The following is a 72,089-nucleotide window of genomic DNA, read 5'->3' as shown; positions in this document are numbered from 1 at the left end:
CACCCAGCGATGCACAGGGGTTACTCCTGGCTCTTCACTGGCTGAGGAGTTACTCCTGACGGTGCTCAGGGGACCATATGGGATGCTGGGAATTGAACCCGGGTTGGCTGCATGCAAGGCAAACGCCCTACCTGCTGTGCTATCTCTCCAGCCCCCTACATCATATTTATTTTAAAATAATATTTTAAAATAACATGCATTATTAACCATTATAATTCTACATCTTCTATTTTCTCATTTAGGAGACCCTCATGAAATTTCAGTTCAATGAAATTAGAACAGAATTCTAGGGCTGCACTAGACTGGACACCCACATGTCACTGACTGTTGATGTTGAATATCAGTTGAGATTATCAAATAGGGGACAAACACCTGTCTTCTCTGTATGGCTTGAATTTGGCAACCAGTTTCTGCAGGAAACTCTTCCAAGGGTCTACTTTCTTAGACAGCTTTTTAAGATATAGCTGAAAGTCTGACTCCTTACACATTTTGTTGATTAAGCAAATTGCAAAGACCAACCCAAATTAATGAGAAGAGCAGCAAGTACAGAGAAGGAAAAAAGACATTGGCCATTATTGGAAACTAACTTTCATGTTCATTAAATTACCATTATATCTACAGGAATGTTTATTCTGGAGCATTAAAGTGCACATAGTATGTATACATACTGTGTACACGTGTGTGATACCTTCCTTCTTATATGCCACAAAAAATAGATATTCAGCACATAAACATTAGAATTGCTAGACATTTTAGAGTCATTTTCCTTTTAGAATTGATTAGATATAAAGATAGCTATCTTAACAAGCCATTTATCTTCATAAGTCAGATAAAATTTAAAGTAAACACTATGTTCTCAATCAGAAGGATCTATCATGTGGAAGTAAGTATCTCATTCAATTATACTGTATCATGTCAAATAAAAATCATAGGAATTTTAAAGCATACTTGAACCAAAGAAAAAAGAAAAAAAGCTCAAAACTATGGGAAATACTATAAGAAAACCATATTATTTGGTTGAGAGGCAATATAATTTGTTATGATTATTAAAGACATTTGCGTTTATTATAACATATAAAACTAGGGAGTCCACAGATGATGCAGTAACTGAAGTGCCTGCATTACATGTATGAGGACATTTATTTGGTACTCTGTTCTGCTCAATGCACTGAGTGTGGTCCTCAAAATCTCTACTGCTTGTTCCTAACTTCTCTGCTTCCTGTAATTGCTACTGCCACAACCAATTTCTGTGCACAGTGCATTCATGTGTGTGGGAGCACTTGCCACTGAAGGAATACAATCTCTGGCAAGCACCTTGGAAGAGTATGCGAGTCTTAATGTGTGACCCTGATTGAATTACATGGACAAATGTGCAAAGATCGTAACTGAGGGGAATGCAATTCCCAGACATCACAATGACAACATCAGGAGAGTGAGGGGATAAAATCACGATTATCAATATGCTTTTACTTTCATAAAAATATTTATGATACTTTGCTAATCCTTCATATAGAATAACCATAAAATACATATTTATACTATATTCCCAAGGCATGCCACATACCCTCCAATGTGAGATAAATTCTGACTGGTATAAGTCACATTAGAAATATACGAATGAATTTGGCCAAAATTTTTTAAAAAAAGAAAATTTTGAAAAGCATAAGAGATGTAATACTAATTCACAAAGAATGAATATAAACAATTTACAATTATAGGGGGATATTTTTTCTTCTTAGGGTGATCCTCAGAGATGCTCAGGGATTATTCTTGGCTCCACCCTCAGGAATCATTCCTAATAGGGTCAAGAAAACCATATAAGGTGGTAGAGGTAAAAACCCTGGTCAGCAATGTGTAGGGAAAGCAGCTTACTGCTGTACTATATTTCTAATTATAGAGAAAGTTATTCTAGCTCACAATTCATTAAAGGATGGAAATAACTAAACATTTTCCCTGACAAATTGGTAAATCTTAAATAAATAAGATTAAGTTCTGTTAACATATAAACAAAAGTAGACAAACTCTCAGAAATTGAGTTTGTCATATATAAATATTAAAAAATGGCATAACTTGCCATTTAAAATACAATGAGAGAAAAGCACATTTGAAAGAATACCAAAAGCACCAGATCAAGAAAATAAGTGAAAATATAAAGTTGTTTCTTCAATTTTCTCCCTAAAATTTGGTAGCCCTTTCATCAAAAAAAAATGGTCTCCTAGTTTGAGAAGAGTCTAATCAAGGCAAAATTATTAATTATTATTATTATTAAGTAAGTTATTTTCTGGTTGAAGAACTACAACTTAGAACAGCAAGTTTTCCAGTAAAGGACCAGATAATGAACATATTTGTCTTTGGGGGACACAAATATAGAATATGAACTCCATACACTTCTCTATTGCAACTACTCTGATGTAACCATAGAGTGAGAGCAAACAGAGATAATGCTTCAATGAATCTATGTAACTGTATTTCAATTAAAATTTCATTTTGAAATGTCAAAAGAGCATATTTGGCCCAAGGGTTAAAATTTTCTGGATATAGAATATATATGAACATTGACTTATACCTGTTTTAAAATATACCTTCATATTTTCCTTACTTGCATAACACTATTTATTAATCTGGGGATGAGCTAGCTTTCTGGAAGGAAAGAAAGATGTATAAATTAAATGTGCAGCCAAAAATAACCAGAGAAAGAATGACTATATGCTAGAATCTATGAGTCATTACACAGATTTGTTATTACTTGATCACACCTCACAGAAACCAAGGAAAAAACATAGACTTTTAATTGTACTCAATTATTGTGGAGGCCCTTTAGTCAATAAAGAGACTCTCGGATCTCTATTAGTTGAGATTCTGAATAAAGAGTTTATACCAAATGTGTCAAGGTAGGGGGCAAGGAAGAAAAATTAGAGACTTGAGGAGGTAACCTCAGAATAGTTCTTGAAAAAGTTATCAAGGTTAAAAATTTAAATTAGAGTAAAAAGGTAAAGGCCCTCCCGTTGATCGTTAATTTGCTCGAGCGGGCCCAGTAACGTCTCCATTGGAGACTTTGTTGTTACTGTGTCTGGCATATTAGAAGAAAATGCATTCAAATCCTGTTGATGATAGCACTGAAGCTCTTGCTGTGAAAATAACCTTTCTAGAAGGAGGAAATAATGATCTCTTGACAAAATAGCTATAGTTTGAGTCAGCATTTTCCCTTTTCCTGACTCCCCTCTATTTTTCCCCTCCTGCAATGACCTCTCATCTCTAGCTTTTGGGGTGATAATTAAGTTGGTAGGACACCCCAATAAGAAGTCCCTGACCATTGAGTTCTGTCCTTGGTTATTTAACCGTGATGGGTATTTCTGAGAAGGTCATCATTTCTTTCCATTGCAATGAATGATTGACTCAACAAGGAGTTCATATTGCACCAAACACTTTCAAAAAATGATTCATGTTAATGGCATGTCTCGGGGGATTGATGCTAAATAGAAGCTACAACTAAAGCTTAAAAAATGATTTAGCAATATGAAATCCCACAGACCACGGCGCACGTAGGCACAGTTGATGGTAAACATCAAAAAATAAATACAACTAAAAGTCATAAAATTGGATAGACAATAAATCTGACAGTTCAAGACCTTTTGGGGCTTGACTCATAAAAAATAAAATGACTTACTCAGGCATTCTTAGCTTTATTTATTTAATTTTTATTTTTTTGTCACACATCTTTTACAGAGCAGTGAACTGAAGACAGTTTCATAATTCTGACATGTTAGCGTGGGTTACAAAGGTGGTTTCCTCACAAAATAAAATCAAATGGACATATTGAAAAAATAGCTTCCTTTTGTCCATAATACTGATGACTACTTTGAGGGGGGTGGGGAGTTGTTGGGAATTTTTATCCACCAAAATCAAACTTGAAGCTTTTATAGTTTTCCCACAGCAACCACAAAAATATAGCAAAGACAAGAACTGATTTACCAGTGCATTTCAGTTGTGTTTATTTTAATCTCCCTATAGTCCCTGATTCTTTTTAAGAGGTGATAATTGGTTATGGGGGTCTGTTTTATGAAACACAATAATTTTTATGTTTTATAATAACTAAATGAAGAAAAGGTATAAACCTACCACTAGATTGAAAAATACATAAAAAGGTCTTTTGCTTCTAATATAAAATGTTTCTTTGAGTAAACTTTAAAGGATATAAATATAGCTAACTTTAAAAAATCTTTAAATGAAAAAACAAAAGAAAAAAGCAGAACATTTTCCCTATATACTTGATTTTTAGTTTTACTGTAATTCATCATTTAAATAATGATGAACTCTCATTATTTTATTATAATTTAGAAGACACTGTGATAATATTTGGACAGCAGTTAGCAATAAACGAGTCAAGTTTCAATCTTCAAGTTTTTGTCAAAAAGTTCTCACGAGGGAAGAAACAAGTTTCTACTGAGTAAAAAAAAATTAATTACAGCTGTCTTATCACTTGCTACTTCTCCAGCACAACTATATGCATGACTATTTTTATTTTATTTTTATTTTACATGTGTTATCCTTGCTTCCCTATTAGACACTGAAATGATCATTACAATATTGAGTAAATTTTGTGTCAGAATTTGTGCAACAATGACTAAGAGACATGTTCTTGTCACTACATAGTGGCAATTCAGTAAAAAATGTGCTAGATAAAAATTAGATAATACATGACTTAATGAATTTTATTATGACAAACTAGCATTGCTTAATCAATTAATCTTATAAATCTTCATACCATATTAATTAAGAAATTCCTCTAGAAAGACAGTAAATAAAATGGTTGACTATCTGATGGAATGAATTTTAGAGCTTCTCTGATGTTATATCAGCCATAAACTTCTAATGGAAGCAATACTGCAAAATGAGTCTTTATAGGGATAAAATCATCCCACTTGTTTAATATATAAAGTACAGATAAACATACAGCATATTTCAAGGTATACATGATAGGTGAGAAATTATGTTTTCATGGGGAAGCAATTAGAAAATGACATTTTATTAACTGGGGGGTTCTCCCAAGAAGTTCTCAGAAGGTTAGGTGTCTTTCACAGTAATTCTTGAATAATCAGGACAGGAGTTCAAGGTTTGAGCACCCAAGGATGCAAAACTGCTCAGACCTTGCATGTCTTAGGATGCCTCTCTAGAACCACAACTGGAACTATTTGGGGAGCATGTAGCCCCAGGGTCTAACGGGGGTTAGCTGTAATAAGACATGTGATTAAATCCTAGTACTGTCTCTCAGCTACTCAAGAAATAATTTTTTAAAAGTCTCCTTGGTAGGGAGAAGATAATTTATAGAAAGTTGAAAATCATGGCTCCAAGAAATCCCCATTTATCGGTATTTCATTTCAGTTTATATTTCTTCCATACAATAGTCTTCTAATCTTTTACCTCAATGGAAAGTCCTAGGCATACATATTTCAAAAAGCTCTCATAGTCATTTATGATTGGGAAATACAAATCAAAACAGTATTGAGATAGAATCTCATGCAAGTTAAAATGACAAATATCAAAAAGTCTGGAAAGAATTGGGTTGGTGGGATCATGGTAAGAAAGAAATTCTCATTCACTATTTGTTGGGAATGTTGTCTATTTCTTTGATAAAAGCATCTTTAAGGATGAAACAGCACTGACCATGCAAGTGTAGCTGAACATAAACAAATGGAACTACATCAAACTAAGAAGTTTTTGCAGGTCAAAGGAAACAGTGACCAAAAAACAGAAAGAGCCCACAAAATGGGAAAGAATATTTACCCAATACCCATCTGATAAGGGATTAATATCCAGGATATACACTAGTAGAATTATACAAGAAACTAGTAGAATTGTACAAGAAAAAAATCTCCAACTCCACAAAAAAATGGGGAGAAGAAATTAACAGAAGTTTCCTCAAAAAAGAAATACAAATTGTCAAAAGGTACATGATAAAATGCTCCACATCGCTAGTCATCAGGGAGATCCAAGTCAAAACGAGATATCATCTCACACCACAGAGAGCGGCACACATTCAAAAGAACAAAAGCAACCAGTGCTGGTGTGGATGTGGGGAAAAAGGGACACTCTTTCACTGTTGGTGGGAATGCCTACTAATACAACCTTTCTGGAAAACAATATGGACAGTCCTTCAAAAGCTAGAAATTGAGCTTCCATATGACCCTGCAATACCACTTATTGGAATATATCCCGAGGATGCAAAAAAACACAACAGAAATGACATCTGTACCTATATGTTCATTGCAACACTGTTCACAATAGCCAAAAGCTGGAAACAACCCAAGTGCCCTAGAACAGATGACTTGTTAAAGAAACTTTGGTACATCTACACAATGGAATACTATGCAGCTGTCAGGAGAGATGAAGTCATGAACTTTGCTTATAAATGGATAGATGTGGAGAGTATCATGCTAAGTGAAATGAGTCAGAAAGAGAGGGACAGACATAGAAGGACTACACTCATTTGTGGAGTATAAAACAACATAAACATGAGGCTGACACCTAAGGATAGTAGATACACAGGATAGATAGATTGCTCCATAGCTGGAAGCCTGCCTCATGATCAAAGGGGAAGAAGGCAGCTGGAATAGAGAAGGGATCACTAAGAAAAAGATGGCTGGAGGAATCGGTCGGGATGGGAGACGTGTGCAGAAAGTAGATAAAGGACCAAACATGATAACCTCTCAGGGTCTGTATTGCAAACCATAATGCCCAAAAGTAGATAGAGACTATGGGGATTCATGTCTTCCATGGAGGCAGGAGGAGGGCGGGAAAGGGGGGTATACTCAGATATTAGTGGTGGGGAGTGTGCACTGGTGGAGGGATGGGTGTTTGATCATTGTGTGATTGTAACCCAAATGTGGAAACTTGTAACTATCTCAGGGTGATTCAATAAAATTTTTTTAAAAATATGAGAATAACCAAAACGCTCAAATATGGATAAATAGATCAAGAATTTGCTATATATATATATATATATATATATATATATATATATAAAGGAGTATTATACAATTCTAAGAAAGCTCAAAATTATACAATTTCCCATGTCATGTACAAAGCTAAACGGTATCACACTAAGTGAATTCAGTTAGAAGGAAAAGCATAGATCTAGAATGGTCTCTTTTCATATGTAGGACTTAAAGATACACAACCTGGACGTCCCTCCCTGCCCCAGTGAAGCCAGCCCTGGCAACAGGAAACCTTCGGAATTCAACTGTCACCATGCTCACATCCTCTCTGCACACACTGAGGTTGAGCCTCACTCATGAGTAAATCCTCAGAAAACCCAGATATGTGGGACTTGTGCCTAAAAACTCCAGGTTCAATGGAACCAGGAATGGGTGACCTTCCCCTATCTTTCCCTGTCTTTGGCAACTTGGCAGCCACCTCCACAAACCACCTATGACTGTAATCTCATCAATGGCCATAATTTGGAGACTCAATAAATCTCTCAGAAGAGAGCATAGAATGATATGACATAGACATGCCTACAGACCCCATGCCAGGCTGTTTCATTCGGGACACTAAGTGGGGGTGAGTGAGGCCCTCCCCACCCCAATGGAGACAGCCCTGGTGGCCAAAATCCTCTGTTCACAGCTGTGCAACATCTCATAATTTACACCACTAATGTTAAAAGAGTAATGCACCACATTTGAGGATTTTTAAAGTAGAAGGCAGCGACCTTAGGGTGAAATATGTTTTTACACACATATATATGTATGTGTGGATATATGGTCACAGTCACGGTCATGGTCATGGTCCTCCCATTGTTCATCGATTTGCTTGAGTGGGCCCAGTAACATCGTGAGACTTGTTGTTACTGTGTTTGGCATATTGAATACATCACGGGTAGCTTGCCAGGCTCTGCCCTGCGGGCGAGATACTCTGAGTAGCTTGCCGGGCTCTCCGAGAGGGGCGGAGGAATCGAACTGGGGTCGACCATGTTGGCTGCATGCAAGCCAAACGCCCTTCCGCTGTGCTATCGCTCCAGCCATGTGGATATATATATATATATATATATATATATATATATATACACACACACATAAGCATACAAGGCTCAACCTTTAAAAAAATGTTAGTAATTTCTTATAGAAAAGCTTAATGGCTCCTGGATGAACTACAACAATCTCCACACACTTTGCTCTAACAAACATATTTTAGATAATTGTTAGAGTATTATTCATGACAAACAATACAAAATCAATTATTTTGGTTCTGCCTTTGGGGCATGGGTTCGGATTTGGGATGGAAACATTTTAAATATGTTGCTGGGGAGGTGTAATGGTGGTGGGATTGGGTATTTGAATTTTAAATGTAATCAAATATTATGAACTACTTCATAAAAGTTAAATTAAATTAAAAAAAGATACACAATAAAGTAGCAACAAAAGACTGAAGGCAACAAAAAGTGAAAGTTAATCCACAGAACTGAGATTTGAGGATGACTGAAAGTAAGGGTCTTCTGGACTTTGGGGAAGGCAAGGCAGGTACAGTATGAATGGGTGTGGTATTGGAATTATGTACACAGAAAACCATCATTGTAGTATTATAACTCACAGTACTTCAATCAATAAAGATTAAAAAAATTCTGAGTCCTTAATCCTATTCCAGACATACTGATTTAAAATGTTAAAAATCAATCTGCATTTGTAACCATTCACCAAATGATATAAATTAACCCCAAAGTAGGAGGCTATTAATTTTTGGATTAAAACCAAGTCTTCCTATTTAATACGCCCTCTACCCAAGTACTCTATTCTATCATATAAGTTTCATCTCAAATCCCATAGAACTGCCTGAAATGTTTGGTCTTTTTTCTAATCCTCCAAGCAACAAAATTCTCTAATATCCCTCCTGCAAAATTCTCTCCTGATTTCAACCTTCAGAGATGCATGATAATTTATCTATAATTTAGGGTATATTATAATTTATCCTACCCGGAAGAGCTCACACATCCTCCATCTGACAGCCTCTTCCCTGACCCTGTTGATGTTACACTCTATAGACCCATAGTTGAAATTTTCCCTATCTTTTAACATTCCATGAATCTCCGCTCATTCTTCTGTGAAATCCTTAGCAATATTCCATCATGTTACCAGGTGTTCAGGCCTTCCCCATTAAACTAGAAATTCATTAAAGACCTGATTTGTTTTCCTTTCATTTTTCTTTTTGTATATTGTTTTAGGTAAAAAATATTAAATGAATGTCTATGTCCGTAAAGTATGTTCTCTTTGTATCCGATGGCTGATAGTTTCTGATTAAACTCTAAAGTCAGATTAAAAGTCAAATCTTCCCCTATTACTTAACAGTCAGAAGCATAACAATAACTGAGTTACTAGGGCATCCTAATTTTAACTTGGCAATTTTGTCCTATCCTTGAAACAGCACCGCCACTAATTTATGAACTGCCACTGTGAATTAACTCCTATTTCAGTTCAATGACTCAATGGTTATTTGAATAGCTCTATAAGCGGTGGGGTCTTTTATAAAAAATGATGCTGTATCTCATAAACTAGAGTTGATATGTTTATAAATTTCAGGAATAAGACTTAAGATCTTTGTGCCACCTATTTGGACAGAGAGAAATTCCAGTCTGGGTGTCTCATTCCTCAGAAGGGGTAAAAGCCCCCACTCTATGTTAATTACCAAGCCACATTAGAATCTCCTCTGATGATAAAAGCATTGGCTGTCTTTCACAAAAGCACATCAAAGTCTCCATTTAATAATATTTTTGAAACCTCAATCCAGTCAGACTGTCACAGCTTGACATGATTGTCCATTTGTCATCTGTTCTAGAAACTCAAATTCAATCCTGGACCTGCGGTAAGCTGATATCTCTTCTTGTACTGATAATATTTTATTAAGGAAAATGAAAAAGTAGCAGAAAGTCATAAAACAAGGAATAATTTAGTCAATATATCACTGTAGCACTGTCTTCCCTTGTTCATTCATTTGCTTGAGTGGGCACCAGTAACATCTCCATTGTGAGACTTGTTGTTACTGTTTTTGGCATATTGAATACGCCACGGGGAGATTTCCAGGCTCTGTTATGGGCCGGGATACTCTCAGTAGCTTGCTGGGCTCTCCGAGAGGGACGGAGCAATTGAACCTGGTTTGACCACGTGCAAGGGAAATTCCCTACCTGCTGTGCTATCGCTTCAGCCTTCAGTCAATATAGACCAGAAATTTTCCATGTAAGGACATTTTTATGGTATAAGAAGAAAGGATTATGTATACAACTGAACAATTTCTCTAGGCAATACAATATCAGACTTCTAAAAGATAGCAGCTTGATTCATGTATATCAGTGTCTTGGAAGAAAAAAATGCTAAAATGAAGTTTGCACGGGGTAAGTAGGATTTAGGGAAACCAAATCACTAGGTAGGCAGTCTTCCTGCCTTCAACTGGGGACTCATTAGCATCAAAGTTCTTTAGTATAAGCTAGGAACTGCTGCCACAACAACATAAATCTTCATAACTTTATAAGACAAAGGTAATTTTCTACTAATTCAACTTTTTGTGTATATCTCGGAGTCTTTGGTGAGAAAGGTGGGTACCCTGATAATAAGTGTGATATTGGAAATATGTGCATGGGAAACCACCATTAACATTGTAAATCACTCAATTAAAAGTGATTTTAAACGTCACCTATGGATCATGGATCACAATGACTCTCTAGAAAACCATTTTCCAAATTATTACTTACGGATCAGGTCAGATTCCTCTTTTGGAGAAGAAGCAAAGGCAAACCTGTAATCCAGTAGAAGGTTTCCTTAACCATCACCAGAGAAAAAGAAAACCTGAGATCATGATAAACAGGATGATTACAGACTTACCCTATAAATGAGAAGCAAAACTTATGCTAATATAGCATTGGCAAGAGAAGGTCATATGATTTCATTCACCTATAAGGACTAAGAAAAGCTGTATTAGGAAATTCTAGTAATGTCCAATGTAGTACTTAACAACAGGATATAAAATGTTTCTATTTATGATAATACAGCCTTTTATAGTGCAGAGACTACTATCTGGGTTGTTTCTGGTTGTGATCAGAAGGAATAACTCTGCATCAGCAAAGAAAATCAAGAAGGAAAATTGGCTAAATGTTGAGAAGAGATGTGAATTTGACCTAGTCTGCATCCCAGCTGGACACCAGGACTTTTCTTTGAGAAATGAAGATTATAAACAAAAATAAAAAAGGGAGGTGCACTTATTTTTATTCTTGGCTGCCACCAGAAACCTACAGGACCTTTATTGGAAGCAAGATCATTATCTCCAAGGATAGCATTTATAAAACATGGTTTTTCTTTGGCCAAATTTCAAGGAAAAATTAAAATAATCCAAAAGTTGTAATTCACAAAGCAGAAACATTAAAGGCTTGAAAACACTAACTAGTTCTTATGCAATACACTGAAATTTACTCTGAAATTACAACTGTCCACTTTACTCCTGTATTGCATAAAGGGAAACATGCTTAAAACTCAGTGTAGAAATGCCCAAAAGGAGATGGAGAGAGAGAGAGAGAGAGAGAGAGAGAGAGAGAGAGAGAGAGAGAGAGAGAGAGAGAGAGAGAGAGAGAGAGAAGAAAAGCGCCTGCCATAGAGGCAGGCAGAGGATGGGGGGTGGGGTGATGGGAGGGAACCTGGGGACAGTGGTGTTGGGAAATGTACACCGGTGGAATGATGGATGTTGGAATACTGTATGACTGAAATTCAATCATTAACATCTTTGTAAGGGTCCATCTCACAGTGATTCAATAAAAAAGTTTTAAAAAATAAAATTAAAAAAAAACTCAGGGTGGAAATTGAGAATTTGGGAAATTAAACTCATTATTCCATAGAGTCCTGTTATGAGTCAATTCTTTTTCACTGCCCCTTTTGAACCTTTTCTATATCTGTTGTGCTACTAAGCTGAGTAATGGACTTTAATATTGGGATTTTTTCCCCCCTGCAATTGCAGGTGCTATTTGATTCTGTGCAAGGGCAGAGGACATTTAACAAACTACACACAAAAAGTGTAGACAATATTTAAGCAAATATTCATTTAGAATTTACTGAGGTAAATTCTTCCATAAGGGGCTTTGAAATTATGTTGTATGAAATGTACTAGGACCAAGGATGGAGAAAAGCAAAATGGGAATGAGATGATCACAGAACTAGAAATCTGAAGACTGAACTCAAGTCCCACATTCTTTGCCAAATAATGTGTGACTTTGGGCTAGTCTCTATTTATGATGGGTGTTGTGATTCTCCCCTACATTTCCTCAGAAGTGAAGGGCTCATTGCCAGAGTTGCTGAGAGTAATACTGGGAGAGAACCTCTGATATTACCTTTTCAAGGATTATTTTCCTGAGAGAGTCTGTTTTAACCAAGGAAGCCCACATTCAGTAACTGATCAGTAAAGAACCCTGGCTGAGACAACTCATAAAAGCCATCTTGTTTCTTATGAAGTTCCACATTTCATGAGGAATAATCGACTACGACCATCCTGTTGTTCATTGATTGCCTCGAGCAGGCCCCAATAACATCTCCTTCATCCTAGCCTTGAGATTTTTTTTTTTAAAAAGTGCCATATTCAAGGCTCTTTCAGCGTTAGGAGAATGAGACCCATCATTGCTACTGGTAATTGGCATATTGGGTACACCACGGGGAGTTTGCCAGACTCTGCAGTGTGAGCAGGTTACATTCGGTAGCCTGCTAGTTTGTCCAAAGTAAGAATGAGATACTAAGATGCCAGAGCCCTGGTCAGGGAGAGAAACTCAACCTGCTTCCCTCTAAGGGGCCCCAGCGAGGACAGCCAGGTGTAGGGGCAGGAGACTCTGCACTGTTCTATTCCGGGAGCTGGGTTTTATAGTCTCTGGGTCTTGGACTTCATGAGGAATAATCATGAATTGATTATTCATATCACTGTCACTGTCACTATCCCCCCATTGCTCATCAATTTTCTTGAGTGGGCCCATTGTGAGACTTGTTGTTACTGTGTTTGGCATATCAAATACATCATAGGTAGCTTGCCAGGCTTTGCCATGTGGATGAGATACTCTCAGTAGCTTGCTGGGCTCTCCGAGAGGGGTGGAGGAATGGAACCCAGGTCGCTCGTATTGGCCTCGGCAGCCGCGTGCAGGGCAAACACCCTACCTGCTGTGCTAGAGCTCATAATTATTATTAATACAATGCTGCACAACTTTTCCCTTTGTCCAATTCTGTTTGCTTCTGCATCCTTACAAGGTGTTGATTTCTATAGCATTCCCTAACAAATATCCTTCTCTTTTGCTTATTTTCTCATTCAGCATCCATGGAGTAAAAATATAGGAATAGGGAAATAGAAAAAGTGAGATTCAGTCTATATTTTAGGAAGCGTGGGACTGAGATGTGTATGAGAGAAAGCATATATAAATGCTCCTTAAATTCTCTGTGTGACCAGAAACTTCATATATGAATTCAATGGATTAACTTGTCAGAGTAAATTTTAATTTGCTAATCATTAGCACACTGAATATTTTTCTCATTTGATCCTCAAATCCCTCAAACTCATAACCATAGAAAAAACACATTAAGATTTTGACCACATAAATTGTACAATATAACGGGAAGGCAGATATTAAAACTCTGTGATACTGGTTCTTCTTGAGGACTTCGTTTTTCTTGACATTAGTGGTATTGTTGAGCTTTAAATTGCAATGCTCTTCAAGAAGAACAACTAACCTAAAATCCTAATTCTATATTTCTCTGGAAATATCTGATGCTCTAGCATTACAGGGCATCTGCATTTCTTTAGACAAACAAACTCTAAACTGAGTAATTATTGCATCTTTGAATCAGTTTTCAATTTTAAACATTGTCTACAGTTTATCTACATTCTTATATATTTTTGTTAATAAGTTTTAAGTAGCATTGCATTATAACATAAGTTTTAGGTATACATCAATGTACAAGTTTCAGGTGTACAATATCTGTTTTTCAGTCTTTTTTTAATCCCATTTCTAATAGGCAAGCACTTGTTAAAAACTCCAACAAATTGATTTTCCCATTTTTCATCTATATAACCAGGCCAGTGTTTGTTTTAGCTAAGCTGAAGACTATGATGATATCATCTTATATGTTCTTCTTTGGATTTCTTTTTTATTATTATGATTTTGTGGCTCTTTTTTCTGTAGTCATTGCTTTGCTATAGAATCTATTTCTGTCTTAGTTTTGTTACACTGGTTGTTATAAATTTAATTTTGCAATTTTTAAAGGAGTATTAAGAAAAAACAATGATAGTGTAATTTTTGTTCTATTATCACTTATCTGTTCTCTTTTTTACCATTCTTCTTTTCCTTATATCTCACCTCCAACCCAAACTTCACTTTTCCTAAACAGTTCTGAAAATCTTTTTACCTCTCCATTCTAACCAACAATTAGATGTTACTGAAGCATATTGAGTTATTATCTAAGTATGAAGTGGGAATTCCGAGGATCCCAGTATACCACCAACAGGAAGCATGGACAGGAACCAGAGGGTCTCATTCCTGGGGTTTTCCAAATTATTGTCCTAATTGGTATTTAGCTATGGTTTTCTCTCTTTTAAGAAGAAAAACATCAATATGTTTTATGTCTGTGCATTGAACTTGAAGATGACACAATGATTTTTTTAAAGTCATTATTCTATAAAGCAAAGCTGGAGCGATAGCACAGCGGTAGGGTATTTGCTTTGCGCACAGCCAGCCTGGCAGAGCCAGTTTCAATTCCTCCACCCCTCTTGGAGAGCCTGGCAAGCTACTGAGAGTATCTAGCCTGCATGGCAAAGCCTGGCAAGCTACCTGTGACGTATTCAATATGCCAAACACAGTAACAACAAGTCTAAAAATGGAGATGTTACTGGGCCCGCTTGAGCAAATTCTATAAAGCAAGCACAGTAGATATCTAGGGCATGTAATAAAGACAATACAAATAGATATAGGCAAGAGGGGAAAATAAGATCTGTGGTATGTTTCTTAACAGAAACAAGCTGTATTTTTTCTTTTTATTTCACTCTTTTTTTAGTTTTTATGGAGATAACGGGAAATACAATATTTGTGGGTAGGGCATTTGCCTTGTACACAGAAGACCTGAGTTCAATTCCACTGTCCCTCTCAGAGAAACTGGCAAGCTACTGAGAGTATCCCACTCACATGGCAGAGCTGGCAAGCTCGCTGTGGCATATTTAATATGCTAAAAACAGTAACATCGAGTCTTGCATTGGAGATGTTACTGGTGCCCGCTCAAGCAAATGAATGAACAAGGGGAGGACAGTGCTACAGTGCTATACATACATCATTCCAACTCCACACTGAACAGCAGCGACCCACTTCCCACTGCCAGTGTTCCTAGAGCCCTGCCCTAACGCTCTCCCCATACAAGCTTAGTTCTTTGAAAAAAAATCTTTAGTTCCAATGACTTTTTCCATGTTATTTCCTTATTATGTTTCATTTTTCCCTCACAAATGGGAGATATTTTTTATTTTTATAGTGGAGGTGGTGACATGTGCACACATATAGATGAATAGAGCTAACTAAACTCCTGATTTCACAAAATTGTAAGTCAATGATAAGTTGATAAGGTGGCTTTTTCCAAAAACCATATGTATTTCTTATTTTACAGGCATATGGATTTAAAAATTGATATTGTGAACAATTCTAACAAATAAAATTGACATAAAACAGATAAATCCTACAAATGTAAAATTTAGTAAGAGCAAAGAAAATTAAGAAAATATTAAGTGGAAAATTTTAACAGACCCATAAAAGAATAAATATGTGCTGGATACCAATAAAGAGAATGTTGCATGTATGCTATAAAATTACTATATTATTTAAGTATGTGCATTAATGAAAAATAGAATATTATAATAAAAACCACATATATTAATATAGAAAACCAAAACACCTGGTCAGACATAGAATATTCAGTATGAATGAAATATTCTTTAGTTATTGAAATCATATAAAGTCTTTTACTGAACAATAAGTAAACAAAACTTTCTTAATTTAGTAGAGGACAACCATAAATGTCATGAGTGAATGCCATACTCAATGTCAAATGCTGAGAAGTTTGCCTTATCTTTCAGAAAAACTCCTTTAACACTTCAGCAAAATTGATTTTGAGGCTATCAATTTCCTAAGCTGCTGTTTTCTCATAAAACTCTGAATCATTTCTTCAAATCTCACTAGAGAGAGTATTCTTGGTTTCCATTTCACTGAGTTTTTATATTATATCCCTCTAGACTTTTTAACTTTGTAGTGCCACACTTGCTGGATCTTCTGTAAATCTTATGGACTTTCTTTTGTATGTTAAAATATCGTTTTAAAAAATCTTTTCACTTTCAGTATTTTCTGTCTCTGTCTTTGTCTTTTGTCATTCTGAGTACAATGTTACTTTGAGTTTTCCTGCATTTGAGTCTAGTTTCACTGGGACCCGTAAAGCCTCTGGTATTTTGTTGTGTCATATTATACAACCCGGGGAAATTCTTATCTATGATTTAATATTGATTCTTCATTAAATTTTCTTTTATATTCTTCAGGAACTCATGATTCACATATTGTTCCACTTGATATCATCCCACAGTTCTCTGATGTGCTGTTCATTTCTTTTCAGACTTTCCCTCATCTTTTGTTGTTTTCTAAAGGTTTTCTCCATCTTGTTTGAAATTTCTCCATCTTTATCCCATCCGCTGTTGTTCTGTTGCTCAGACCTTCTATTGGCTTTTTTATATTACCTACTATACTCTTCATTTTTGACATTCTGATTGTAGTTTTCTCATTTTGGGTCTCATTTTTATGTTTTCCTGAGTAGTTTTGCCATAATTTCTTTGAGCTCATTAAACATCCTCACCATGGTATCACTAAAGTCATTGTCTGAGGGTTTACAGATCTTGTTGGTGTTGGTTGAGCCTTCTATGTTATTACTTTTGCTCTTTTAACCTGGTTAGTTTCTTCCCCATTTGGTTTGCTGTGCTGAGTGTGAATCTTTGTCTTTACTCCTCACTGGGAGTCTCTGAATGATTAAGCTTGCAGTTGCTCTTTTCCTTCCCTGCCCATCTTCACCCCAGTGACAGGAAGTAAAACCGTGAGTATTGAGAAATTTGATAAATACAGCAAGCAGAGGTTCGAAATATGTGGAGCCGGGTCCACCAATATAGCAGAGGTCAGGTGTGGAGGCTGCCCAGAAATAGACAGAAGGGAAAGGAATATGCCTCCAAAAAGGCCCCAGAGATGTCAAGTGGGAAATTTATCTCATATGGAAGGATCAGAGAGCAAACAGAAATTCAGAGACTGGTTTTCTAGCACATAGATTTTATGAGCTGTCTTTTTATCCTTCAAGGCCAGAGAGCAGACATTAAAATATGTGTATCAGTCCCAGGGTCACCATAAAATATATGAGATATTTTACTAAATGTATATCATCAATTTAGGGACTAGCTACATTTTATTATTAAATTCTTTGCCTCTTGGTATATTTCAGATACTTCATCAATGTCATAGTGTTATTTTTATTAATACTACAATGCTATTAGAGAAACAGAGATAGAAAGCAGGGATTTTTTTGTTTAAAAAAGGTGATAAGATATAGGGAAAATAATTTACTATAAGTTTTATAAATAATCAGGTAGTTTAGAAGCCTAAATTTAAATAATCAAAAGCTTCTATGATGCTGAAAATAAGTCTGTCCTTTTAAGTCCATTCAAATTGCCCTAATCTAATCACTTCTATCTATTGTTCACTAATTAGATAGAATTGTTGCCTGGAATAAAGAAATCGCCACCTGGTAATTACTTCATTGTAAAATGTAATGAGCATCCAAACACTAACACATACTCCAAAAATCTCTGCACAATAAATAGAACACAATTTTCCAACAATAACCCGGCAGTGAATTCTGTTAGTGTATTTCTTTGTGAAACATGTTTATGTGATAGTCTTCCAATTTTATGGTAGAAGTTTATCACCATAAGGTGCATTTCATGACAGCCGAATAACTACATTCAGTTAGGCTTGTCACCATGTGCCTTCCATATCAAGACACATGCTGATTGTATCAAATACTGTTGACTGTCTTAGTGCCATGAATAGAAAAGATGATTACACTGTTCTGGGTAGATATGATGCTATATTATTCACATTGCAAGAAACTGAAGGTCAAGGTTGTCTAGAAGCATTAGAAAGATTGTGTATTGAAAGCTTCTTAATGTAGTGATGATTCACTAATGGGCAGATGACAGTTGTACCTTAACATGCTGATGATTCTTTATGTAAACGAGTAGGATAGTGACATAGATACATCAAATCATTACTTTTTGTTGTGTGGGAAGGGGATATGGCTTATTAATTTAAGTTTTAGGAAATAAATCAAAACAATGACCCCCCTTAAATTTTATTTATTTCAAAGTACTGTAGAATAAGAGACAAAATTCTTCCTTTGAAGCATTGTATGGTGGCTTTAGCAAAGAATGAGTTTATCCTATGCTCAGAATTTCTGATTTTACCATAGGTTCCTAACTTTACTGTCATCTATATACTATAAAACATAGTTTTATTTGGTCATACAACCAGGTTGATAATTTTAAAATAGGAAAGATTATCATGTTAATAAAATTAGAAATTTATTTATATTCTATTTTTAAAGTTATTGTGGTCTGATCCAACCCCTTAAATTAAAAGAAATCATATTAGTCCAGAAATTTAATTTTTAAAAACCTCATCTTAAGATTGATAGAAGGTAACAATATTTACCCTGTTGGATCTTAACACTAATCTTATAATCAATTTTTACAGCTGAAAATAAAAATATAAAAACTCATTAGGATGATTTTTATAAGAGCCCAAATTCTACAGAATGGGAAAGGATATTCGCCGAATACACATCTGACAAGGGGTTGATATCAAGGATATACAAAATACTAGTTAAACTTCACAAGAAGAAAACATCCAACCCCATCCAAAAATGGGGCAATGAAATGAACAGAAACTTTCTCAAAGGAGAAATCCGAATGACAAAAAAGCACATGAGAAAATGCTCTACATCATTAATCATCAGGGAGATGCAGGTCAAAACCACAATGAGATACCATCTCACACCTGAGAGACTGGCCCACATTCAAAAGAACAAAAGCAACCAATGCTGGCGTGGATGTGGCGAGAAAGGGACACTCCTTCACTGTTGGTGGGAATGTCGACTGGTTCAGCCCTTCTGGACAACAGTCTGGACGATTCTCAAAAAATTAGAAATTGAGCTCCCATTTGACCCAGCAATACCACTCCTGGGAATATATCCCAGAGAGGCAAAAATGTATAGTCGAAGTGACATCTGCACTTGTTTGTTCATTGCAGCACTCTTTACAATAGCCAGAAACTGGAAGAAACCTGAATGCCCAAGAACAGATGACCGGTTAAAGAAACTTTGGTACATCTACACAATGGAGTACTATGTAGCTGTTAGAAAAGATGAAGTCATGAAATTTACATACAAGTGGTACAATATGGAAAGTTTCATGCTAAGTGAAATGAGTCAGAAAGAGAGGGATAGACATAGAAAGATTGCATTCATCTGGGGGATATAAAGTAACAAAGTATGAGATTAATACCCAAGAATAGCTGAGATAAGCACCAGGATGATTACTCCATAACTTAGAGGCCAGCCGGGTATCCTAGAGGAAAGGGCAGTTGAGATAGAGAAGGGAGCACCAAATAAAGGATGTTTGGAGGATCCTCCCAGGAGGGGAGATGCATGTCGAAAGTGGACTATGGACTGAACATGTTTGCCACTCAATGCCTCTTTTGCAGACCACAACACCCAAATGGAGAGAGAGAACACAGGGGATTGTCCTGCCACAGAGGCAGGGGGGGATGGGGGGATGTGGGTGGGAGGGATATTATCCATGGTGGTGAAAAACGGGCACTGGTGGAGGGATGGGTATCTGATCATTGTATAATTGAAACCCAAGCACAAAAAATTGTAAATCTGCAACTGTAAAAAAAAAATTAAAAAATAAAATTAAAAAAAAGAAAATTAAAAAAAAAGAAAATAAAAACATAAAAACTCATTAGGATGATTTTTATAAGAGCCCAAATTCTATTAGCTCTTCCCATCCACATGTTCATAAACTGACTTAAAATTCATATTATGATGATTTATCAGATTGACATAGCATTAATTTAAGAAAAATGAGAAATAATTACCATGTTAAATTCAGTCAATGATTAAAGGTTATTGGAACATATGCTAAGAAAAAGCTATTCATAGGGTCTTTCAAAGGATAAATATCAAATTAATATAATTTACAGCAAGCATGTGTTTAACATTTAGTAATAGAAAAGTAACAGACTCTTACAATAAGGGGACAGAACTAAGGAATCTATCACTGTATCACTGTATCATTGTCATCCCATTATTCATCGATTTGCTCAAGTGGGCACCAGTAACGTCTGCATTCGTCCTAGTCGTGACATTTTAGCAGCCTCTCCTTACTCGTCCTTCCCAATGGTGCCACATTGGAGGCTATTTTAGGGTCAGAGGGATGAGACACATCACTGTTACTGTTTTTGGCATATTGAATACTCCACAGGAGCTTGCCAGGCTCTGCTGTGTGGGCAGGATAGCCTTGATAGCTTGCCAGGTTTTCCGAGATGGAGAACTAGACTAAAGGAGGTCTTTCAGAATTTGTTTTATCGTCTCTGGATCTTGGCCATTGATGGGAATTCATGGCACAAGGGGGAAGTTTGTGGGTGTAACTGCCTAGCTACTGGAAAATGGGAGTTCTGGGTAGAGGAGTCCCAGTCCCAATTCGAGGAGGCTTGGGGATCTCAGTCCCAGGACCCGTGCACCTGGGTTCCTCTGCTGGTTCCTTCATGAATGAGGCCTGTCCGAGCTTGGACAATCTATAGGAACCTATAAGAGACATAATTGCAGCTCCAGCACCTGGTTAGTTGCTTTGCTACAGAGAATTTTAGGTATTATATCACAAATAGTTCCTGAATAAATGGAAGAAGCAGACATAAACTGTAATTGTAGCAATCACTAAACCTGGATTAGACAATGATTCCCATTTGGTTATGGAAGAGTTTCCATGAAGCTGGGGAAGGGACAGAAGTGGGTTGTGGAAAGGGTCCAAGAAAATCATCTCTGCTCCACAAAGACAACAAATGAATATAAAAGAAAGAGTAAATTTTAGAAGAGCAAATACTGCCTAGACAGAGTCTCATGAATGGGTCATATTTCATAGTTCAAAACTATGCTCTGTGTGTTTTCTTTTCCCATATCTGATACAGGTGTTTTTAGGTTGGTTTATTTTACTTAACAGTATCAGTCAGTTGGACATATGTTATGAATTGGGATATTTATCTCTGTTGTTTAAACAGTTTCACTGCTTAATCATTTGGTCATTAAATAAATCTGCTCATCTATCCATTGCACCAATAGAATCAAATTAATATGAAACACAATAATAACCCATGCTATAAAGATCAACACTATCTTCATTTTGGGGTATTATGTGGTCCTTAGGAGCAGTCAAATTCAGAATTTACAAAAAAAATATTTCAGGGCCTAAGCAGGCAGTGGCCCGAAAAGCTAGAGTGCATACTTTGCCTGTATAAATCCTGAGTTTAATACCTATTACTATATGGTCCCCCAAGCACTGCCTAGAGAAAGCCCCAATTACCAAGCTATGAGTTACCTCTAGTGCTTCTGGGTATTGTCCAAAGACGTACAAAAAGTACTCTGAACTTTGTGTTGAGGAAAGAAAAATGTCTTACTACTCATAAATCAGAATTCTTAGCTTAAGAATTATCTCTTGGTTGATTGTTGCAATTGTGGCAATACTCTATAATTTTATTATGAAATTTATTATGTAAATTTTATAGGAAAAATATTACTTTGGGAAGTCTCTAGAAAATAAGTTGTTAACTAATGATTTGTTTTCAATTAATATGGTAATTCAACTACTTTGTGGCTGACAGTGCTACATTTTTAGAAAGTTTAGCAAAGTCTAATGTAAAGACTATTTTCAAGCTATTAAATAAGTAGCTCTCGTCCCCTCATATAACACAAGGGTTAAGTTATTTGTCTTACACCCTGTTGGTCATGGTCCCTCAACACAGAGCAGGAGTTATGCCTGATCATCACTGGGTGTGGTGCTCAGGAAAAAGCCCCAAAGCCAAAATGCACATAACAAAGTAGCTTTAAAAAGTATTTTTAATATTTAAACATACCTTTAAGTTTGTTTAACAACTTGACTTTTCATTTGTATTATTTTTGTCCTTTATCTTTTTAAGCTTATGTCAGCATGCTTTACAATACTATCCATCATAGTTTCTTTCATACAACATTCCAATCCCATACCCTCCACCAGAGTGTTTGTTTCCCTCTACCATTGTTTCAGGATCTGTCCTTGAAAGCCAAATCCTACCTTCCCTTGGTCAGTACAGTTTTGTAGATCAGTTCTCAGGTTCTGTTGCTTTCAGCCATTTTTTATTCCCTTACCGTCTTTCTTTTTATCTCATATGTGAGAGAAATCATTCTGTGATTGCTTCTCGACTTGCTGAGTTTATTTACAACAATAGTTTAGTGATATAGCATACATTTCACTGTCTGCTTCCTCCTCCAAGGATTAAATGGAGCCAAAGAGAGATTATAGGAGTTACGGCACTTGTTTGCATTCAGTTAACCCTCGTTTGATTCCTGATACCACATATAGTCCCCTGAGCACAGAATGAGGAATAAACTTTGGTGTGGCCCACTCCCCCCCGCCCCCAAAAAGAAAAAGGTATATATTTTTATATAAATAGTCAGAATTTAATGGACAGAAAAGATGCTATCATCTGACCCCGCCATTGTCAGTCTAAATTCAGGCTGAATCAGGAATAACACTCTGATTACCTTTATAATTAATGTTCCTTGAAGTAAACATCTTCAATAAAATGTATTGAAAATATTAAAACATTAGCTAAGCCTGGCTCAGTGATATAAATTCAATGATACTTGCAAATTGCACTTATCTTTTATTCATACTATAAACACCTACTCTCTTTTGAAACTTCAATTCTTCACTTGTAAAATCAGAGTTTATTAAATCTGATACAATAGTTACAATTTTTGGAAGAATCTCTCAAACACATATGTGGGAAGACCATTATTGTGAGAAATACTATAGGTTATTCTATTTAATACTTATTCTCATTTTAACCAGCTTTGGATCATTAAACCTTGGGTATATAAGATTGATTTCCCACCGTGCCTTAGTGAAGTAAATTCAAAGTTATGGATTAAATGTTCTAGAATATAAGAATTCATTACAGAATGTTCTGAAAGGAAGGAGGTGTACTAGTTGTAAAAACGGGAAGAGGGAAAAATACCCCTATTCTGAATAATAGAAAAAAAATCTTAAATATTGTCTTTGGCTGGGGGCTGGGGCAATAGCACAGCGGGTAGGGAGTTTGTCTTGCACGCGGCCCACCCAGGTTCGATTCCCAGCATCCGATATGGTCCCCTGCACACTGCTAGGGGTAATTCCTGAGTGCAGAACCAGGAATAACTCCTGAGCATCGCTGGTCATGCCCACCCCCAAAAAAGCAAAATACACACATACACACACACACACACACACACACACACATATATATATACATATATATAAAATCTTTGGAATTATTATTTACAAGAATAAAACAAAAAAAAGAAAAAGAGAAGAACACGGAAATGAAAGAAAAAGTGGCAATTCAAGAGCCTGCAAACTGAAATTGAAGGCAAACTCCAAGAGACTGATTCCCATTGACACAGATCTAATAATTTAACCCTAGATATTTTCATTAAAACCCAAGTATCCATCATGCCTCAGAGTCTCAAAAATAATCATTTCTGCTCTCCAGTTTAGTGACACCCTGTTAATACAATGTGGTAGGGAGGTGTTATTGTTCTGTGGGGAAATGGTAAAGGGAAACCAGAATAAATCCTCATTTCTTCAGTATGTCAGAATTTATTTTATCACTTATTGACGCGAATAGTGACCGCTAGAAAACAAGACTAAAACAAACTGAAGAGAAGAAAAGTACATCTCCAACCTGACTTCTTTTCACTTATTTGCACTGGTTCTTCCCTAAAGTTAATGGAATATGTTCAAGAGTTGAAGAAGAGGACAGTGTGGCTTCATCGGGAGAACCTACCCAAGCCTGCAAGTTGGAAGAGAAACACAGGGAGCAGAGCTAAGTTGCTCTGGTTGCCCCAGCGAGGTCAGTCTGTCATAAGACTCCCTTGTCTGAGTGAGCGCAGACATGATCAACAAAACCACTGTACCCATACTCAGTGAGGCCAAATGAATCACTCAACTGGCTTATAGTTTTTAAATAAATGCATATTATTTTGACTCACTGAATTTAGTAGATGCTTGTTTCTCACCGTTACTGTATTAATGGACACAGAGCTTTACACTGTCCCTTCTATTGCCAACTGGTGTTTTATACTACTTTTTGCTGATTCTTAGCACTTTATATGAGAGTAACCATAAAACATTTTTACCAAATACTTTCTATTGTTGGAAGGGGAGTTCACTTGATCAAGTATATCAAGACAAAATTATGGCAGGAAAACAAGGAGGTCTTTATTCATAATTCTTCATCAGACCAGAGGGTCTAGACTAGGCAAGCACCTGAAACCTTAGATAAAACTTTGGACATCCAGAGTTGTTTTACAACACTGAGATATCATTTCACACCACAGAGACTGTCCCACAACCAAAAGAACAAAAGCAACCGGTGCTGGCGTGGATGTGACGAGAAAGGGACCTTCCTTCACTGCTGGTGGGAATGCCAACTGGTTCAGTCCCTTTGGAAAACAGAATGGACAATTCTCAAAAAATTAAAAATTGAGCTCCCATTTGACCCAGCAATAAATACCACTCCAGAAATATATCCCAGAGAGGCAAAAAAGTATAGTCGAAGTGACATTTTCACTTGTTTGTTCATTGCAGCACTCTTTACAATAGCCAGAATCTGGAAAAAAACTGAGTGCCCAAAACAGATGGCTGGTTAAAAAAATCTTTGGTACATCTACACATTGGAGTACTACATAGCTGTTAGAAAAGATGAATTTTATATATATATATCACAGTCCTCCCATTGTTCATTGATTTGCTCGAGCGGGCCCAGTAACGTCTCCATTGTGAGACTTGTTGTTACTGTGTTTGGCATGTTGAATACATCATGGGTAACTTGCCAGGCTCTGCCGTGCAGGCAAGATACTCTGGGTAGCTTGCCGGGCTCTCCGAGAGGGGTGGAGGGATCAAACTCGGGTCGGCCATGTTGGCTGCTTGTAAGGCAAACACCCTACCGCTGTGCTATCGCTCCAGCCCTAGAAAAGATGAAGTCATAAAATTTACATACAAGTGGTACTACATGGAAAGTATCATGCTAAGTGAAATGAGTCAGAAAGAGAGGGACAGACATAGAAAGATTGTATTCAGCTGGTGAACATAAAGTAACAAAATAGGAGACTAACACCCAAGAATAGCCAAGATAAGTACCAGGAGGTTCACTCCATGGCTTGGCGGCGAGCCGTACATGCTAGGGCAAAAGGAAGCTCAGATAGAGAAGGGAGCACCAAATAAAGGGTGTTGGGAGGACCCTCCCAGGATGGGAGAAGCATACTGAAAGTAGACTATAGACCAAACATGATTGCCACTCAATGCTTCCTTTGCAAACCACAACACCCAAAAGGAGAGAGAGAACAGAGTAAAAAGGGAATGCCCTGCTACAGAGGCAAAGGGAATGCCCTTCCACAGAGGCAGTGTGGGATGGGGGGATGGAGGGTGGGAGAGTTACTGGGATCCGTGGTGGTGGGAAATGGGCACTGGTGGAGGGATGTGTATTTGATCATTGTATAATTGAAACCCAAGCACAAAATTTGTAAGTCTACAACTGTACTTCATGGTGTCTCACTAATAAAAATTTTAAAATTAATTAATTAATTAATTAAATTGGAAAACAAAAAGAAGAGAGTTGTTTTATAGAATAGTAGTGCAAGTTCATACATCAAGAAGTGAAAGTAGTTACAGGCTTACGTCATGGCATTCTATCAGCATGGACACAGAATTTTCAAAGAAATCAATATTTTCTTAGCTTGAACCAAGAAAGTTCATCCCAAGTGCAGACAGGGTGGGCATCTTTAAAACTTTTAAAATAAAAATCATCTCTAAAAGTACATGTTATAAAACCAACATACTATCAAACTATAGATACACAGCCTAGATAGCCATTATAACACTGGAAGTGGGATTGTGGGTTGTATAGTGGTTCAAATTTTACCTATCTCCTTTTTATGTTTTTGTTTTTGTTTTGTTTTGTTTTTACCACATGTGGCAGTACTAAAGGATCACTCCTGGCAGGTTCAGGAAACCATATGGGGTGCCTAGGATCAAACTCCCATTCCATAGGCAAGGCAAGTGCCTTATTAGCTGTACTATCTCTCTGACTCCCTTCTTACTTTTCTGAGAAATCTCCATACTAGTGGAAGTAGCTTGACACTGATGGTAGGATTTGTGCTGGAATATTATATGCCTGAAACTTCACTATAAATAACTTTATAAATGATAGTGCCTTAATTAAAAGCCTTAAAAATAAAAAAGTAGGTAGTTTTCTTATATCTGTTTTACAGATCAAAAAATTTAGAGATAGTTAAACTAAGAAAATTGGTCAAATCTATCATTTAATATGCCGTATTCAAACTCTCAGCCAGATACACAGCTCTTTGACCTGATAATCTTGTTAGCATCTTGACGGCATATTTGTTATACTGAATTATTTCTACCTAGCTACTTCTTAACAGAGGTCTGGAAGATAGACCTGGCACACATGGGATCTAAGGCTGCCCCTGCCCTTGGGTAACCTTGAGCTAACAGTTTGATTTTTTTCTTAAAATGTCTGTGATTTTATTTTTCCACCAATTACAAAAGGATAAAGAGATCTCTTTTCAGGCAGTGGGCAAGGGAACACATGGCAAAAGGACCCGAAAGACAGTGGCTACTCAATAAATGCAAGCTGTTGTTGTGATTCTCAGAGATTCAGCAATGGAATAGTGATCTAATGTTTACTTATTATCATTATCATCCAAAGGCAACTGGCCTCAAGACAATCATAAGTCCAAATCTGACACTGACATTGAACTTCATTGGGGATTAAATACTTCAATTAGTAAGAAGTCCTGCTCATTTCCCAATCCACATACAACTCTGGAAATGGCCTCAGGCTTGTGGTGATGGTCTTAATGATGTGCACTATGTACCCTATCCTTTTGAGGCTTTCAACACTCTGATGAGAGGTGGCCAGGAGACATCTTCATTTCTCTCCTTCCAGTAGGAAGCATCGGTCTCAAGATGAAAAAGCAAAAATGTAGACATTAGAAAGTCAAAGATAGAAAATGCAGGCTTCGAGCTTTCTCTCAAGTTTTACATTTGTCTCCAGGCTTGCTTCCTAGTCAAGGTTTCCTGGGTTTGGGTTGAAAAACATAAGAATATTGAAAAAAGCACCTGGTAGGATACATACCACCTCAGGAACATTTATTAACTGACCAGACAGAATGAATAACCAACAACAAGCCGCTGAAATCAATAGAATAGCCTCATTCCAGCACCTAATGTGGTGTTTCACGCCTAGAGGGGCTCATTTATGTTTATTGAGTGAATGCTGCCTCTGGGTGTCTGTGCAAGACAATGGTGAAAAGAAGGTCTCTGTATTCAGACAGATGCTGACTTCCTAAGGAGCTGTGTGATCTCAGGTCACTTGCTTCAGAGCCCACTTTTCCTGCAGAAACAGTAACAATATCTGCTTTGTGGGGCTTTTGCAAAGAAAAAAATGAGATAGTTCTTAATAGAGAGGATAGGACTTTGCATAGTTTCCACAAACTGTAAGTGGCTATTACTGTGAATATTGTTGAGGTCTTAAAGACACCCCAAAAGTGGTGTGTGTGTGCGCGTGTGTGGGTGTGTGTGTGTTTATTTACTCTGGTGGGGCAAGCAGCATGAGTCAGTGTTATAAACCAACATAAAGAGGGTTTCCTTTCCCATACTCTGCCCACAGGGAGAAGGTGGCTGGACCTTGTCTCCACTTATTTCATGATTTCCCTTACCATAACTATCCTCAGAGACATATCAATCCTTAGACGTCTTTTTCCAGAGAAAGGATTGAAAAAAATGAGTGAGTTTCCTGTAATGAGATTTATAGTATATTTAGCAGATATTAAAAAGTGAGTGAAGTTCCTGTTTTTGTAGACCAACATTTGACTATTTTTTTTCTCTTTCGGTCACACCCAGCATTGCACAGGGGTTACTCCTGGTTCTGCTCTCAGGAATTACTCCTGGCAGTGCTCAGGGGACAATATAGGATGCTGGGAATCGAACCGGGGTTGGCTACATGCAAGGCAAATACCCTGCCTGCTGTGCTGTTGCTCCAGTCCCAACATTTTACTTTTTTAAAAATTTTTATTAGTGAAACACATTGAGGTACAGTAATAGATTTGAAGTTAGGGAGGTTGATTCCTCCCATTTTCTTTTTCCCAAGAATTGCTTTAGCTATTCGTGGGGACTTATTGTTCCATATGAATTTCAGGAGAATTTGCTCCATTTCTTTGAAGAATGTCATGGGTATCATTATGGAGATTGCATTGAATTTGTACAGTGCTTTGGGAAGTCTTGCCATTTTGACAATGTTCATTCTCCTGATTCATGAGTATCTTTCCATTTTCTTGTGTCCTCTTTTATTTCCTGAAGTAGTGTTTTTTAGTTTTCTTTGTACAGGTCATTTTCTTCCTTAGTTAAGCTGATTCCTAGGTACTTGATTTTCTGGGGCACAATTTTGAACGGGGTTGCTTTTTTCATGTCACTTTCTTCTTTCTCACTATTTGCATATAGGAAAGTCATGGACTTTTGGGTATTAATTTTATAGCCTGCAACTTTACTATACAAGTCTATTGTTTCTAGGAGTTTCTTGGTAGAGGTTTTAGGGTTCTCTAAGTATAGTATCATATCATCTGTGAATAGTGAGAGCTTGATTTATTCCTTTCCTACCTGAATGCCCTTAATATCTTTTTCTTGCCTAAATGCTATTGCAAGTACATCCAATACTGTATTGAACAGCATTGGAGAGAGTTGGAATCCTTGTCTCGTCCCTGATCTTAGAGGGAAGGCTCTCAGTTTTTCCCTATTGAGGATAATGCTTGCTGTAGGTTTGTGATAAAAACTATATTGAGGAAAGACCCCTCTATATCCATTTTGGCGAGGTTTTCATCACAAACTGGTGCTGGAGCTTGTCAAATGCTTTCTCTGCATATATTGATATGATCATATGGTTTTATCTTTTCTTTTGTTGATATGATAGATTATGTTGATTCATTTTTGAATGAATCATCCTTCCATCCCCGGGATGAATCCCACTTGGTCATGGTGTATGGTATTTTTGATGATTTGCTGAATTCTATTTGCTAGTATTTTGTTTTGAATCTTCACATCCATGTTCATTAAGGATATTGGCCTGTAATTTTTTTTTCTTGTGGTGTCTTTGTTTTCTTTTGGTATTAGAGAGATATGGGCTTCATAGAAACTTTTTGGGAGAGTTTCTTTTTCTATAATTTCCTGGAAAAGCTTGAGAAGAACTGGCAATAGGTCCTCCTTAAATGTTTGGAAATTTTCACTACTGAATCCATCTGGACCTGGGCTTTTGTTTTTGGGAAGACTTTTGATTACAGTTTCAATTTCCTTGATGTTAATAGGTCTATTCATGTACTCTAGAGCTTCTTGATTCAGCCTTGGAAGATTATAGGAATCCAGGAATTTATTCATTTCTTCCAGTTTCCCTTGTTTCATGGCATACAGACTTTCAAAGTAGTCTCTGATGATCTTTTAAATTTCTTTGGTTACTGTTGTGATATCCCCCTTCTCATTTCTTATTCATTTTATTAGGGTACTCTCTCTCTCTTTCTTTCTTTTTGAGACTTGCTAGTATTTTATTTACTTGTTTACCTTCTCGAGAACCAGCTCTTGGTTTCATTGATCTTTCAGATTGTTTTTTTGGTTTTCATGTTGTTGATTTCTGCTCTAAGTTTTATGATCTCTTTCCTTCTGCCTGATTTGGACTCCTTTTGTTGATCCTTTTCTAAGCTCTTGAGCTGTGAAGTCAAGTTGTTTATGTGGGCCCTTTCTTCCTTCCTGATAAATGCTTGCAGAGCAAAAAAATTTCCCCTTAACACAGATTTAGCTGCATCCCATAGGTTCTGGTAGCTAGTATTACATTCTAATTTGTTTTCAGGTATCTTTTGATTTTGTCCTTGACTTCCTTCCTGATCCACTCTTTGTTTAACATTGAGTTGTTTAATTTTCAGGTGTTTAGTTTGTTTTTCCATGTCTGTGTGTGATTCACTTCTATTCTCTGTGCATCGCGGTCTGAAAAGATTGGTGATACTATTTCTATCTTCCTGATTCTTTTGAAGTATGTTTTGTGTCCTAGCACATGGTCTATTTTGGAAAATGTTTTGTGTGCACTGAAAAATAATGTATATTCTTTCTTTTTGGGGTGTAAAGCCCTGTGTAGGTCTATAAGCCCTCTGTCTTCTATTTCTTCCTTCAAAGCTAATGTTTCCTTGCTGAGGTTTGTTCTTGTTGATTTATTCAGAGGTGATAAGGTGATGTTGAAGTCTTTGGCTAATATTGTGTTACTAGCAATGCCCTCCTTTAAAATCTGTTAGCAATTGTTTTAAATATTTAGCTGTTCCCTCATTCAGTGTGTATATATTTACGAGTGTGATTTCTTCCTGTTGTATGTATCCATTGATGAATAGAAAATGGCCTTAGCTGTCCCTTCTAATCTTTTTCAACCTGAAAATAATGTTGCCGGATACTAGTATAGCCACTCCAGCTTTTCTGAGGTATCTGTTTGCTTGCAGGAATGTTTTCCATCCTTTAACTTTGAGTGTGTGTTTTCTTTGATTGTTCAGATGAGTTTCTTGTAGGCAGCAGAATGTTGGGTTCTGTCTTGAATCCATTTTGCCACTCTGTTTCTCTTAATTGGTGAATTTAGACCATTGACGTTGAGATAGATTATTGTTATGGGGTTTCGTGTCATCTTTCTGTAAGGGTCTGTTGTGTTTGTAGTGTTTGTCTTGTCTTATAGTAGCCCCTTTAGCCCTTCTTTTAGGTTTGGTTTTGAGTCTATGAAGTTTCTGAGCTACTGTTTACCTAGAAAATAGTGTACTGTTCCTTCGAGTTTGAGTGACAATTTAGCCGGATAGAATATTCTTGGTGAAGCATTCATTTCAGTGAGTTTTTTCACTATATCCCACCATTGCCTTAGGGCTTGGAGGGTTTCCTCTGATGGGTCTGCTGTGAATGTACGGTACGCTCCTTTGTGATTTCCTTCTTTGACCTTGCTGCTTACAGTATTGTATCTCTAACCATGGCATCCATCATTCTAACTATTATATGTCCTGGAGTGTTTTTATTAGGGTCTCTTTTAGCTGGTACCCTTCAGGCTCCTTGAATCTGAATGGCTGCATTGTCCGGCTCAGGAAATTTTTTAGAAATGATTTGTTTGAACATGTTTTTTTTATTGGGATTGTTTCCCTGAGCTTCTGGTAACCAGTGATTCTAATGTTCCTCTTGGAATCATCTCCTAGGTCTCTGATTCACTCTAGAGCTATTTTGAGGTCTCTTTCCATTGTTTGCTGTTGCCTGTTTGCTTGGTGCAGCTGATCTTCCAGCTCACTGATTCTGTCTTCAGCTGTGGCCATTCCACTGTTGATGGCACAGACTGAGTTTTTTATTTCATTTACAAAATCTTTTATTCGTGACATTTCTGTGCATAGCTTTCCAATTTCTGCTCTCATTTCTTCCCATAGTTTCTTGATTGTTTCTGTCATGTTGTTGGATATCTGTCTGACTGTTTTATTGAGTTCATTGAACATCTTCATTACTTCATATCGGAATTCTTTCTCAGAGAGGTCTTTTAGGTGAGTAGCACCTTCTGAGGCTTCTGGACTCTTCATCGTCCTCCCTACGTGGTGGGGATTTGCGTTGTTTCTTCATGTTGGTGTGGAGGTATGGGGACTGAGTTGTTACACTAGATTTCTTGGTATGACTAAACTACTTGCGGCCTCATGAGCGTTGGCTCACCTAAAATTAGACCACACCCATTTCTACAGAATCCATGCCCACTTCTGAAGAGGCCACGCCCCCACAGGTACCTGGTGTGTGTGTGTGGGGGGGGTACTAGCTGGGAGGGGAAGAAGACTGGCACAGCGTTGGGGATGAACAGGAAGAGGCTCAGGGCTGGTGGGCGATCCAGAGTCCTAGATGATGCCCGGAGCACTTGCACGAAGAAAGCCAATTTCTGGGTTCGAGTACTGGCGGCTTACCTGACTTGGGAGGGGAAGAAGACTGGCACAGCGTTGGGGATGAACAGCCTTTTGGCTATTTTTGAATGAATAAAATAATCCAAAGAAATCCTGTGGTTTACCAGGCCTATGAAGTTAGTAAAAGTTTATTTCAAAATTATTTTATTATTTCAAAATTATTTACTTAAAAGTATATCCCTCTTTCATAAATTCCTTCGTATTAGCCATCAACTAAACTAGCTTAGATTAAACTAACACCCACTTCATTCCACAAGACTGACATAAAACCATTTCTCCTGGAGATTACATTTCTCTTCTTTTATCACAGTATTTTCTGAGAATCAGAGAGGGAACGGGTCAGAGAAATAATTCAGCAGACAACGTAGTTCCTCCAAACAGATACCATCTTTGGCATGCACCATCTATTCTGTGTCACTGAAAATCTTGCCTTAGATTCTTAAAATCCATGAGACAGAGTACATGGTGTGAACTGATTCCTTCTTCACCATGGTTCAAGGCTAGAATCATTCTCAAAATCACAGTATGCACTCCAGAAGACAACTTGACTCTTTCATCTTGGTAATCCACAGTTCCTGGAAAATCCCTAACGGTGTCTCTGATCTGAAAGAGGAGAATAATGACACAAACAATGTGCCTCCCTCACAGAACAGTGATGGGGCTCAAATTTCGTCTGATGGCTATAAGACAAAAAATGAAATTGGATCTCTATTTCACACTACACTCAAAGTTTAATTCAAAATACTTCAAACTCCTCTATATAGATCATAACGTTTATAATATATACATACTTAATTCTATTACAGTATATTTTTGATAGGTATATACTGACCAGAGAAGTCTTAGATATTTCACTCCAGAGAAAACATAAATGAAAGTTAACAAATGAAATTTATCCAACTAAAATAGCACAGCTGGTAGGGCGTTTGCCTTACAAGCGGCCAAAATGGCCGACCCGAGTTTGATTCCTCCGCCTCTCTTGGAGAGCCCGGCAAGCTACCGAGAGTATTCGATATGCCAAACACAGTAACAACAAAGTCTCCAATGGAGACGTTACTGGGCCCGCTCAAGCAAATCGACGATCAACGGGAGGGCCTTTACCTTTACCTCGAGCAAAAAAAGTTTTACATGGAGCAAGAAAGTAGGACTTAATAAAGAAAAACACACTTTTGCATGGAGAAATAAACTAGGACTGAAAATAACAACAACAACAAAAAAAACCCTGCTAACTGGGAGAATATATTTGTATACTATAATCTAACAAAGGTCTATTATTACAATAAGATAAAAGCAAATGTCAACGCTAAGAAGACATATGAATGACCAATAGACATTTGAAAAAGTGTTTATATCACTTATTTATTATCAAGGAAATGCAAGCCAAAGTGATATTGAAACATTATCCTGCCACCAGTAAGAATGTCCTATATTTAAAAAAACAGTATACAACCAGTATTCCTAAGGATGTGGTGAAAACGGAACTCTCATGCAGTTTGTAGGAAGGTTCTCTGGTTTAGCCTCTGAGAGTGGATACTTCTCAAAAATTAAATGAAAAACTAAAATATGACCCAGTGACTCCAATTTTGACATCTATACAAAGAACATAAAAATATTAACTTGAGGGCTGCAGATAGTACAGCAGTTAGGATGCATACCTAGCATGCACCAGACCCGGATTCGATCCGGGTAGCACATGGTACTCCAAACATTATCTGGTGCGGTCTGAGCAGCCTCAGAGCAATGCCTGGATGGTCTAGATGGTTGGTGGCACTTCAGGGATATTCAAGCAGCATTGCCTTTCTAAGTCAACCCATTTAGCTAAAATTCACTTGATGGGGCCCCTGGTTTCCTGAACACCAAATGGGAGCCTGAAAACCTAAACAAAACCCAGGAGTCAGAAAAGCCTTGAGAGGCTGGAGTAATAGTACAGCAGATAGGGCAATTGTCTTGCACACAGTCGACCTGATTTTGCTCCCCAGCACCCCTTATGTTACCCTGATTCCCCAGGAAGCAGAAAGCCAGGAGTGATCTGGAGTGAGCCCTGAGCATACAGGGTGTGTCCCGCCTAACAAAAACAAAACCAAATAATAAATAAATAAATAAAGGCTTCTACAAAGAAAGACAATTATCAGCTCATCTTTTAGGCAATAAGACCAGGTGGACAAGTAGTAAGTAAATGAATGGTATTCAAGGCAGGTGCTCTTTATCACCAAATCATTCTTCTGGGCATTGTGGGAGATTCTCCTAGTTCATGTTGAGGGATGGAGCCTGTGGGGGTATGTGACGATCCCTTTTCTCGTAAAATTGAGTCTTAATATCTGTTAAAAGGGAAATTTAGGTGAACTGGAAAAGATTTAACAATGGGACAGGAAGAAAAAAAGAAGAGGTGCAGGAGGAAAGAAAAGAACAGGCTGTCCTTCCCATGTTTGGAAAGCCATGGCTGTGAGGGGACCATTTTACAGACAGTGAGGTAGGGAAGGCAGGTCACAAAGGAGTTCTCCCTCCAAGAAATAACCCTGTTAAATAAACCTGGAAATAACCCCGTATGAGGCAGCATTTCTAATATGGAGGATAACGAACAACACTTTTGATCAATTTGCTCCTTTTTCTTAGTATAGAACTTTCCCCTGTGCTGTCAGTTTTTAGGATTTATTGATACCAGAGGGAGTTTGGAGAAATATAGATATTACTTTGACTTTTGAGTGCTTTGTTTCAAAAGAAATTTTTAAATTGTCCTATTTGACAAAAATAAAAGAAAAAAAGAGAAAATGGGTTTTGCAGTTAGAATGGCTGTTTCTTACATTGAAAGGAAGAAAAAGTAGAGGTGTTTTATTTCTTTTAGCAGAGTGAAATAGGATTTTCTTCTATGGTTTTTCGATTAATGATATGAAATGCCAATTATTTTGGTTGGAAAAGTATTAGAAAATAAAGCTTAATAATCTCACACCTACTAATGGAACATTCTTTGCTAATATGCTTTGCCCTGCAAATATCATTAGAGCAACTGACCAAATAGCACACACACACATACACACATATATATATATATATATATATATATATATATATATATCCCTAGCATTGATAGCAAAACCTGGGTCAGGCTCCATTACTGAACACGCCTGATACTGTTTTCTAAATTTTCAACACCTATTCAAATAGAAAACAGAAAAGAAAAATTGCCTCTCACTCCAAAGCCTTAAAATACACAAAAAGGCACCATATTGCTGCTTTAGGGACACATTTGTTCCCTGCTGTTGCTATTTTATATGTCATTTCAGTCCTGCAGTTAGCTATAAAGCAAATCTTTTCTTTTTCCGGAGAGGAATAAGAGCTGCCTGAAGGGAAACAAGAATGGGAAGCATCCTTAAAATGACTGATTTACAATAGGCAAGGAGATACAATATGAAAATTATAGCTTTCTCATTTGAGCATAGGAGCCTCAGCCTTATTCTAAAAGTACCCCCTGGGGGCTCCCTATTGGCACAAGAGAGAGGCTGTCAGGAGACTATGTTTTTAGGTGTGTGTGTGTGTGTGTGTGTGTGTGTGTGTGTGTACATGTTTTTGCATGCTCTGTTTGAAATGTTGGTATATGAGTGGGGGTCAGAGTAGTGTCTGTAGTGGCAGCAAGAAAGTAAGTTAGTTTAGAATTTCAGAGAAGGAAATTCAGAGAAGTTTACATGTCACAACTCATTAATGTATCTAGGTAGGCCCGTCAAAACATAAGCATGAAGTTCAGATACTTACAGATGCAATCCTTACTCTGACAGTAACATACGGTGCATCCTTGGGTAATTCCCCTGACTGTTTTGACCCTAACTTATCATCCTTAATAAAGAAAACAACACTCACTAAAGAGGAATCTTGTGGAAATTTATTTATGTTACCAAAGGGCAAAGGGGACCAGAGGTGAAAGGTCCAAGATAAGTCAAAGACTCATACTGTCAGCAACTCATGTGTAACTCATGAGTAGTTCCCCAGGGGTTTACTCTCCTCTTCGTGACCTTCCCCCAAATCCCTGAAAGACATGGCCAAGGGAAACAGATACTCTGTTTCCTGTCTCAAAGAGCAAGGACTAACAGAATTTTTTGTGATAACAAACTTCTAAGATGGTCCAATTTAGCTTCATTATGTTCTTTTCCTTGTGTTTTTCCTCTAATACTGAATCGTGGGTTGTGTAGGAAAAGGCAAAATGTGTACCAATGGTATATTATAAGTTCATTGCATGTTCTGCTTTGGTCTCTTGGATTGAATAGTCAAGAAGGTCTGGGAAGGGGCTCAAGTAGATAGGAATCATCTTTTTGTGAGGGTATTGATTTGCCAGCCACAAGAATAAGTCACTTTGGAAATGTATCTTCCAGCCACAGTCAAACATTCAGATGATAGCAATTCCAGTAAAGATGTAATTGCAACACAAAATACCTGATTATACTTGTAGAACCAAGTGATTTCTTAAATTCTTTACTCATATCAACTGTGCAAGGTAATAAATTGCTATTGTTCTAAATCATTAAATTAAGGAGTAATTGGTTACACATCAGTAACTAATATGCCTACACCAAACTGAGGTTTGGGTATCACTGAAAACATTATAGTGAAGAATTTACCTTCAAATCAAAGCAATTTTGGAGAGACCAATTAGAATAGATATGAACACTTATAGGAGGTCATGAGTCTCTTATACTTCATTCATTCATTCTTTCATTCAAACTTTTATTTGCCAAATACTTATTAAGCATCTTCTGGATCTTATACTCCAATAGATTCTAGGAAATTAAATCAAGTTAAGCATTTTTAAGATACTTCATCTACTGCACTAATGTAGACACACAATCACAGCATGTGAAATATATACATAAATTATATATAGAATTGTATATATAAAATATATATCATATATTTATAGACACATAATATATATTTACACACATGTATATATAAATTTTATATATGTAAATATATTATGTACGTTCATATATATGTGTATATATGTACATACATATATATGTATATATGTATATCTGTATATAAATATATCACGATCACCATCATTCTGATGTTCGTCGATTTCCTGGAGTAGGCACCAGTAACGTCTCCTTTTTCCTAGCCCTGAGATTTTAAAAGAGCCATTTCAATGCTCTTTCAGGATTAGGAGAATGAGACTCATCATTGTTACTGGTATTTGGCATATTGAGTATGACACGGGAAGTTTGCCAGTCTCTGCCGTGTGGGCAGTATACCCTTGGTAGCCTTCCAGGTTCTCCAAAGGAAAAATAAGATAATAAGATGTCGCAAATGCGGCCGCATGCTTCCAGGAACTGGGTTTTATAGTCTCTGCCTCTTGGCCGTTGATGGGACCAAGATGGCGCTGGCAGCAGCTGGTGGGTGTGACGCCTACCTACTGGAAGATGGGGGGTCTGGTTGGAGAAGGCCCAGCCCCAATCCGAGTAGGCTTGGAAACCTCAGCCCCGGGACCCGCATGCCCGGGACCCGCATGCCTGAGTTCCTCTGCCATTTCTTTCATGCAATAGGGCAGTCCAGACGTGTGGAGAGTGGTCCCAGCATGGCCATGGCTGGCTCTGGAGGTGTATATATATATATATTTTATATATATATTTATAAGTTAGAGGATGTAATGGGAGCCCTTCCTTGACAAAGAACAAATCCAATTTTAACAATCAGTAAAGATTTCACTTTGAAAGGGTCATTTAAAGACATACCCACAGGTTATGTGGAAGATCTCAAAATAAACAAGAGAGAGAAAAAACAGAAGAGACAATGGCAGGAAGAATTAAAAATAGGTTAAAAGAGAGATTAAACTGCAGTTCATAAATCTGAAGTCCCACATGTACTAACAGTGGCTAAAAAGAAAGGCATTTTCCCCCCTTGATTTATACCTTAGGCAAATGGCCTAATTCTTTAATTACCTTTTCTCCTATAAAAATCAAAGAAACATTCAACTACATTAAGGCAAAGAGTAAAGAAAAAAGCCTTCACTTCTATATTCAGCTACCCTTCAATTCTTTCCCTCAGCACCCTTCCACCTATGGAACCCTGTGCAAGTAGTATAGAGAAGTCATACCCCAGGAAAAATGCTTCATGCATTGTGGTCATAAAGAAATAATTGAGTTCACTCAATATGATATATTCCCTCCTCCAAACCATCTTTTCTAGCTCTTTCAAACAGGGTTAGTGTTCTGAGAGCCTCCAAGAAACCACACTCAAGAAGGTTAGCACAGAATGCAGGGCACTGTGTTACCAAGGATTAGTCCATCCATTGTTTTCCCAAATTTGAATGAAAATCTGTTGTTTTAGCTTTGAATGGAAACTACTCCTTTCCAGAGGCTGGTTTCTCACAGCAGGGCCACAGAAATGAGAAGAACCCCTTTGTTTTCACTCAGTATTGAATTTTTCAGAAATCTGGAGACAGCATAATAATAAACCATTTGCCTTGTACCTGGCCAACCAGAGTTCCTTCTATAGTCCTCCAATTACCACCAGAAGTGAACCCTGAAAACATAGCCTGACGTAAACCCTGAGCAACCTTGGGTGTAGCCCCCCAAAGGAAAATAATGAATTAAAATTTTGAAACATGTAAATTCATTTTATTATTATCAGAACCTTCCATTCTTCTTTTTTTGCCTTTTTGGGTCACACCCAGCAATGCTCAGGGGTCACTCCTGGCTCTGTACTCAGGAATTACTCCTGGCGGTGCTTGGGGGACCATATGGGATGCCGGGGATCGAACCCGGATCGGCCGTGTGCAAGGCAAATGCCCTACCCGCTGTGCTATCACTCTGGCCCCAGAACCTTCCATTCTTACTTTCACTATTTACAAAGCCTAACACAGTGCCTGGAATTAGTTGACCCTCAGAAAAGGTACTTGGTTTAAGAAACAATCAAATTAATTGATTGCCATTGAATTTTAAAAAATAATTTGGTTCTACATTCTTGTGTTTTTGTGAATATTTCTCCTGTTTTCCTAGAAAATTAATCTGAAATACAAAAATAATGGATATCATTTTGGTGAAATGCGGTAAGCTTTAATTTGTCTAAATAAATTCATTTTAGTAGACTCATTATGTAATAGCATATTTTTTTAAAAAGCAGATGCAGTCTCATAAATATGCAAAACCAAAGAGTGTATCCTTCCATGAATGAGAAAATTAGACCTAATTATATATTTTTAATAATCAATTACTATGTCAGTATTGGATTAACACTTAACAAGATAGCAATAAAGTGGCAAGTGGTGCAGTAAAATAACTCAGCATGCTCACAAATCATTGTTTTCACACTGTTTAATGAACATAAATAATGTCTCTGACACAAATCTAAAGATGGCAGATTTAGGTTACTTTCTTTTTTTTTTTTTTTTTTTTTTTTTTGCTTTTTAGGTCACACCTGGCAATGCACAGGGGTTACTCCTGGCTCTGCACTCAAGAATTACTCCTGGCGGTGCTGAGGGGACTATATATGATGTCTGGAAAATGCCCTACCAGCTGTGCTATCTCTCCAGTCCAGCTTTGGGTTACTTTCTACAAGATGAGGATATACCAGCAAAGCCTGAGATTATTTCCTTAAGAAGGAATATGTTTGTTTGTAACTGGCAAAATAAAATAAAATAAAATACCAGTGGGGATCTAATCAGACATTCCTTCATACTGCTAATTTGCAGGTGGAGGTAGAAAACAAACAAGCAGGCTTCCCTGAGGTGTGGAAGAGCGTCCAGAGTCAGAGTAAAAGCTTGTGTGGCAGAACCTGGAGACAGAGAGTTCTTTCAGAATAAAGGGTAAACTGCTGATCATTCGCCTCAAGGAATGACAGACATATATAAAATCGATGAGAAATGAAACTTCAGACTTGACCATTAGGAAGCCTTCTGGCTCCCTTCCTGGGTGTTCACTTATAAGTAATGTGGTGGGGTACTGAGGAATGAAAGGGGGATTTCAGGACATCTAAATATGTTGGGGATGGGCCGATGGAAAATAAAATTTAGTCTTTCCTAAGATATTCATCAAAGATGAAATGTCTACTTGTGATTATTTCAAGAATTTCGTAAAATGCAAGCAAGGTGCAGGACATGGCCAACATGAAATACTGACTTATCTACAAAATTATTCATTTCCCTTCCTGAATACAATTCTGCAGTGAAAAGTGTAACAATTTGGTTCAGAATTAGTCATAAAACTACAGGATACAGGACACAGGCACTGAATTGATTAATGTAAATTCAGTTTTGTCATGTATGAAAATGACATGAATTAAATTACAATCTTACATGTTGGAAATAAATAAAAAGTGTTCCATTCCAAAGCTGGACTGAACCAGCATTTTATGCATTCTCAACTGATACTTTAAATAAACAGCATAAAATTCTTAAACAATTAGTCAACTATTAAAATGTGCATTTCTTATTCTGTACCAATTACATACTGCAATTACTCAATGGCTACTTATGAATCATCTAAGAAAGGTCTAAATCCTCTGTGAAATGAAATGAGTATGACATGGCATGTCTTTTACCTTCAAAGATCTTGACACTATTATTCTTTTTATTGTTGCTGTTTTGGAGTCACACCCAGTGATGTTCAGAGGTTATTCCTGGCTCTGACTCAGGGATTCCTGGCTGGCTTGGGGTACCGTATGGGATGCTGGAGATGTAACGCAGTTCCATCATGTGCCAGGAAAACACCATATCCATAATATTGTCTCTCAGTCCCACAACACTATTATTCTTGAAGCAGCGATCAAAAGATGTATTTCCATAATGCTTAAAGTGCCTCAGTTAACACCAATTTCCGCTAAAACTTTTTCTTCCCTTTACCAATACTTATTTTTTACCATGAAGAACCCCAATAAAACCCCACCCCCACCCCTCCCAGTCCCTGTGAGGCAGATGAATTCTAGTTAACACTCTATCTGCTTTGATTAGATTCATTGTTTCAATAAAAGATTCACCACTATTATTTAGAGTTTACCCCCCCCCCCAAATCAGACATGCTGAAAAAGCATTGTGAAGTGATTTGCTTTCTACATCTGGGTTCAAGAATTAAATGTTGGTTTTGGATTTCTGCTATTTTACTTATTAACCCTGGAAGTATTTCTACTGAAAGTCAGATAATTAAGAAATTGGTTTCTGTGCTCTGGAGTCGTGGCCATGCCGGAGAGCCGCTGGTGGGGGGCAACTGGTGACCTCGGTAGGGCGTGAAGGGCGGACCAAAACGCCCCTCTTCCCATGAGGTTTTTGTCACCCCCACACCCCAGGCTCATACCTGCTGTCCACAGGGCTCCCATGCAGCCGCCATCCTTCTTTCCAGAGAAGAAAGGGCGAATGGGGCAACACCCTTTCCCCTCCGGGCAGACATGATGGCCTGGATTAACGCATAGTCCATTCACTTTTCTGCTCCAAGCTGCTGGGTTCTGCATTAAGTCCTTGTGCTTCCGGGGCCATGGCTGTGCTGGAGAGCCGCTCGTGGGGGGCAACTGGTGACCTCGGAAGGGCGTGAAGGACGGACCAAAACGCCCCCCTTCCCATGAGGTTTTAGCTGCCCCCACACCCCCGGCTCATACCTGCTGTCCACAAGGCTCCCATGCAGCCGCCATCCTTCTTTCCAGAGAAGAGAGGGCAAATGGGGTAACACCCTTTCCCCTCCGGGCAGACATGATGGCCTGGATTAACACATAGTCCGTTCACTTTTCTGCTCCAAGCTGCTGGGTTCTGCATTAAGTCCTTGTGTTTCTGGGGCTGTGGCCGTGCTCCAAACTTAACTCTGATTTTCAGGGACAAACGTTGGGTGATTTACTTCCCATTGATCACTTTGCATATAGAGAGATGCATATAGAGGTTTGGAGGAAAAGTCCTAGTTCCCGCATACTAGGGCTATGCTTGTAGAGGCTTCTGTTCACCGGGGTTCCATCTGGGGGAGGCGGGATGTGGCACCTACCCCATCTGGGACTTCCTGATGATCTCGGCTCTTTTTGAAACCTGGTTTTTTCTCCAGGAGCTGTGGAGCCAGCCCTCCATGTGGCCCTTCTCTTCGGCTGTATGCTGTAAAGATGGCGCTGGCGGGTGGGCTGTGGGCGTGACTTCCAGAATCAGAGGTTACCTGGGAGCCGTAGTCCCGGCAGTTTGGAGGAAAAGTCCTAGTTCCCGCATACTCGAGCTATGCTTGTAGAGGCTTCTGGTCACCGGCCTTCCAACTGGGGGAGGCGTCCGCTAAAACTTAAGGGCAATCATTTAAAGCTCATTCTTTAATTATTTTATATTGCTCTTTATTTTTTTAATTTATTGAATCATTATGAATTACCAAGTTACAAAGTGATTGAGTTTCAGGAATACAATGATCAAGCACCATTATCTTCACCAGTGTGCCCTTTTCCCCACCAATGTCCCATTTCTCCCCAGCCCCCCAGTCTGCCTCTAAAATAGATAGTTTTCTCTTTTTCTTTTATCCTGTAAGGCACTCAGGTTAGCAAAAGTGTTATTGAAAGTACATCATGTGTATCACTTTACCTCCAGCTCTCTTCCAAATTGACCACTTCCCTCTATCATTGTCCTAGAGGTTCCTTCCCTATCCTGATCCCCCTAGCCACAGGAAGGCAAGCTTCCAACAAAAGATCAGTTCTGCCTTTTGTTTCTATTATCTTTGGGTATTGTTCTGTACAATATTTCTTTAAATACTGCAAATGAATGCAATCATTTTGTGTTCATTTCACTAAGGATGATAGACTCCAGACAGATTCATCCATATATCTGCAAATTTTATTACTTCATATTTTATAATGTCCAAGTGGTATTTTATTGTATAACATATACCAAAGCTTCTTAATATGATCATCTGTTCTTGGGCACTTGTGTTGTTTCTAGATTTTGGCTTCTGTGAATAATGCTACAGTGAATATAGGATTGCAGATGGTTTTTCTTTTGGGCCTTTAGAGTATATTCCGTTCTATTCTGACAATTGTTACTGTGGCATATGGAATACATCATGGGGAGCTTGCCAGGTTTTGACGTGCAGGCGAGATACTCTCAGTAGCTTGCTGGGCTCTCCAAGAGGGGCAGAGGAATCAAACTCAGGTTGGCCATGTTGGACACTTGCAAGGCAAACGCCCTATCCACTGCACTATTGCTACAGTCCACAGTAACAATTGTCACAATGGAGATATTACTGAGCCCACTCAAGCAAATCGATGAACAATGGAAGGACAGTGACAGTGACAGGTTATATTCCTAGGATTACATTGCTACTACATTACTTTACTCAATCCCTAGGCTTCTGAGGAATTTACATATTGCTTTCCCATAAGGCTTGATATTCAAAAAGAATAGTTAGGAACACATTTCTATGACCATTTAAAGCATTGCTGATATTTATTTGTTTTGGGGGTCATGACTCAATGGACCATATAGTACCGGGGAATCAAACCTCAGCCTCCTGCACGCCATCCATGCACTCTAGCCTATTGAGCTAACTTTCTTGCCCAAGATCATTGGTATTTGGATATGTTCATTGAAATTTTTTTAAAAAATTCATGACTGCAGGAAAATAATCAGTATTCAACTATAAAATCATGCTTCTAAAAGAGTTAATAGTTGTAATTTTCTCTCTCCATCCCACTGCTTCACAATGACCTATTCTATGCTGTGTCACAGCTTCTATTCATGTATACTTTTCACCAGATATTTTTGTGTCTTACATATATTATCTTGGCTGGAGCGATAGCACAGCAGGAAGGGCGTTTACCTTGCATGCACCAACCTGGGTTTGATTCCTCCATCCCTCTCGGAGAGCTTGGAAAGCTACCGAGAGTATCCCGCCCGCACGGCAGAAACTGGCAAGCTCCCCATGGTGTATTCGATATGCCAAAAACAGTAACAAGTCTCACAATGGAGATGATACGGGGCCCGCTTGAGCAAATCGATGAACAATGGGTGGACAGTGCTACATATATTATCTTAAAGTCTCTTTTACACTCTACTCAGAATTTCCTAGACTCATACAGATAATAGAAACCATATGACTTTTTTCATTTATCTATTTTTAAATTTTTATTTTATTTATTTTTTATTAGTGAAACACCACGAGGTACAGTTATAGACTTACAAATTTTTGTGGTTGGGTTTCAGTTATACAATGATCAAGTACCCATCCCTCCACCAGCACCCATCCTCCACCACCACAGGTCCCAGCATCCCTCCCACCCCCCATTCCCCCCCATCCCACCCTGCCTCTGTGGCAGGGCATTCCCTTTTGTTCTCTCTCTCTCCTTTTGGGTTCTGTGGTTTGCAAGACAGACATTGAGTGGTAATCATGTTTGGTCTATAGTCTACTTTCAGCATGCTTCTCCCATCCTAAGAGGATCCTCCCAACACCCTTTATTTGGTGCTCCCTTCTCTATCTGAGCTTCCTTTTCCCCTAACACATGTGGCTGGCCTCTAAGTCATTGAGCAAAATTCCTGGTACTAGTCTTGGCCACTACTGGGTGTTAGTCTCCCATTATGTTACTTTATGTTCCCCAGATGAATGCAATCTTTCTGTGTCTATCCCACTCTTTCTGACTCATTTCACTTAGCATGATTCTTTCCATGTAGTACCATTTGCATGTAAATTTCATAACTTCATCTTTTCTGACAGCTACATAGTACTCCATTGTGTAAATGTACCAAAGTTTCTTTAACCTGTCATCTGTTCTCGGGCACTCAGGTTTTATCCAGATTCTGGCTATTGTAAAGAGTGCTGCAATGAACAAATAAGTGAAGATGTCACTTCGACTATACGTTTTTGCCTCTCTGGGATATCAAGGATATACAAGGTACTGGTTGAACTCCACAAGAAGAAAACACCCAACCCCATCAAAAAATGGGGCGAGGAAATGAACAGAAACTTTTGCAAAGAGAAAATCCGAATGGCTAAAAGGCACATGAGAAAATGCTGTACATCATTAATCATCAGGGAGATGCAGATCAAAATAACAATGAGATATCATTTCACACCACAGAGACTGGCCCACATCCAAAAGAACAAAAGCAACCAGTGCTGGCACGAATGTGGCGAGAAAGGGACCCTCCTTCACTGCTGGTGGGAATGCCAACTGGTCCAACCCTTTTGGAAAACAGTATGGACGATTCTCAAAAAATTAGAATTTGAGCTCCCATTTGACCCAGCAATACCACTCCTGGAAATATATCCCGCATGACTTTTTTAAATGCCGTCTTTTATCAGTGAGGAGACTTAAATCCAGAAACTTGAAGAATCTTGCTCTTAAAATATTAAATCTAGTTAATTCTCACAGCAGAAAACAAAAACATGTACAATTAAGTATTGAGTATTATAAAAACACTGATATCATGTCAATACTGTACTATGGACTAAAATGTCTCCGTTTAGCAGGACACACTTACACTTTTTTGGTTACTTGCTTTATTATAATTTATCCTTCAGATGAAATTAAAACAGGAGAATAAGACACTTAGACTGTTTTTTTTTTATATTTTGATGGGCTGGAGCGATAGCACAGTGGTAGGGCGTTTGCCTTGTGTGCAGCCGGCCCAGCCGAGCCAGGTTTGATTCCTCCACCCCTCTTGGAAAGCCCGGCAAGCTACTGAGAGTATCTCACCAGCACGGCAAAGCCTGGCAAGATACTCATGAGTTATTCAATATGCCAAAGACAGTAACAACAAGTCTCATGATGGAGCAGTTACTGGGCCCACTGGAGCAAATCGATGAACAACGGGAGGACAGTGCTACAGTGCTACATTATTTCTTGTAATTCCAGAATGAAAGAGAATGAAAGTATGTTATAGTCTTTATTTTTTAATGTGCATAAAAATCTCTACTTTTGTGGTTTAGATTATTTATTCAAAAATATTTTTCAACCAAGGATCATGTATATTTGGACTGAATAATTCTTCGTTATTGGTTTGCACTGTGCACTACAAAATGGCTAAAAGCATCCCTGGCCTCTCAGCTGTTATTCATATCCCACAACCAAAGTATATGTCTGGACATTACTCAGTGTCCCCTGGAGAATGATATTTTCTCTATTTGAGAAATAATATTCTAAAGAATAAAGAGATATATTCTTGTTCCAGAGGAGAGATAAAGTTTGCGATTTTATGGTATCATGGTTAGTAGCCATGGGCACAAACAATGCCAGGGGGTGTTTTTATTAGAAGTGATAAAACTACTCCTTTCCTTCTATCATACAGATTCCTACCTCATGTCCATAGAATTTTACCCTATATAAATGTATGTAGTGTTATTGAAATGGAGTATGGACAGTTGAGAAAAAGCACAGAAGTTCTGCCTAAATTTAAGACTGCCGGTATTTTAAAAACTTTTCCTAAGGGCCTTGAAATACAGTCTACAAATTAATTTGTGGAATGAATAATGGCCAAAATTCCTCTAAAATAAATCTTTTCTAAGTTTAGGGTAATATAGAGGCGGGGTTAAACCCTCACTTATGATAGGCAATGCTGTGGCATGGTTATCACGAGATACATATTTGTTTAAAGTTTTCATTACAACTTGTGCTGGAGCAACAATACAGGTAGGGCATTTAGTTTGCATGCAGCTGACATAGGTTCTGTCCCTGGCATCCTATATGGTCCCCAGAGCCCACCAGGAGTGGGGTCTAAATGCCAATCCAGTAGTAAGCTGTAAGCACTGCTGGATGTGGCCCCCAAACTGAAAATAAAGTTTTATCTCAATTTATTTGGGTTATTCATGGTTTAGATTACTATGATGGTGGATTTTATGTGTCAACTTGGCAAGACTATAATTCTCAATTATTTAGTCAAGCGAAGTTCTAGATACTGCTTATATTTGTTAAGACAATGTGTTTTACACAAGAAAACTATAAAAAAATCAATCCAACTTGGAGATGAAATTAAACTACCACTATTTGTAAATGACATATAATATACATTGAAACCCCTCGTCTGTCTCTGTCTCTGTCTCTGTCTCTGTCTCTGTCTCTCTCTCTCTCTCTCTGTCTCTCTCTCTCTCTCTCACACACACACACAAATCTCTTAGAAACAAGAAACCATTACATCAAAGTAGCAGGTTATAAAATGAACACACAAAAATCAATGATATTTCTATTGTGCAAATAATAAAATAGAAGAAAAAGAAATTTAAATGATAGTCATTTTTAAAACAGTATATCAAAACATCAGATCCCTGGGATTCAACTTAATAAAGGAGGTGGAAGACTTTACATTAAAAGATATAAATCACTGATGAAAGTGATAGAAGACATTAAAAATTGGAAATTCATTCCCTTTTCGTGGGCTGGAAGTGTAAACATTGTCAAAATGACCTTCCTGCCCAAAGCATTCCATAGATTCAATGCAATACCAACTAAAATTCCAATACTGTTAAATGACTTGGAACAAACTACCGAAATTTGTATGTAACCCTATAACTTTCTTAATAATCAAAGAAACTCTAAGAAAGAACAAAAGGAGGTATTGACCTTTCCGATATTGAATTCTATTACAAAGTCTCAATGATCAAAACTACAGGGTTCTAGACTAATTACATACCCACAGACCAATGGAATATAACTGAGAGTTCTGAGTTAAATTTACAAATTTAAAGGCACTTAATTTATGATAAAGAAGTTAACTAAGTCCATTAAATGAAGCAATTAAGGTTTCTTCAAGAAATGGTCCTGAAAAAACAGGATAGACAAGAAAACTTGTTAGAAAAGCAGTATTTTGCACCATTCACAAAGAAAATTCAAAGTGGATTTAAAAAAACCCAAGCACAAAATTTGTAAGCCTATAACTGTACCTCATGGTTTTTCACTAATAAAAAAAGAAAAAAAAAAGCAAAAAAAAAATGAAGAATATCAAAAAAAAAAAAAAGAACAGTTGTATGAACTGTTTCATAAACTTTCTAGTCTGCAAAAGACCAGTTGTAATATTTTTAAATTTAAATATTAAAATTTTGTATTCTTTCCCACTATCAAAAAAAAATCCTCAAATTAAGGCGCCCCCCCCCCCACGCTCGGAGGAAAAGGGGATCTGCGTCCCTCTCTGCCTGTCCCTTTGGTTCGGCCGCCCATCAGAGCTGCTTCCTTGTCCCCCACCCAGTCTTTACTTCCTGGACAAAAAGCAGGTATCCGCGGAGGCGTGGCCACTTCAGAGGTGGGCGTGGCTTAAAAAGTGGGCGTGGTTTAATTTTTGGCAGGCCGCAGGTTGTTCACTCAAACCAACAAATATTACCCCTCCATATACACAACAACATGAGGAAACAACGCAAATCCCCACCACAGGGAGACCATGAGGAAATCTCTCAAGAAGCCTCAGTAGGAGCTAGCCACCTTAGGGACCTCTCTGAGAAGGAATTCAGACATGAAGTCATCAAGATGTTCAATCAACTCGATGAAACAGTCACACACATATCCGCTAAACTGAAAGAGGACATGAAAGAAACAATCGATAGCACAATTGACAAAATACTGCAAGAAATGAGAGCCGAAATTGGAAAGTTCTGCACAGAAATGGCACGCATCACAGATTCCATAGACGAAGTCAAAACCTCACTCACTGCCCTCAACAACAGAACGACCACAGCTGAGGAAAGAATCAGTGACTTGGAAGATCAGCTGCACCAAGCCAACAGACAACAGCAAACGATGGCAAGGGACCTCAAAATAGCTCAAGAGCGAATCAGAGTCCTACGAGATGATTCCAGAAGAAACAACATTAGAATCATTGAACTACCAGAAGCTCAAGGAAACAATCACGATCACGATCACGACCACCCTGTTGTTCGTCGATTGCCTCGAGCAGGTGCCAGTAACGTCTTCTTCGTCCTAGCCCTGAGATTTTTTTTTTTTAAAGTGCCATATTCAAGGCTTTTTCAGGGTTAGGAGAATGAGACCCATCATTGTTACTGGTATTTGGCATATTGGGTATACCACGGGGAGTTTGCCAGACTCTGCCGTGTGGGCATGTTACATTTGGTAGCCTGCCAGTTTGACCGAATTAGGAATGAGATGATAAGATGTCGCACGGCCACGCTTCCGGGAGCTGAGTGTGATAATCTCTGGATCCTGGCCGTTGTTGGAGTTACACGGCAGTTGGTGGGTGTAACTGTCTAGTTACTGGCAGGTCCAGTCCCAAACTGTACAGGCTTGGAGATCTCAGCCCCGGGTCCCACACACCTGGGTTCCTCTGTCAGTTCTTTTATGCGTGAGGCTCATCCAAGTGTGTGGAGAGTGCTCCCAGCAAGGCCTTGGTTGGGCCTCGGTGGTCTTCAGCTGTTGGGCCCTGGTGGAGACAGTCAGGCATAGGGTAGGAGACTCTGTCTTGTTCTCTCCCAGGAGCTGAGTGTGATGATCTCTGGATCCTGGCCGTTGTTGGAGTTACACGGCAGTTGGTGGGTGTAACTGTCTAGTTACTGGCAGGTCCAGTCCCAAACTGTACAGGCTTGGAGATCTCAGCCCCGGGTCCCACACACCTGGGTTCCTCTGTCAGGAAACAATACCAATGAAAAAAACCTGCTGAAACAAATTATTGCCGAAAAATTCCCAGCGCTCCATTATAGAGCCATCCAGATTCAAGAAGCCCGAAGGGTGCCAGCTAAAAGAGACCCCAACAGAAACACCCCAAGACATATTATAGTCAGAATGATCGATGCTGCTGATACAGACACAATACTGCAAGCAGCAAGGGCAAAAAAGGAAATCACATACAAAGGAGTACCCCTGAGATTCACAGCAGACCTCTCAGAGGAAACCCTACAAGCCCGAAGACAGTGGCAAGATATAGTCAAAAAAACTCACTGAAATTAATGCTTCACCAAGAATACTCTATCCGGCTAAACTCTCACTCCAAATAGATGGAAAGCTACACTATTTTCTAGATAAACAGCAGCTCAGGAACTTCATAAACTCAAAACCAAACCTAAAACAAGGACTAAAGGGGCTACTATAAGACAAGACAAACCCTACAACCACAACACACCTGCACAGAAACATGACACAAAACCCCATAACCATACTCTCTCTCAATGTCAACGGTCTCAATTTACCATTGAAGAGACACAGAGTGGCAAAATGGATACAGAGACAGAACCCAATATTCTGCTGCCTACAAGAAACTCATCTCAACACTTAGAGCAAACACAGACTCAAAGTCAAAGGATGGAAAACAATCCTGCAAGCAAACAGCTCCTGTAAAAAAGCTGGGGTGGCCATACTAGTATCTGACAACATTAATTTCACCCTGAAAAAGGCTAGAAGGGACAGTGAAGGCCATTTTCTATTCATCAAGGGATACGTACAACAGGAAGAGATCACACTCTTAAATGTATACGCACCTAATGAGGGAACAGCCAAATATTTAAAACAACTGCTAACAGACTTTAAGGAGGACATTGCAAGCAGCACAATAGTACTTGGAGACTTCAACATTGCCCTATCACCTCTGGACAGATCAACAAGAACAAAACCCAGCAAGGAATCATTGGCTTTAAAAGAAGAAATAGAAGAGAGAAGGCTTATAGACATATACAGGGCTTTACACCCCAAAAAGAAAGAATACACATTCTTCTCCAGTGCACACGGAACATTTTCCAAAATAGACCATGTGCTAGGACACAAAACATACCTCAACAAAATAAGGAAGATAGAAATAGTATAAGCCATCTTTTCAGACCATGATGCACTGAGGATAGAAGTGAATCACACACAGACACGGAGAACCAAATCAAACACCTGGAAATTAAACAACTCGATGCTGAACAATGAATGGGTCAGGAACAAAGTCAAGGACGAAATCAAAAGATACCTGGAAACAAATGAGAATGAAGACACGAGCTACCAGAACCTATGGGAGGCAGCGAAAGCTGTATTGAGGGGAAAATTTATAGCTCTGCAAGCATATCTTAGGTCTGTAGAAATGGTGCACATAAACAATTTGACCTCACAGCTCAAGCCCTTAGAAAAGGATCAACAGAAAGAACCTAAATCAGGCAGAAGGAAAGAGATCATAAAACTTAGAGCAGAAATCAATGACATGGAAACCAAAGAAACAATCCGAAAGATCAATGAAACCAAGAGCTGGTTCTTCGAGAGAATAAACAAGGTAGATAAACCACTCGCAACACTCACAAAGAAACAGAGAGAGAGAGAACCCTAATAAACCGAATCAGAAATGAGAAGGGGGATATCACAACAGAAACCAAAGAAATCCAAAAGATCATCAGAGACTACTTTGAAAGTCTGTATGCCACGAAACAAGAGAACCTAGAAGAAATGGACAAATTCCTGGACTCCTATAAGCTCCCAAAGCTGAATCAAGAAGACCTGGAGTATCTGAATAGACCTATTAACATCAACGAAATAGAAACTGCAATCAAAAGCCTTCCCAAAAACAAAAGCCCGGGCCCAGATGGATTCACTAGCGAATTTTTCCAAACATTTAAAGAGGACCTGCTGCCAGTCCTTCTCAAGCTCTTTCAGGAAATTGAAAAAACGGAAACTCTCCCAAACAGTTTCTATGAAGCCCATATCTCTCTAATACCAAAAGGAAACAAAGATATCACAAGAAAAGAAAACTACAGGCCGATATCCATGATGAACACGGATGCGAAGATTCTCAACAAAATACTAGCAAATAGAATTCAACAACTCATCAAAAAGATCATACACCGTGACCAAGTAGGATTCATCCCGGGGATGCAAGGCTGGTTTAACACTAGGAAATCAATCAACATAATCCACCACATCAACAAAAGAAAAGATAAAAATCATATGATCATATCAACAGATGCAGAGAAAGCATTTGACAAGATCCAGCACCCATTTATGATGAAAACCCTCGCCAAAATGGGGATTGAGGGGACTTATCTCAATATAGTTAAAGCCATCTACCACAAGCCTACAGCAAGCATCGTCCTCAATGGCTAAAAACTGAGAGCCTTCCCTCTAAGATCAGGGACGAGACAAGGATGCCCACTCTCTCCACTGCTGTTCAATATAGTATTGGAAGTACTTGCAATAGCGATTAGGCAAGAAAAGGATATTAGGGGCATTCAGGTAGGAAAGGAAGAAATCAAGCTCTCACTACTCGCAGATGATATGATACTATACTTAGAAAACCCTAAAACCTCTATCAAGAAACTTCTAGAAACAATAGGCTTATATAGTAAAGTGGCAGGTTATAAAATCTATGCCCAAAAGTCCATGGCTTTCCTATATGCAAATAGTGAAAGAGAAGAAAAAGACATGAAGAAAACAATCCCATTCACAATTGTGCCCCAGAAAATCAAGTACCTAGGAATCACCTTAACTAAGGAAGTAAAGGACCTGTACAAAGAAAACTACAAAACTCTACTTCAGGAAATAAAAGAGGATACGAGGAAATGGAAAAATATCCCCTGTTCATGGATCGGGAGAATTAACATTGTCAAAATGGCAATACTTCCCAAAGCACTGTATAAATTCAACGCAATCCCTATTAAGATACCCATGACATTCTTTAAAGAATTGGAACAAACACTCCTGAAATTCATATGGAACAATAAGCCCCCACGAATAGCTAAAGCAATTCTAGGGAAAAAGAAAATGGGAGGAATCAACCTCCCTAACTTTAAACTCTACTACAAGGCAGTATTAATTAAAACAGCATGGTACTGGAACAAAGGCAGAGCTGTAGACCAATGGAACAGGGTTGAATATACTGACGTCCCCCCCACCCCAAGTATACGAGCATCTAATCTTCGATAAGGGGGCAAGAAAAGTGAAGTGGAGCAGGGAAAGCCTCTTTAACAAATTATGCTGGCAAAACTGGACGGCTATATGCAAAAAATGGGCTCAGATCTCTGCCTAACTCCATGTACAAAAGTAAGATCTAAGTGGATTAAAGACCTCAACATCAGACCGGAATCTATAAGATACATTGAGGAAAATGTTGGCAAAACCCTTCATGACATAGAAGCTAATAGTGTCTTCAAAGATGTCACACCGCTGGCCAAGCAAGTGAAAACAGAGATAGATAAATGGGACTATCTTAAACTAAGAAGCTTCTGCACCTCAAAAGAAACAGTGACCAAAATACAAAGACAGTCAACTGAATGGGAAAGGATATTCGCCAACTACACATCTGATAAGGGGTTAATTTCAAGGATATACAAAATACTGGTTCAACTCCACAAAAAGAAAACATTCAACCCCATCAAAAAATGGGGAGATGAAATGAATAGAAACTTTGACAAAGAAGAAATCCGAATGGCTAAAAGACACATGAGAAAATGTTCCACATCATTAATCATCAGGGAGATGCAGATCAAAACCACAATGAGGTATCACCTCACACCACAGAGACTTGCCCATATCCACAAGAACAAAAGCAACCGGTGCTGGCGCGGATGTGGTGAGAAAGGGACACTCCTTCACTGTTGGTGGGAATGCCGACTGGTTCAGCCCTTCTGGAAAGCAGTATGGATGATTCTCAAAAAACTAGAAATTGAGCTCCCATTTGACCCAGCAATACCACTCCTGGGAATATATCCCAGAGAGGCAAAAAAGTATAGCCGAAGTGACATCTGCAATTGTCTGTTTATTGCAGCACTCTTTACAATAGCCAGAATCTGGAAAAAACCTGAGTGCCCGAGAACAGATGACTGGTTGAAGAAACTCTGGCACATTTACACAATGGAGTACTATGTAGCTGTTAGGAAAGATGAAGTCATGAAGTTTACATACAAGTGGTACTACATGGAAAGTATCATGTTAAGCGAAATGACTCAGAAAGAAAGGGATAGACATAGAAAGATTGCATTCATCTGGGGAACATAAAGTAACAAAATAGGAAACTAACACCCAAGTATGGGAGAGATTAGTACCAGGAATTTTACTCAATGACCCGGAGGACAACCACACATGTTAGGGGAAGGGGGAGCTCAGAAAGAGAAGGGAACACCAAATAAAGGGTGTTGGGAGGATCCGCCCATGATGGGAGAGCATGCTGAGGGTAGACTGTCGACCAAGCATGATTGCCACTCAATGCCTCTTTTGCTGACCATGGCACTCAAAAGGAGAGAGAGGGAAATGCCCTGCCACAGAGGCAGGGTGGGATAGGGGCTGGGGGAGGGAGGGGATGCTGGGATCCGAGGTTGTGGGAAATGTGCACTGGTGGAGGGATGGGTGTTTGATCATTGTATAATCGAAACCCAAGCACAAAAATGTGTAAGTCTACAACTGTATCTCATGGTGCCTCACTATTAAAAAATAAATAAATAAATAAATAAATTTAAAAAAAAAGAAATAACACAAAACCATCTTTTCCTTTGAATAGCATGCATTGTTAAAATAGGATCAAAATAATCACAATAAACTCCCAAGTTTTTGAAAGATATTGTTTTATAGCAATTCTGAAATATGATTGAGCAAATAATAAAATTTTTGCCCCAGAATATTATTTTATTATATATCAGATTCTCCCCCATTGTGTAGCCCCATTCCCATTGTCCTTCACAGCTTTTGACTCCATACATTGCCCATTTTTTTCCTCTTTCATTGGAAGATATTTGGATATATCTGAAGAAAAATCAGAAAAAATTCTATCCTCGGAGTTGAGTGACACATTTGAGTACCCTAAAGATACTTTTTCTCTTTGACAGTTAATCCCTTAATTCATGATGGTGGCTTTTTCAGAAATGAATATCTATTAAAAAAATAAATAAATAAAATCCTCAAATTAGGATTTAAAAACTGAAAAATTCATAAAATAAATTAATGAAAACATATATTTATATATATTTGTGCAAGTCTAAGTAATCTTGTAGTCAAGGAAACCTATTGAACAATTAGCTTTAAAAAGCGTGATTAATATGTGGGAACACCCCAAGTTCATAATGATTGATACCAACATACATAGAAAATATGTTATTTTCTTTAATAAAGAAATATAGTAGCTCTATACAATGATATGCTCACTATTCAACTACAAGTCAAATTTTCATCTTTTGCTACAGCATGGGCAAAACTGAAAGACTCATGCTAAATAAAGTCAGAAGGAGAAAGACAAATATAGAATGATTTTACTCATCTGATATGTAAACATACAAGCAAAAGGGATAGAATATGTCAAAAGAAAACAAAACTTTATGTTCTGATCTTAAAAATAAATTATCCTGCAGGTGAGAGAGAAAGAAGTTTATAAGGTAGAAGGATCCAAAGGATAGTGGTGGAGAATTATTGACACTTCAGTAAAAAGTTCAGGTGGTAACATTATAATTCTAAAATATATAAACAAGTTCTATAAACCAGGGATCCTTAAACTTTTCTACTTATAACCTCTTTTTTAGAGAAATTTTTGATAATTATAAAATAAATCAAGCATTTACTGATAGTACATCATAAATTTACTTAAAACAAATGTTCTGCAACACTTACAACAGTTATATGACAAACTGGGATAATGAACCACAGTTTGAAATTCCAAGTTTTGTTTTGTTTCCATACCCAGCATCAGTGTTCAGGGCTTGCTCCTGACTCTGCACTCCTGGATCACTCCTAGAGGGCTCAGAAGACTGGTCACATGCAAAGCAATCCAGATATACTATCACTCTGACCCCAGAACTTAAGTTTCCAGATAATATTATCTCAATAAAAAGTAAATAAAAGTTCTTCCTACAAATAACTAAAAATTCAGTTGATTCTACATATACTATTATATTTGTGGACCTGTAAGAGTATTTTGACTGATGAGGTGGCAAGCACTGCTTTGATATGCTCTTCAGTCCAGGGTGAATCACATAAACTCAGCCACTATTCTCAAATTTCCATCAGAAATATTAAGATGCTTCTTAAATAGACAAGATTAATATAGCCAATGTATCTTGATCTTTGTTATCCCCAAGTCACATAGTCAAAATCACTGAAATCATAAAACTGAAACCTTGGTGACCAGACTTAAAAAGGTGCAATAAAGATGTCAGGCTTGGGGTGTAGGGGTAGGAGAGGGAACCTAGGAGTACTGGTGGAGGGAAGTTGACATTGGTAGCAGGATTAGTGATGGAACATTGCATGTCTACAGCCTAACTATGAATAACTTGGCAAATCATGATGCTTTCATAAAATAAAATTTAGGAAAAAAATAACAAACATTTTAAAAATAATAAAAATTATGTTATTAAAAAGAATTGCATTTGATTTAAAATTGAAAGAATTTAAATTTTGGATTCTGGGAGTAACTCAGTGGTAGAATATCTACCTTGTACTCATAAAGCAAAGAGTTTGAACTCTGGCACTATCTCACATCTTGAGTTTGATTCCAGTATTGCTCCTATTTGGAAACTCTGTCACCATAGGCAAGTATTTGCAAGCACTATAGCTAAAGTGTGGAATGCACAGCAGTATTGCAACTAAGTGTGTGAGCTTCTCAGTCAGGTGTGTGCAGACCCTGGCCATTGCAATAGCAACACAAAGAGAAGGAAAAGGGGAAGCAATTAGATAAACACATGTTTCTAAAGGCAAATTTACAATGATGGGTCCCATAAATCCTCATTCTTTATAAGTGATTCAGGTGATTCAGTGTACATTGAGGACAATTAAGTTAGAAAAAATTGTTGGGCTAAATATTTTTGCAGGACAGAAACCTTACTTTCAATCACTAATAAAATCAACAAGACCTCTTACAATTGAATAGTGTGGAGGTCCAGAGATCTCTAGGATTTGTTGTAGAACTTGGAATGAAAAGTTTTATCGAAATTCAAGAAATTAGAATTTCTATGACACGGAATTGAATCCTCTCTCCAGGTCACAGAGCCTAAGAGAGAGGAATGGAAGTCCTATCAATAACCCAAACCCCTGGGTTCATTCAGTCCCTTGTTGGGACCCTGCTGTTGGGGTACTAGGAAGTAAGGGCAACTGAGGTTTAAGTTGAGAAAACAAATGCCCAGGAGTGAATATTATTTGGAGTCAATTAACTCCCAAGTTACAAATGCATAGCATTAACTGTCTTCCTGTGTCTATACAAAAAGGACATAGCTCTGGATTAACTATGCAAAGGACTTTAGGAAAAGAGAAAAACAGTATTTACAAGTTAACAGAGTCTGATTAGGAGATAAAGGTGATTGATTGGGGAAGCAGAGCACAAAGAAAGAGTTTACAAATAAACACAGAGGAATGGGAGTGCCTCAGGAGCACTGTGCATGGGTGCAACAGATAAACCTAAGCTCCCTATGGCAAGACAGAAAGGACAAACTAATGTTATCCTACAACAAACAACGTGTATGTGATGCCACAACTTCAGAAAAGTCTTGACGAGAACCAGACATAAAAGTCATAAAAGACATAATCTAAACAAATTAAGAATTTATTTTGTTAAGAGAATGAAATGAGTTGATTTTAATAGAAATAAAAGCAAAGTTCAATTGTTTAAAACAATAGTTTTATCATATCCCTGGAAAAATGAAAACCTGGTAAAACCATAAAATTAATAATTATATATCAAATAGAGTTAAGCTTTAGGTTCAGATAATTATCAAAAGGCACTTCATTTGAAGGAAAGCCAGACAGACATTCAAACAATTTCTGAGTGGCCCCTCAGTTGTTCATTGATATAACCTAGATGTCTCAAGGTGTCTAAAGAATTGTAGCCCCATCCACCAAGTGTCAGTTCCCATCTCTAAGGTAGGCTTAGGAGATCCTGTATCATTAGACAAATGATATACTATTCCTTCTTTATATAGTTACTTTTATCATATCCAATAAGAATTACACCCTCTATAGTTGAAAAAAAATTTACAAGATCAATGATCCCATTGAATGTTTGAATCCCTTCTACATCTCCACCAAGCAGCTGTCTAACCTAGTGGCCCCACTTTGGCTATTCTCATCTATCATCATGATATTTAAATAGTCCAATCCCCATATTTTCTTGTATTCCTAAAAGTAATCATATGTAAGGAATATGAAAGTTCCATTTTCACAGATCTACACTTGCAGTCCATTCCATACAAAGAACAGATTTTTAGTTATCAATCTTGAAGTACCTCTGAACTTGCTTCAACGTACCATCCACAGCTCCTACTATTTCCTTAGACAGATTTTTATCTGGTACATGTAAAATCTTGTGAAATCTGTGAAATTACATAATTATACATTAATTATTTTATTTTCACTTTAATTAAGCACATGTAAACACATGTATAAAATTTTAAATTTTATATTGTTTAAAATATTTCATAGTCCATATTTTGATAGCACTATTTATTCCATCCTTTAAAATGTATGATGTGTTTTTTATTTCAACCTATACAACTTTCTGAAGTGCTAACCCAAAGATACAAACACACACACACACACACACACACAATGCTTCTGATAATGCACTGAAACTGAGTTCATAACCAGATGTCCTATTCTTTTTTTTTTTACAAAGTTTAGCATTTATTCATGATAAAATCCTTGGAAAAAGAAAAAACTAAGTATAAAAGTTTGATTCTTTAAACTAACCATAAAAAAGAGTACAGAGGAAAAACTAACAGTCACATTTATACTTAGTGGTTAAAAGTAGCAATACCTTCACCCCAAGATCATGTACATTCAACCATCACGCCTGTTGAACATTGTACTACAGGAAGGACATACAGGTTGGAAAGGCCGAAATGAATTGTTCCTTTTGACAATAACCTGACTGTGCATGCAGAAAATCCCAATTTGCTCCATTCTTTAAATTCTTATTTATATCCCTGCATAGTCTTTATTAGTCTTTTCCCCTTTCTACTACCACACCATACTGTTTGGCTCAGATCCTTTTCTAAATAACAATGGTTATTTGAGAGAAATAGAAATTGAAAGATAATATTCTCAAATCTGTGAAGTGAGTTATTGAACTTTAAAATTCTATTTGAACAATTAAGATGTCCTGTTATTGAGTCTCAACCTGACGGCTTTTGCCTCCAGCATTTCTCTCCTGAAATTCTAAAGTCACAAGTAGGCATAACTTCCTCTCTGGATCTTTTCTGCAGAGTTCTCGCTAGCCTGGATTCAAGTTTTCTCCTTTAGAAAGGAGATGTTACTTATCTTTGATCAGTTGTTCATAAAGAAAAAGGCTCTCTTTGCCCTCTGAATTATGCACTCTCTAAGTCTGATCACAAGAAGAAGTGATGGAGAAACCTGACATGAATTACCAAACTGTCAAAGAATAGATAGGATTTTTATTTACCCTGAAAGATGTACACTCATGTTGCTTGAATATAAACTAAAATTTAGCATTTCTTTAACATCCATAATCTTTCATATAGTCAAGGTATGAGAGTTAAGAGAAGCAAAATCTTCCTAGTGTTTCTCAGGACTGAGATTAGAGTAATAAACATTCCAGAAATTATATATTCTGGGAATATTGACTAGTGATAGTGGTCAGTTGGAAAGCAGACTTCTTAAAACACTTCGACTTTTAATATGAATAGATTAATTTATTGTATAGTCCTGCTGGAGAGGTGTTTTAGTCCATTTGGAGTCCTATAACTAAATAATAAAAATTGGGGGAATTTTAAATAATGAAATTTTCTTTCTTACAAACTTTCATTACAAATAATGAAACTTTCTTCCTCAAGAATTTTTTTCCTTGATCTTGGTGTCTAGAAACACCAAGATCAAGACACCAGAAGATTTGGTGTCTGGCAAGTTTGTTTCTTTATGGATAACATTCTTCTTGCTGTATTCTCACACTATAGAAGGGACTAGGGAGCTCTATGAGGTTTCTTGTGTAAGTGAGCTGATGCTATTCATAGATTCAATAAATTCCTGAAGGCCTCATATACAAACAACATCATCCTGAGGGCTAATTTCAACATAAAAAATTGATGTGTGTCTGGGACACAAGTGTTAAGCCTATTGGAAGGGAGGTACAATTCCATACTCAAGAGACTCCTTCCCAGATCTTTTCAACAAAACTTCACCATTTTCCCACAATTGCCAAAACTGCTTCTATCATGGTAAAACATTTTGTATCAACAAGCAGCATTTTGGTGCCTAATGTATACAGATTACAGTGGCATCAGTTGTTTAAAAAATATAAGCTATAAAAATGTGGGCAAAATTTTTTTCACCTAAATTATTTGTAGAACCTATTCCTGCAGACATATAAGAATAATGAGACTGATACTCATAAAATGTCTGTTTTATACATATATCTCTTGGAAATGATGAGGGCATCACAGTTTTGTTTCTGATTTGTTATGGGATGAAATAAACAAAAATCTGAGAACAAGGAGATCTGAGCTGATCTAGAGATTACCAAAGGGTTTTTGCTGAAAGAGAAATCAAAATCTAGTGAAGACAATCATACACTTAAAAAAAAAAACCTCTAAGATTGCAAGTATTTACATGCAAAAAAGAGCAATAGTAAAATTACAGGAGTTTGGCTGGCATTCATAGGCAGAAGAGAATTCCTGAAAACTTATCAGTGTAGCAAATCACCCTTAGGATTAACTTCAGGATTCATTTTTCACTTTGAACATCAATGGCTCCACAAAAGTACACTAACAGAATAGGAAAAAGAGCTTGGAGTAATTATTCATATAGTTCTGTGACTAGAATTATTTCACGGTTAAATGGATTTTTAGAATGTTGCTTGATTTTGTTTCTATTTTTCTTTTTTATATTTTTGCTTTTTGGGTCACACCTGGTGGTTCACAGGGATTACTCCTGGCTCTGCACTTAGGAATTACTCCTGGCGGTGCTCAGGGGACCAAGCTGGGAATCGAACCCAGCTTGACCACATGCAAGGCAAATGCCCTACTCACTGTGCTATTGCTCTAGCTCCACATATTTCTTGATTTTAAATAAAAAGTCCATATGCTTATTATAAATACTAAGATATAATCTATGAGTAATTTTCAGAAAAGTATTTATTTAATGAGGGAGAAGGACCATTTCCACTTCTGGAAACAACATTAAAAGTGTGAAATAGCCATGGAGTAATCCTCCTGGTACTTATCTCGGCTATTCTTGGGTGTTAGTCTCCTATTTTGTTACTTTATGTTCCCCAGATGAATGCACCAGGAGGATTACTCCATGGCTTTGAGGACAGCTACACATGCTAGGGGAAAAGGCAGCTCAGATAGAGAAAGGAGCACCAAATAAAGGGTGTTGGGCAGTTCCTCTCAGGATGGGAAATTCGTGATGAGAGTAGACTACAGTCAGAACAAGATTGCCACTCAATGTCTCCTTTGCAAACCACAGCACTAAAAAGGAGAGAGATAACAAAAGCGAATGCCCTGCCACAGTGTAGGGTGGGATTGGGGGAAGGGAGTGGGAGGGATACTGGGACTGGTGGTGGTGGAGAATGGGCACTGGTGGAGGGATGGGTATTCGATCATTGTATAACTGAAACCCAAGCACAAAAGTTTGTAAGTCTACAACTGTACCTCATGGTGTTTCACTAATAAAAATTTAAGGAAAAAAGTGTGAAATAGGGACCTGAGTGATAGAACAGCAGATAGGGTATTTGCTTTCAGGTGTCAGGCCCAGGTTCAGCCCTTACATTCCATATGGCTTCTCCTATCACACACAAGCCTTTAGGAATGATCCTACAGTTCAAAGCCAGGAGTAAGCCCTGAGCAACACCACAAAACAAATTAATAAATAAAAATATTAAATGTAAAATAATTCTTGCTATTGGGTTTATTAAATACTTATATATATTCCTATATAATAAAGTTAACATTTGAAAAATTACCACTTGTTATACACAAATGCTAATTTCCAATAATATTGGTATAGTGCTGAAAAGGTCATTTTCCTCACAGTGAACAACACCATATGAGACTCAATATCTGTCACTTTAGAACTAAAATTTCAGCATCATAGAAATAACTTAGTGTCACTGATAGTGGCATAAGCACCCTAAAAGGTGAGGGCATCAGATCATGTGGTATAGTAAAGATAATAAAGTAGATTCAAAATCTATTTTACGATACCATATAAGTATCTACATCCTCCATGAGAGAAAATGTCAAAGTTTAAATTAATAATCTTTCAGGTCTCTGATGTCGGCTACACACACAAATCCACACTCACACGTGCACGCATGCGTGCACACATAGACACACACACAGGCACATACTTTCAATGAGAGGTTCTGTAGAGACATGCAAACAAACCACTCTTAGATTTATAAGCATTTCTGCAAAAGCAAAGTTCCTCATATCCAGAGACCCACAGTCACCACCTAACTCCTGTCCAGATGGAGCTCTCTTCCCCAGACATTAAATCTTACATTCACACAAGCATAAAATAAAATTGTACCAACATATTGTTTCTGTAGCGTTGAATTGCACCACAGTGCAAAGGGACAGCACTTTGAATAATTAAGTCTCAAAATTAACTTTCCATTAAGATAAATGAGGGAAATATGTTCTTCACAGTGATACTGTTTTAGCTTGACTACTGAATCAGCAAATATAGCAGAGATTAATTTACATTCTTAAGAAAGGAGGGTGGGGAGAGCTAGAAATACCTTCAGGAGGAGAAGGCAAATTTAGGTCACAGGTCACGCTTTCATCCAATAGACTAATGTATAGCTTATTCATGTCTCTTAACTCCCACTTGCTTAGCATCTGACCTTGACATGATGGTTAAAAATTTAAAAAAAAAAAATCTGGGCTCTTGCCAGTATCTATCACTTAGTAGCACCATGACAATGCACAAGGCATTTGACATCTCTGAGTTTCATTTCTCTGATCGTGGAAATAAGGATCATATGCCAACTTTATTGAGCTAGAGGAAGCATCCCTCTGGACATCATGTACACTTTGATGTCTTCTTGGGTAAAAATTTATGTAACCTTGATTATTTCATTATTAATGTGAACAGAACCAAGCATTTCTGCATTTCTATAATCTCCATCTGACTAATTCAGGTGGTAAATTTTATAAACAACTCAAACCAAATCCTGAGAATCAGGTCATTAATGTTATAGTACTTCTGAGAAACATATATTACGATCAATAGTTCTTCTCTTAAAATCTGCCCCACTCCACCACTCCGTCAGCCTTCTACTACCTGCTTGAAAATTAGTTTACTAATTTAAAAAAAAGTTCCTTCCTGGCTAACAAAAATAATCTTCCTCTCCAATAATGGAGATAATGATTGAGAACATTAATGTCACAATGCTCCTCTAAAAATGTTAGTAAAATAAACTTAGTTGTTCTGGAGTTCAGAAAATGCTATTATGTGGCTGAAATGGAGGGAGACCAAGATAGAATTAAAATATTACATAAGCCAAGTACAACTCAGGCTTGATAGGGGAAAGATAGGAAAATTCCTATCTTATTTCTGTCAATGACAGAAAGCATGCCAATATGGCAGACGCTGGAAGCTCAAAGTACAAAGAAGAAATCTTTGCAAATGCTTAGGCAAATACACTCTCTTACTAAGAGGGATTATTTCTGTGCACTTAAGGTGGCCCGTAACATGCAGAACTTCTCAGCACTCCTCAAATTTCTGTTGAACTTATGCTTGATGAACTATCAATTCAAAGCATAAGGATCTAAATTCAATAATTGCTGGAATACCTTAAAAATTACGGGTGTGAGAGAAAATCAGATTTTTAACATCCATCTCAAATTCCCATTTTTCTCCCTTCACATCCTCATATCTCTTTCAACTTTTATTCTAAGGTGTTTCTCTATAAATTCTATATATTAAAAATAAATTTTCTCTCAAATCTCCTTCAAGGTGATGGACATAAACATTTAACCACATATCTTATATAACAATACTGTCTGTAGAATTTTAAAATTCTACAGGGATCTGCAACTTTATGCTCTCACTCCAACTATTATTTTCTGTACCACATGTGTATATAGAACTGTGATCTAGTTTTGACACAGTGTGAGGGTTATTTGTAAACAGAACACCATATTAGAAGTAGTTCCATGTTAAATTTCTCCCAAATAGATGTATTAATGGTGACCAGAAAAATAGTACATAAGTTAATGCACATTCCTTGCATATGGATTACCCAGTTCAATCTCTGGCATTTCATGGTCCCCCAAGCATTACTGACTGTGATAATGGAAACCACCAAGCATTGCCAGGTTGCAACCACCGAGGTGCTCAAGCATTTCAGAGGTGGCTCAGGTAATTTTGGGGCCTGAAGGATGTAGCAGCACTGTATCCTCAGGTTCTCACGAGGAACTGCCCAATAGTCAGCAGGGAATCATTGGGAGGGTCCACCTGGTCTTCTAAACACTGCTTGGCAAGCAGCCCTCAAAAAACCAAAAGCCTCAAGAAAAACTCATTAACTACTCATGGGTACAAAGTAGATACCACAGAGCTAAAGAGTGATGCCTTTTGTACTTAGGACAAAAATTCTACATAAGCAATAAAACATCAATGACAGTGACAGTGATAACATAATTACAGTCTCAAAGACAAAGCAAGTTGTCACTGACATTGATTATGCTTTTTATACTAACATGGCAAAAGAGTACCTGGTGTAAGGGTGAAACTGGTGCCACGACAATCGGCAGAAATGAGGAAAATCAGGTAGGTCTTGGGTTCAGTTCCTGGAACTAAAACAGTTTAAGTTTCCCAGAAATCAAACAATGTGTAACTAGCCAGCCTGAACCCATGTGGAAAGTTCCTGGACCCAGCAAGTTAGCTCAGTCAATCACAATGCCCCAGAAATTGTCTTTTGTTAACCTTAAAGAATGAGTAGCTTATGTAACCATAAACTATTACTGTTACTAGAAACTACTGTCTAACTGTTGCCTCACCACTTTTGCCTGACCACTGTTGCCAAAGTGCTTGCTTAGCTTTGATTTGGAGTCAGGGCCTTGTCAAGACTCCACTGTGTTGGATGAGACTTGAACCCTAGGTCGACCTAGCAATAAAGTTCCTTTGCTTTTGCATTATCTTGTGTGAACTTGGTCTTTCCGCAACTGGGGATCTGAAATTCAGGCACAACAATGGATGAAGAGAGGCTTGCCTAAATCACAGGATCTGACTGCCCTGAGCAGCTGCCCCTGTTAACTAAATAGGTACTATGTAATAACTGTTCAATTAGCTATCCCATAGTATCCCATGGCATCCTCTCAACAATCCCATGAGTCTATCCTACTCCTAATTTACTTAGAATAAAATGTTCTCACCATTTGATTGGCATTTTAAAAAGAAATTGATGATGATTAATTTTGGAGCTCATTGAGTTTTCATAGTTGTGATAGTATATAGTGAGAAATGAAATTGAGGTAGTAAAGTCAAAATTGGTTATAAATTATGACTTTTCTAAACTCTGATAGTACTTTATAATTTAGTTATTTATGTGTCATAACTCAAATTATTTTTTCCAGGATTCAAGTAAAAATTTAAAAAGTATTTATTTGTAGACGCTCAGAAGTCTGTTAAAATTTGAAACTGCTCAGTAATGTCACTCTAATGAATTATTGGCAATATCACTTGATCACTTGATATCCTGTTACTCATCAATTTGCTCGAGCGGGTGCCAGTAACTTATCCATTCATCCCTGTTGCGTGCAAGCATAGCCTAATGGCATCTGCTCATTCTAGGAACATGAAGATTCTCAAACCGATCATTCAGGGTCTTGATGAAGAAGTCTGACCATCTCATAGGTGGGCGTCCACACAATCTTTTGACGTCACATGGAATCCAGTGGTAATGTCTCTAGTTCAGCGGTCATCTCTAAATCTCATTACCAGCCCATCTAATTTTCTATGCCTTGGCAAATGAGACAGCGTCCCTGATTCTTGAGTGTTGATGGAGGTCAGAACTCCGTATTCTATCTCTCATTTGAGTGAAGCGTGATACTCCAAGCATAGCTCTTTTGATTCCTCTTTGAGAGACCTGAATAGCGTTCTCATCCTGTTTTTGTAGGGCCCAGGTTTCTGAGGTGTATGTTAATGCAGGAAGAATAGTGGAATCGAAGAGATGTGCTGGAGGTTCTTCGTCCTCTTAGTTATTTCTTCAACGCTCTTGAAGACGTTCCAAGCCACTCTCTTCCTCCTGTGCAACTCAGGTGTCAGGTCATTCGTCATGTTGACTTCTTGACCTAGGTATACATAACTGTTGCATTCGGAGATGGTAATTCCGTTGAGAGTGAATGGAATGTCAGAAACAAGACTGTTTCTCATCAACATTGTCTTTGCAAGATTCAGCTGTAATCCGATCTCTCCACACTCCAGGTCAAAGTCGGTCAGCATTTGTGCCACTTGGCTGATGTTTGGTGTTATTAGAATGATGTCATTAGTGAAGCGGAAGTGGTGTAGTTGCAAACCCTCTATCTTCACTCCCATTCCTTCCCATTCCAGCTGTTGCATGATGTTCTCGAGGGTGGCACTGGTTTAGTTTTAGTGAAATAGTATCACCCTATCGAACCTCTCTCTTGATATCGATGATCACTTCTTTGTAGAATGGTGAGATCCTGGTAGTGAATCCATAACAGCTCATGGAGGATCCTGATGTATTGAGTTTGAACGCCCTGATTGGCTAGGGCTTTGATGACCACTTCTGTCTCAACAGAATCAAAGGCCTTCTTTAAATCAATGAACATTAGACAGAACGGCATCTTGAACTCCTGAGAAACCTCAATAAGCTTGGTTATCATGTGGATATGGTCGATGGTGCTGAATCCTTTTCAGAACCCAGCTTGCTCGCATGGTTGTGCTTCATCTAGTGTTCTGCCAATCCTATTCAGGATAACTCGAGAGAACAGCTTGAGAAAACAGACAATAAGCAGATTGGGCGATAGTTACCTATGTCGTGGATGTCTCCCTTCTTGTATAGTAGTACAATCCTGCTGGTTTTCCACTGGGATGGAGCCTTGCATTCAGACAGGTAGCATGTGAAGAGCCGAGTCAGTGTATTGATGATTACTGATGGTAGGTTCTTCAGGTGGTCAGGTCTGAACTTGTCTGTGCCAGGTGCTCTTTGTTTCTTTACCAATGAGATGGCATGTCAGATTTCAGAAGGGAGAACATTGGGAATGACATATCCATCCTGTGGAATTTGGTATGTGGGAAAGTGGATGTGACTATTAAAGAGATCTGAGTAGAAGTCATGAATAATCTTCTTCATTGCCCTTCTGGAAGATGTGATAGATCCATCAGGATGTCGGAGGGCAGTCATCTTGGTCTTGTAGTTGGTGAAGGACAGGCAGGCATTACAAATGCTTCTCCCAGCTTCTGCCGCATCTACCAGCACTGCTGCTCTTCTGTCTTTGAGGTCTTCCTTGATGGCTTCTCTGCATTGTTTTCGAGCTCAGATGTTCGCTTGTGGTTGCCTCAGGCATGTACCAAGCCACATTGGCGAATGAGCTCTAGAGTGTTCGAAGACAGGCGTTTTTTTTGTGGTTGGCGTTCCTTGCACAACCATGGAGGTTGATCGTAATCCTCGTCAATGTTGTCAATGATGGCATCTTCCCATGTTGCTGCAACAGAGCCAAAGAGCTCCCAGTTGGTGGTCGTTTTGGGAATTCTCTTCTTAAACTTTGCATTCCTTTCTCCCTGTTCTATGAAGTAGAATTTTGCACAAAGGAGACAGTGGTCTTATCCCATTGGGGATTTTGGGATAACAGCAACATCAGTCAGGCAAAACCGGCGATTGAATATGATATGGTCAATTTTATTGTGGAACTGTCCACCGGGAGACTCCCATGTCCAACGTTTAGATGTGGTCTTCTGGAACTGTGAGTTATCATGGATGGTCTTGGTCGACATGATGAACTCAGTATGTCACCCTGTTTGTTCCATTCTAGGCATATATATTGGCAATATGAAAACATAATAAAATGGTAGAATTAGTCATTTATTACATTCACACATTCACAAAACAGTTGGAAGACATCCAAAAAGTGTTTTCTTGTTTTGTTTTGTTTTGTTTTTTTCTGAAGAAGCCTTGGAAACCATGGCATTATATGCAGTAACATATTATTTCCAAATTTTGTATGATGATACAAGTCTGTTTCTTTAAAAGCAAATTCTCTAACAGCCTTTCCTAAAACATTTTATCCATGTGGACTAGGTACCTATTTTTAACAAATATTGCAGGTGAATTTTATAATCAGAAAATTTAAAGAAAAACAAAAACTACTCTTCAAAGAGGTGTGACATATCAGATTTTGCATTAGATTAAAAACGTGAAGAGAAAAGCATTTTGCATAGGTAAGCACAATTTCTATTGCCTTGCTTAATTCAGGAAGAGCAGATAAGATTTGAGGATTTCCTATATGCTGGCTACAAATGGATTAGATATTACACTATTACATTGCCATTTTCAGTTTTGAAAACAGGTTCATTATGTACAGAAGTAATAATTGAAGTTCTCTAGCAAGATAAATGGCAGATACAGCACAAATACTATAATTAGAACAGTAGTGGTGTGATCATGTTAGAAAATGCTTGCTTGATAATGAATTTCAATAAACAATGCTCGTGTACTTCTTCTATAGGAGAATTTTTTTTGCCTGTTTCTTGTGTTGCACATATAAAATTCTAAGCATAAACACTTTTAAATAACTTATAAAAAAATGAAAATTTAAACCCTGTATATAAATTTGAGTCTGGCACATAAATATATAAAAAGAAAGCATTTTTATGATGCCAGCATGTCCAACAATATAAGAATGTGTAGGGGCAAGAAATAATAGTGCACTAGAAATACACAAGTGCTTATCAACTGTGAAACAGTGAAGAAAATTGGGTAAGTACATGCATAAGTGGGAATATATATGTTAATGTTATCAAAACACATCATTTGTGAAACTCACAAATATTTATGCAAAAACCTCAGGCGTTATAGAGTATATGTTGTACAACTGCTTTAATATATAGTGCCAAAGTAGGTCCATCTATGGTATTGAAGGCCAGAGAGTGATTACTTGGAACAATTGCTTTTGGGGGAGGGGGCAAAAAATGCTTGAGGTTAGTTCTTTTTGTTTTGTTTTGTTTGGGGTCAACTCTAGTTCTGTGCTCAGAGGTCACTCCTATGTGCCTGGCATAAAACTAAAAGTTGGCTACATGCAAGACAAGTGCCTTAATCCCTATATTACCATCTCCAGTCCATGAAGGATATTTCTTGATCTAAGAGCTCAACATAGAAGAAGCATGTTAGTATTGTTAAAATGTATTGGTTTAAACATAACATTTTTGTATATTTCCTAATGTATGGCATACACATGTACACCTATTACTTAAAAAATGAGAAAACACCAGATTATTTTCCCTCAACAAATTAGGGTAGGGGAATTGTTGCTGGTAATCTCCATTGATACATAGTCACCTCTCTTAGGAGAAGAACAACAGTGTTCTTGGATAGGAAATGCTTGACAATTTTCAAATGCAAAGATTACACCTTTTATCTACTTCTAGTCTATTATTTACTTTGAATGGGTTTTCCAATAATGGCTCTATATTTGTGCTGATTCATCCTCTTGACCCTGGCAGAGCCTCTTTATGAAGATAGAACAGAAAGAAGAATCTATAACTCATTTAGATCTGTGGTTCTAATGAAGTCTATGGCAAGCAGAGACAAGGGCTCTGTCCTCACAGGGTCACTACTTTCAGCTACACCCCACGCAGCCATTATAAGCAACCTTTCCCTCTGGGTTAGGGGACCTTGTGAGTGACCACACACACACACACAAACACACACGTGCGCGCACACACATATATGCATGTATATAAATATATATATATATATATATATATTATATATATAGTGTACCATCAGTTTGATTGGAATAGCAGGTTACTGAGTTAAGAGCATTATCATGGAAGAGGACAAGTGAAGTCAGTGCTAAGATTGAGCTAAAGGGCTTTTGAAAAGCCTTTTTTAAAGGTAATTTCCTCCATAGCAAAAAATTTTAGTACTGCCATAAGGTTTTCTTTGATCCCTTTTTCCTATTTGGGGGAACATCCTTCAGAGCCTTTGGCTTTGATATTACTCTCCTATCCTGTGTTTTTATTCAGAGGGTTGTGTGTGTTATGGTGATGAGATGCAGGTGTGGGAAGTACCTAGGTTTTCTTCACCAGCATTTGCAGAAACATAAATCTGGAAATGCAGGACTCCGCTGGGCAAGACTGAGTGACAGCACCTGCTCCCTTGCCTTTGCTTAGAAAACACCCAAGGCAGGACCTGGACAAAATAAGGGGGGAATCTGATTCAAGGGAAGTGTGGGTCTGTAGATATGCAAAAAAATCCCTTAGTCAATAATTTTTAATACAAATAATATAGAGTTGTTATGTTTGTATTGATTGTGGGTCCCAATAGTTACTGGGGCTTACTCCTGACTCTTTTCTCAGGAATCACTCCTGGCAGTGTTCAGGGAACTATATGTGGTGCAAGGGGGAAAACCATTCCAAGAAAGCCGCTATTCCCTGTCTGAACTCTCTGGCGTGAGTTATATAGAGGTTTATTTTGTCAAAAATATTAGATTCACTCCTGAAAATGGCGCCCATCTCAACTTGGACCCAGGACCCCAGGTGTCCACCGAGATGCCTGAAGAGAAGCGGTTTTGGGCGACTGCCCTGCCATCTTCACGCCTGACGGCGGCGCCCATCTCAACTTAGATCCAGGACCCAAGGTGTCCCCCGAGATGCCAGCAGAGTAGCAGTTTTGAGCATCTGCCCGGGACTCTTCACTCCTGATGGCGGCGCCCACCTCAACTTAGATCCAGGACCCCAGGTGTCCCCCGAGATGCCTGGAGAGAAGCAATTTGGAGCGTCTGCCCTGCCCTCTTCACTCCTGACCGCGGCACCCATCTCAAGTTAGATCGAGGACGCCAGGTGTCCCCCGAGAAGCATGGAGAGAAGCAGTTTGGAGCGTCTGCCTTGCCCTCTTCATTCCTGACGGTGGCGCCCATCTCAAGTTAGATCCAGGACCCCAGGTGTCCCACGAGATGCCTGGAGAGAAGCAGGTTGGAGCGTCTGCCCTGCCCTCTTCACGCCTGACGGCGGCGCCCATCTCAACTTAGATCCAGGACCCCAGGAATCCCCTGATATGCCTGGAGAGAAGCAGTTTGGAGCGACTGCCCTGCCCTCTTCACGCCTGACGGCGGAGTCCATCTCAACGTAGATCCAGGACCCCAGGTGTCCGCCGGGATGCCTGAGGAGAAGCAGTGTGGAGCGTCTGCCCTGCCCTCTTAACTCCTGACGGCGGCGCCCATCTCAAGTTAGATCCAGGACCCCAGGTGTCCCCCGAGATGCCTGGAGAGAAGCAGTTTGGAGCGTCTTCCCTACCCTCTTCACGCCTGACGGCGGCACCCATCTCAACTTAGATCCAGGACCCCAGGTGTCCACCGAGATGCATGAAGAGAAGCGGTTTTGGGCGTCTGCCCTGCCCTCTTCACGCCTGACGGCGGCGCCTATATAGACGTAGATCCAGGACCCCTGTTGTCCACGGAGATGCCTGAAGAGAAGCAGTGTGGAGTGTCTACGCTGCCCTCTTAACTCATGACGGCGGCGCACATCTCAAGTTAGATCCAGGACCCCAGGTGTCCCCCGAGATGCCTGGACAGAAGCAGTTTTGAGCGTCTGCCCTGCCCTCTTCACGACTGACGGCAGCGCTTATATCCACTTAGATCCAGGACCCCAGGTGTCCCCCGAGATGCCTGGAGAGAAGCAGTTTGGAGCGTCTGCCCTGCCCTCTTCACGCCTGACGGCGGC

The sequence above is a fragment of the Sorex fumeus genome, unplaced genomic scaffold (genome assembly GCF_029834395.1).
Source record: "Sorex fumeus unplaced genomic scaffold, SorFum_2.1 ptg000072l, whole genome shotgun sequence".
NCBI classification, from domain to species: Eukaryota; Metazoa; Chordata; class Mammalia; order Eulipotyphla; family Soricidae; genus Sorex; species Sorex fumeus.
The sequence above is the reverse complement of the archived record's forward strand: the minus strand, read 5'-3'. Positions refer to the sequence as shown.